This window comes from Heterodontus francisci, chromosome 29 (genome assembly GCF_036365525.1).
Source record: "Heterodontus francisci isolate sHetFra1 chromosome 29, sHetFra1.hap1, whole genome shotgun sequence".
Lineage (NCBI taxonomy): Eukaryota > Metazoa > Chordata > Chondrichthyes > Heterodontiformes > Heterodontidae > Heterodontus > Heterodontus francisci.
Window position 1 is genome coordinate 35,360,051 of NC_090399.1, and position 72,089 is coordinate 35,432,139.

General features: G+C 47.1%; 1 protein-coding gene across 1 annotated transcript; it reads right to left on the bottom strand.

Moving 5' to 3' along the window:
- Positions 1-20,229: 20,229 nt before the first annotated feature.
- LOC137345753 (probable G-protein coupled receptor 139) lies at positions 20,230-33,847 on the bottom strand. The gene is made up of 2 exons (XM_068009011.1): positions 33,781-33,847; positions 20,230-24,916 (listed from the first exon to the last, which is right to left on the bottom strand). The coding sequence occupies exons 1-2, from the start codon at positions 33,845-33,847 to the stop codon at positions 24,024-24,026; spliced, it is 960 nt and encodes a 319-aa protein (XP_067865112.1). The 3' UTR covers positions 20,230-24,023.
- Positions 33,848-72,089: the final 38,242 nt, after the last annotated feature.

The window sequence follows — 72,089 nt, forward strand, 5'->3', positions numbered from 1 at the left end:
GGAATTCGGCAGCGAGCAACTCACCTCCTGTCTCCACAATGCCTGTCCACCATCTACAAGGTACAAGTCAGGAGTGTGTTGGAATGCTCTCCACTTGCCTGGATGGCTGCAGCTCCAACAACACTCAAGAAGCTCGAAACCATCCAGGACAAAGCAGCCCACTTGATTGGCACCCCATCCACAAACATTCACTCTCTCCACCACTGACGCACAGTGGCAGCATCTACAAGATGCATTGCAGCAACGCACTAAAGCTCCTTCGACAGCACCTTCCACACACACAACCTCTACCACCTAGAAGGACAAGGGCAGCAAATGCATTGGAACACCACCACCTGCAAGAACCTCCCCAAGCCTCACACCATCCTGAATTAGAACTATATCGCCATTCCTTCACTGTCACTGTGTCAAAATCTTGGAGGTTCTTAGAGGTTTACAAAGTAATGAGCGGCATGGACAGACTGGATAGTCAGAAGCTTTTTCCCAGGATGGAAGAGTCAGTTACTAGGGGACATAGGTTTAAGGTGAGAGGGGCAAGGTTTAGAGGGGATGTGCGAGGCAAGTTTTTTACACAGAGGGTGGTGAGTGCCTGGAACTTGTTGCCGGGGGAGGTGGTGGAAGCAGGTACCATAGAGACGTTTAAGAGGCATCTTGACAAATACATGAATAGGAAGGGAATAGAGGGATATGGGCCCCGGAAGTGCAGAAGGTGTTAGTTTAGGCATGCATCAAGATTGGCGCAGGCTTGGAGGGCCGAATGGCCTGTTTCTGTGCTGTACTGTTCTTTGTTCTTTGTTTGTTCTTTGCAACTCCCTTCCTAATTTCACTGTGGGTGTACTAACACCGCAAGGACTGCAGCAGTTCAAGAAGGCAGCTCACCACCACCTTCTCCAGAGCAATTAGGGATGGGCAATAAATACTGGCCTAGCCAGTGACGCCCACATCCCATGAATGAACTAAAAAGAGGGACAGAACCTGAGGAGAGGAAACTGTTAATAATATTAGCTAACGTGAGAGCCAGGAATGGTCTCGGCCTCATTCAGCCGAGCACCGTGAAGCTGAGGCCCATGTGCCGAGCCCGACCCTACTCCCTTGCCCTGGGTCCTGACTTCCTATCCTAGTCCCTCGGCAGAGTTTTTCCTGATGCAAACCTCCCACAACACAACACAGAGAGTGAGGGAGAAGGGGAGATGGTAGGACCAGGTGCGGGGAATAGAAAGGACGCGGACTCAATAAAATGTCTCCAGAATAAAATCAATTCAAATGAGAAGATTTCCAGCATCTGTCGCATTTTGCTTTTGGAAATGTGAGGAGCTGAGAATCGAACCAGTGGAGGTGGAGCAGAGACTGTGGCTGCTGTTTCCCCTCCTGTCCTGCAGGGGGTGGTGTTAGTCTCTTCCAGCCCCCACTCTGCCTCTGGGGGTATTTTCACATTCCCAGCGATTCCTGCTGTCATTCAGTTGTTGGAAGTCTCGGGATAAATATTCCATTCATGGACTGGTAACACTGGGACCTGCCTCTGGGCTGCTCTCAGATGTTTTGTTTATTCATTAATTGAATAATTGATGTAACCGGATATTTCACCACGATCCTGACCTGCTCTCTGAACTTGGACTGAGTCACCACATAAATAAATGTGTTTGTGCAGCAACTTAAATTCATCAGCATATACATGACACGCTGAAATATATAAAAAGAATCATCATCAAAGTGATATCCGATGTTAAAGTAAAATAAAACATATCCCAACCACAGAAGTATGAAGTTGCCGGATATGGTAAAGAGTAAAATCACAGACTTCCTTCTGCTCTCCATCTCTGGGTCACTATGATTCTCTCCCTTGCTCTGACCCCTCAGTCCCTTACGGACTCGACTGGCCACTAAAATGTGTCTGACTGTCAGAGCATTGAGCAACAAAATTAAAGCAAATGGGAGCAATGGGGTTAAAACTGTATCAAACTTGTTAAAACCCATCCATTCGGGCTCTGTAAAATAGTTTGGTTTTGTAACACAGAACCACGGTACATTGTCGATTATCTCTCCAGGTTCGTATGTAAAGTAGATGGGGATGTTTTTTGAACAGAGCAGAATGCAGGTTGTTGCCGGAACCACAGCCGCAGTTTTCTCGGTGCAATATTTTGTTTTCAGCTTCTGGCAACAAATGGCCACAAATCGATCAAAGGTGAAAATGACGGTGAACCAGACAGAACATTCTCTGGATATCTGAATCAGTACATTGTGAACACTACACACAGGGGTGATGTCCAGGAAGCCCACCGGGAAAAAATATTTGAGATGGAACAATATAACATAAGTGATAATGACCAGTAGATCTGCTGTTGCCATGGCCACCAGGTAGCGAGTGGTGCAGGTGGAGAGGCCGCACTTTCCCCGGGACAGGATCACAATCGCCAGTAAATTAACTGTAAGAGAGAGAAGGGAAAAGAGACTGGAAATTACTGATCAAACATTCTCCGTGTCTGACCCAGACAGTAAGGATAGGATTTTAGCACCAAAAACAGGCGGCAGATCAGAGGTTAAAATTTGAAAATCTCAACCCCGACCCCAAACGACTTCTGACCCACTCACTTCCGGGTTTAATTGAGCTGGGAAAGGGGACGGACAGACATCCGCTCCCAGGAGGCAGGTTGGTAATTTAAATATTTGAATCTGCTGGAAGTCTCTCATTTAATCTGTTTTACAGGTTTAACTCTGTCCGGCCGTGTTTCCCCGTTATGCACCACACCACATACAAAGACACCCGGGATTGGCGATTGGAACAGCCCCACCTCTGGGACGGACTGCTACATTGGGATCATTCCCCCCCACCCTGGAACCACACCCTACCTTCCACACGATAGGACCCCATCACTGCCTGAAATTGAACTGCATCCCGAGGATTGGACTCTCCCCAGCCTTGTCTCACACGCCACCACTCCCCGGGATCACACTTCACCACTCCCCGGGATCACACTACACCACTCCCCAGGATCTCACCCCACCATTCCCCGGGATCTCACATCACCACTCCCCGGGATCTCACTCCACCACTCCCCGGGATCTCACACCACTATTCCCCGGGATCACACAAAACCACGCCCTGGGATCACACACCATCACTCCCCGGGATCGCACACCACCACGCCCTGGGATCACACACCATCACTCCCCGGGATCACACACCACCACTCCCCGGGATCACACTCCACCACTCCCCGGCATCTCACCCCACCATTCCCCGGGATCTCACACCACCACTCCCCGGGATCTCACTCCACCACTCCCCGGGATCTCACTCCACCACTCCCCGGGATCACACACCACCACTCCCCGGGATCTCACACCACCACTCCCCGGGATCTCACTCCACCACTCCCCGGGATCACACACCACCACTCCCCGGGATCTCACACCACCACTCCCCGGGATCACACACCACCACTCCACAGGATCTCACTCCACTACTCCCCAGGATCTCACACCACCACTCCCTGGGATGACACATCACCACTCCCCGGGATCTCACACCACCACTCCCCGGGATGACACATCACCACTCCCCGGGATCTCACACCACCACTCCCCAGGATGACACATCACCACTCCCCGGGATCACACACCACCACTCCCTGGGATTTCACTCCATCACTCCCCGGGATTCACACATCACCACTCCCCGGGATCTCACACCACCACTCCCCGGGATCTCACACCACCACTCCCCGGGATCTCACACCACCCCTCCCCGGAATTTCACTCCACCACTCCCCAGGATTTCACACCACCCCTCCCCGGGATTTCACTCCACCACTCCCCAGGATTTCAGTCCACCACTCCCCGGGTTTTCACACCATCACTCCCCGGGATCTCACACAACCCCTCCCCGGGATTTCACTCCACCACTCCCCGGGATCTCACACCACCACTCCCCGGGATTTCATCCACCACTCCCCGGGATCTCACTCCACCACTCCCCAGGATCTCACACCACCACTCCACCGGATTTCATCCACCACTCCCCGGGATCTCACACCACCACTCCCCGGGATTTCATCCACCACTCCCCGGGATTTCATCCACCACTCCCCGGGATCTCACTCCACCACTCCCCGGGATCTCACACCACCACTCCCTGGGATCACACGTCACCCCTCCCCGGGTCTCACACCACCACTCCCCGTGTTTTGACACCACCGCTCCCCGGGATCACACACCACCACTCCCCGGGATTTCACTCCATCACTCCCCGGGATCACACACCACCACTCCCCGGGGACACACACCACCACTCCCCGGGAACACACACCACCACTCCCCGGGATCTCACACCACCACTCCCCGGGATCTCACTCCACCACTCCCCGGGATCACACACCACCACTCCCCGGGATCTCACACCACCACTCCCCGGGATCACACACCACCACTCCACAGGATCTCACTCCACTACTCCCCAGGATCTCACACCACCACTCCCTGGGATGACACATTACCACTCCCCGGGATCTCACACCACCACTCCCCGGGATGACACATCACCACTCCCCGGGATCTCACACCACCACTCCCCAGGATGACACATCACCACTCCCCGGGATCACACACCACCACTCCCTGGGATTTCACTCCATCACTCCCCGGGATTCACACATCACCACTCCCCGGGATCTCACACCACCACTCCCCGGGATCTCACACCACCCCTCCCCGGGATTTCACTCCACCACTCCCCAGGATTTTACACCACCCCTCCCCGGGATTTCACTCCACCACTCCCCAGGATTTCAGTCCACCACTCCCCGGGTTTTCACACCACCACTCCCCGGGATCTCACACAACCCCTCCCCGGGATTTCACTCCACCACTCCCCGGGATCTCACACCACCACTCCCCGGGATTTCATCCACCACTCCCCGGGATCTCACTCCACCACTCCCCAGGATCTCACACCACCACTCCACCGGATTTCATCCACCACTCCCCGGGATCTCACACCACCACTCCCCGGGATTTCATCCACCACTCCCCGGGATCTCACTCCACCACTCCCCGGGATCTCACACCACCACTCCCTGGGATCACACGTCACCCCTCCCCGGGTCTCACACCACCACTCCCCGAGTTTTCACACCACCGCTCCCCGGGATCACACACCACCACTCCCCGGGATTTCACTCCATCACTCCCCGGGATCACACACCACCACTCCCCGGGGACACACACCACCACTCCCCGGGGACACACACCACCACTCCCCGGGATTTCACTCCATCACTCCCCGGGATCACACACCACCACTCCCCAGGATCTCACACCACCACTCCCCGGGGACACACACCACCACTCCCCGGGATTTCACCCCACCACACCCTGGGATTTCACTCCACCACTCCCCGGGATTTCACTCCACCACTCCCCAGGATCTCACACCACCACTCCCCGGGGACACACACCACCACTCCCCGGGATTTCACCCCACCACACCCCGGGATTTCACTCCACCACTCCCCGGGATTTCACCCCACCACACCCCGGGATTTCACTCCACCACTCCCCAGGATCTCACACCACCACTCCCCGGGGACACACACCACCACTCCCCGGGGACACACACCACCACTCCCCGGGATCACACACCACCACTCCCCGGGATCACACACCACCACTCCCCGGGATTTCACTCCACCACTCCCCAGGATCTCACACCACCACTCCCCGGGGACACACACCACCACTCCCCAGGATCTCACACCACCACTCCCCGGGGACACACACCACCACTCCCCGGGATCACACACCACCACTCCCCGGGATCACACACCACCACTCCCCGGGGACACACACCACCACTCCCCGGGATTTCACCCCACCACACCCCGGGATTTCACTCCACCACTCCCCGGGATTTCACCCCACCACACCCCGGGATTTCACTCCACCACTCCCCAGGATCTCACACCACCACTCCCCGGGGACACACACCACCACTCCCCAGGATCTCACACCACCACTCCCCGGGATCACACACCACCACTCCCCGGGATCACACACCACCACTCCCCGGGGACACACACCACCACTCCCCGGGATCACACACCACCACTCCCCAGAATCACACTCCACCACTCCCCGGAATCACACATCACCACTCCCCGGGATTTTACTCCACCACTCCCCAGGATCTCACACCACCACTCCCCAGGATCTCACTCCACCACTCCCCGGAATCACACATCACCACTCCCCGGGATTTTACTCCACCACTCCCCGGGATCTCACACCACCACTCCCCGGGATTTCACTCCACCACTCCCCGGGATTTCACTCCACCACTCCCCAGAATCACACATCACCACTCCCCAGGATCTCACTCCACCACTCCCCGGGATCACACATCACAACTCCCCGGGATTTCACTTCACCACTCCCCGGGATCTCACACCACCACTCCCCGGGATTTCACTCCACCACTCCCCAGGATCTCACACCACCACTCCCCAGGATCTCACTCCACCACTCCCCGGAATCACACATCACCACTCCCCGGGATTTTACTCCACCACTCCCCAGGATCTCACACCACCACTCCCCGGGATTTTACTCCACCACTCCCCAGGATCTCACACCACCACTCCCCAGGATCTCACTCCACCACTCCCCGGAATCACACATCACCACTCCCCGGGATTTTACTCCACCACTCCCCAGAATCACACTCCACCACTCCCCAGGATCTCACAGCACCACTCCCCGGGATTTCACTCCACCACTTCCCGGGATCTCACACCACCACTCCCCGGGATTTTACTCCACCACTCCCCGGGATCTCACACCACCACTCCCCGGGATTTCACTCCACCACTCCCCGGGATTTCACCCCACCACACCCCGGGATTTCACTCCACCACTCCCCAGGATCTCACACCACCACTCCCCGGGGACACACACCACCACTCCCCAGGATCTCACACCACCACTCCCCGGGATCACACACCACCACTCCCCGGGATCACACACCACCACTCCCCGGGGACACACACCACCACTCCCCGGGATCACACACCACCACTCCCCAGAATCACACTCCACCACTCCCCGGAATCACACATCACCACTCCCCGGGATTTTACTCCACCACTCCCCAGGATCTCACACCACCACTCCCCAGGATCTCACTCCACCACTCCCCGGAATCACACATCACCACTCCCCGGGATTTTACTCCACCACTCCCCGGGATCTCACACCACCACTCCCCGGGATTTCACTCCACCACTCCCCGGGATTTCACTCCACCACTCCCCAGAATCACACATCACCACTCCCCAGGATCTCACTCCACCACTCCCCGGAATCACACATCACCACTCCCCGGGATTTTACTCCACCACTCCCCAGGATCTCACACCACCACTCCCCGGGATTTTACTCCACCACTCCCCAGGATCTCACACCACCACTCCCCAGGATCTCACTCCACCACTCCCCGGAATCACACATCACCACTCCCCGGGATTTTACTCCACCACTCCCCAGAATCACACTCCACCACTCCCCAGGATCTCACAGCACCACTCCCCGGGATTTCACACCACCACTCCCCGGGATCTCACACCACCACTCCCCGGGATTTTACTCCACCACTCCCCGGGATCTCACACCACCACTCCCCAGGATTTCACTCCACCACTCCCCGGGATCACACATCACCACTCCCCAGAATCACACATCACCACTCCCCAGGATCTCACATCACAACTCCCCGGGATTTCACTCCACCACTCCCCGGGATCACACATCACCACTCCCCAGAATCACACTCCACCACTCCCCAGAATCACACTCCACCACTCCCCAGAATCACACACCACCACTCCCCGGGATCTCACACCACCACTCCCCGGGATTTCACACCACCACTCCCCGGGATTTCACTCCACCACTCCCCGGGATCACACATCACCACTCCCCAGAATCACACTCCACCACTCCCCAGAATCACACTCCACCACTCCCCAGGATCTCACTCCACCACTCCCCGGGATTTCACTCCACCACTCCCTGGGATTTCACTCCACCACTCCCCAGGATCTCACTCCACCACTCCCCGGAATCACACATCACCACTCCCCGGGATTTCACTCCACCACTCCCCGGGATTTCACTCCACCACTCCCCAGAATCACTCTCCACCACTCCCCGGGATCTCACACTACCACTCCCTGGGATCTCACCCCACCTCTCCCCGGGATCTCCGACTACCATTCCCTGGAATCTCACCCCACCTCTCCCCGGGATCTCATTCCACCACTCCCCGGGATCTCACCCCACCACTCCCCGGGATCTCACCCCACCACTCCCCGGGATCTCACCCCACCACTCCCCGGAATCACACACCACCACTACCCAGGATCTCACCCCACCACTCCCCGGAATCACACACCACCACTCCCCGGGATCTCACTCCACCATTCCCCAGGATCTCACTCCACAGCTCTCCGGAATCACACACCACCTCTCCCCGGGATCTTACACCACCGCTCTCCGGAATCACACACCACCTCTCCCCGGGATCTCACACCACCACTCCCCGGAATCACACACCAGCACTCCCCGGGATATCACATCACCACTTCCCGGGATCTCACCCCACCACTCCCCGGGATCTCACATCACCATTCCCTGGGATCTCACCCCACCACTCCCCGGGATCACACATCACCACTCCCCGGGATCTCACTCCACCACTCCCCGGGATCTCACCCCACCACTCCCCGGGATCTCACTCCACCACTCCCTGCGATCACACGCCACCACTCCCCGGGATCTCACTTCACCACTCCCCGCGATCTCACTCCACCACTCCCCGGGATCTCACCCCACCACTCCCCGGGATCTCACTCCACCACTCCCTGCGATCTCACCCCACCACTCCCCGGGATCTCACTCCAGCACTCCCTGCGATCACACACCACAACTCCCCGGAATCTCATCCCACCACTCCCTGGGATCTCACACCACCACTCCCTGGGATCTCACACCACCATGCCCGAGAATCAAACTGCATTGCCAAGCATCAGACCTCACCACCCCCGAGCCGGATCCCACCAGCCCTCAATTGTACCCCTGCCATCTATTGGACTCTGCTCCCTGGATGGGAACCACCTACAGGCTCAGACTCCCCTCTCCCAGTATCAATCCACCCTCTCCAGGTCACCCATTGTGTCTTGGATCAGTCACTCCGCCTGTCCACTCCCCCTAACCGGACTGGGACCAATCTCCAGGATAGGAGACCCTTCCCCGGGGTTGGGAATCAGACACTCCACCTCCTCCACCCCGGACTGGGACCACTTTCCAGGTTGGGGGAACCCTCCCCAGGTTTGATGATCAGACGCACCCCCTCCCCATCCCCACCTGGGATCACTTTCCAGAATAGGAGACGTATCCCCTTGGTTGAGGATCAGACACTCCGCCTTCCCATCGCCTCCCACAGTTTTAAAGCAACCGTGTATTCAGTGAAAAGTGGGGTATCGGGGGAGGAAAGTACGAAAGGGAAGGTCTGTGATCAAGTGGAGGGCAGGAGTGATTCAATGATAACAGGGATGATGGTGCAAGGTGAATGGGACAATTAAAGAAACAGAGGATGGGTCCAGAGGAGGTGTAAATGGTTCCAGCAGAATAACAGAGGGGGAGGGGAGCATGGAAAATCTGGCAAAGAGGAGAAGGCTCCAGTGGCCTGGAAAAATGGTGGAGAATGGTGGACCAGTCTGCCAGCTGTGCACCAATAGGGGATCCCCACCCCAAGCACCAGCCCACACCCCCTCCACTCTGGTGTAGCCATCCTCCATTACCAGCACAGGCTGTCCCAGAAAGTGGGAGTAATGGTTATAATCGGAAGGTTTTAATCTCAGTGTTGAGTCTGAGAGGCAATAAAATGACTAATTGAAAAATCCGGTACTGTTCCTCATTGAACTTCAGTGGAAGAGTGCAGGAGATCGGAGATAGAGAGGTCAGAGTGGGAATGGGATGTAGAATTAAAATGACAAGTGACCAGAAGCTCAGGGTCACACTTGCAGACTGAACGGAGGAGTTCAGCAAAGCAATCACTGATTCATTTTCGTTGGAACAACAGGGCGATACAATATAAAATAAAGCGTACAATTCTAAAAGGGGGTGCAGGATCAAAGGTACCTGGGCGTATAGGTGCATAAGTCAGGAAGGTGGCAGGACAGTGTTGAGAACATGGTTAAAATAAAGCAAACAGTATCCTGGGCTTCATTAATAGTGGAATAGAGTACAAGAGCAAGGAAATTATATTGAACTTGTATCACACACTAGTTTGGCCTCAGCTGGAGTAATGCAGCCAGTTCTGGGTGGCACACCTTAGGAAAGATGTGAGGGCATTGGAGAGAGTACAGAAAAGATTCATGAGACTGATTTCAGGGATAAGGAATTTCAGTTATGAAGATAGATTGGAGAAGTTGGGACTGTTTTCCTTGGAGAAGAGAAGGCTGAGAGGTGATTTGATTGAGATATTCAAAATCATGAGGGGTCTGGACAGAGTAGATAGAGAGAAACTGTTCCCATTTGTGAAAGGATCGAGAATGAGAGGGCACAGATTTAAAGTATTTGGTAAAAAAATGTCATGCAGTGAATGGTTAAGGTCTGGAATGCGCTGCCTGAGAGTATGGGGGAGGCAGGATCAACTGAAATATTCAAGAAGAAAATAGACATTTGTTTGAAAAGGAAAAATGTGCTGGGTTACAGGGAGAGGCAGGGGAATGGAACTGTGTAAATTGCTCTTTCAGAGAGCCAGTGTGGACAAAATGGGCCAAATGGCCGTCTTCTACACTGTAACAATTCTGTGACTCTGTGATCACCCAGTCTGCATTTACTGCTCTCCCAATGTCCAGGAGATTCCATCGTGAGCAGCGAATACTGTTAATAAATTGAAAGAAGTCCAAGTAAATCACTGTTTCACCTGGAAGGAGTGTTTGGGACCTTAGACAGTGGGAAGGGAGGAGGTAAAAGGGCAGGTGTTACATCTCCTGTGCTTGCAGAGGAAGGTGCCTGGAGAAGAGGAGCTGATGTTGGGGGTGATTGAGGAGTGGATCAGGGTGTCACAATGAGTGGGGGGAAGGGAGGGACCAGAATATATGTTTGGTGTTGGTTGGTGGGGTGGAAGGTGAGGACAAGGGGAACCTTATCGTAGTCCTGGCAGGGAGGGAAGGGGTGAAGGCAGTAACATGGGAAATGGGATGGACACAGTCGAGGGCCCTGTTAACCACAGTGGAGGGGAATCCTCGGCTGAGGAATAATGAAGACATTTCAGAAGCACTGGTGTGGAAGGTAGCATCATCAGAACAGATGGAACGGAGGTGGAGAAACTGGGAGAATGGAACAGAGTCTTTCCAACAAACCGGGTGGGAGGAATTATAATCAAGGTAGCTGTGGGAGTCAGTGGGATTATAGTAGATAATGGTGGACATTATTGGAGGTACAGAAGTCGAGGAAGGGAAGGGATGTGTCAGACGGATCATGTGAAGACAAGGGAGGGGTGGAAATTAGAAGCAAATTTGATGACATTCTCCAGTTCAAGGCAAAAGAAGGAAATGACACCAGCACAGTCATCAAAGTGTCAGAAAAATATGTGAAGGAGGGGAGCTGAGTAGAATTGGAACAAAGAATGGTCCACGTATCCTGCACAAAGGCAGCTCCCATAGTGCCAACATTTGAGTGTGGAATATCCCAATGTTTACACCCGAGGTCCACACACCAATACTTTTCAACAGGATCAGGAACCTGTGAGGGTTTTCATTCCCAGACCAGAACCAGTGAGGAAGAGAGGAGTTCCAGTGGGAATGGTGAGTGAATGAAACAAAATGAATCAATTCCAAATAGGGCCCTCGGAATGTCCCAGCAGGAGATGGTGTAGAGAAACTGGGCAAGATCCCATGCACTGTGATATTAAGGAGAGCCCAGGTTTACTGGACTTTAGAGCAGAGAAATGTAAATGGAAATCTGCAGCACAGCTCCGAGCCGAGAATGAAGGAAGTCTCGTGGGTTGTGGGGCAGTTGGGGCCAAAATGACCCAGTGGATGGGGATTCAGAGCCTGAAGAAGAGAGTGAGATCTCTGAGGGGAGAAACTAAACTGTCAAATAAAAGTGAATAAATTCAATGTATAACTTCAGGACATTGAAAGTAGAAAGCGGGGAGATATTTGATAAAATAATCAGAGCGAGAGAGCAAACATTCTGGTTCAGATAAATTGCATCCACACATACTAAAATAGAATCGTAGATATAGGAGACATATGGTTATCTGCCAATTAATAATGATCAGATTAAGGAATGGTGCCAAGGGACTGAGACAGTTAATGTGATTCTTGTATTTAAAAGTGGATGCAACAAAATGCTTCATGAGATAGATTCCTGTGATGAGAGGATTGTTGGATGAAGAGAGATTGAGTAGAATGGGTTTATATTCTCTGGGGTTTAGGAAAATGAGAGGTGGTCTCTTTGCAATATACAAGATTGTGAGAGGGCTTGACAGGGTAGATGAGAGACTGTTTCCCCCTGGCTGGAGAGTCTCGAACTAGGGGGCAGAGTTGTGAATCTTTGAAATTGTCCACTCCATAGTGCTGTGGATATTCAGTCATTGAGTATCTTAAAGAGTGAGATCAATAGATTTTTGGAGTCTAAGGGAATCTCAGGATAATTGCTTTGTGTGGGAATGTGGAATTGATGTTATGGATCAGCCAGGATCTTAACAAATTGTAGAGCAGGTTCGAGGGGCCGAATGGTCTACTCCTGTTCCTACTTCTTATGTTTCATTCTTATGTGATTCATGACAAACAGTAAATCTTGGATTCTATTCTGTAAGTATATTTATTCAGTCAGTAAATAAGAAAAAGTAGCATTCAGCAAAACAGACTGAGGAGCGGACAGTGATAAACACACTTGGCCGGTACAATTAAACTCTCACAATCTGACAGCATCCTAATAACACCTTCAAATTACATTTGCTCATCAGAATTCTACTGGAAGTTTCATCAGTTCATTCTGAGGAATTATTCACACACTGCCACACCCTCTGTCCCTCTTGTATTCTTTCTCCATCTCCTTCTAGTTTTCCTCCTCTGTATCTTCCTCTATCACTCCTCTCTCTATTTCTCTTCGCTGTCTCTCACTGTCTTTCTTAATTCTCCTTTTCTCCTAACATTAATCCTCATATTCTGTGCCTGCATTCTGTTCATCTGCCCCATGTACAATGATCCTATTCACAGAGTCAGTTTGTTTAATAATGAAGCCTCTGTCAACAGTTTAGCATTTCTACAGACCACACAAAATCTCCCCCAGTTCACCTACGCTGTTCAGTTCATCTACAATGAATCGAAAGCCTCTTCCAGGCACATCGCATAATAATTGAAATTCCTTCTCCTGGAATTATAAAGTACAATGACAGATGGTGGGATTGTTAAATTCACAGAACACCAACATCCCTGGTGCAGCTTATAATCTGCAGGTAAATAGAAGGACTCATGATTCCAACAGATACAGTGTAAACTGATACAACATCACATCAATACTTTCCACTTGACAATGTTGTCTAGTGACAGTGATTTCAACTATAGTGAAACAGGGAAAGAGATGTGAAAAAGTCAGCAAAAAACTCAGTTCAGTAGCCAGGCATCAGACACACACAGAATGAGATACTATTTCATAACAGTGATAACCAATAAATATGTTGATATCCCAGATAAACTGAACCATGTTATAGGGAGAGAGGACATTGAGCTGCCTCCTTGTAACACTGAGACTTTGAGCTGTCCCCATTATCAATCACTGAAACCAAGCTGTCCCCATTATCAATCACTGAAACCAAGCTGTCCCCATTATCAATCACTGAAACCACATTCATAAAGATATGCCAGGACAGGTTAGTCCCACAAATGAACCCTGTTAACAAATCCTGATGGTATGATTCCTGTTCTTAGTCCAGACATCTGGTTCCAGTACATTCAGTGCAGAGAATAATCCAGTAACATTAACAGGGTTGGATAAACAAACATCATTAAAGAAATAAAGCAGCTGCTACAAGACAGAAAGAGTAGAGACTGAGGACGTTTCATTATTCAACTGCTGGAACAGAACAGGCAACTTTGTAAAACACACAGTGAGAAATAATACCGCATACAGCAGTATAGTTAACACCATTTTACACCGTTACAAAATGAGATGCCAACTTACCAGGAACTCCAACAGCTGCAAGAACAGGATAGTAAATATCTTCGATCTGATAGATTACTGGATGTACCATTTCTGTGAGAAGCACGATTTCTGTTGTTCTGTGACCCACAGCTCTGGTAGGCACTCTGAGCTGATCCATTTCAATAGGTCCTGATTTATACAGGGGATCAGTCTCCAGTGACATAGTTATACCCCTGATCATTGCTATTAGTTACACTCACTTGAACAAACACATTATATCAGCAGCTATGACTCTGATGTAAATAATGTGGTGGATAAAAGACTTACATCTCAAAGTCCAGGGCATTCTCTTAGTTGAACCTCCCTCGGGAATAAAGCTGAAAGCTCTGCTCATTACAGGATTGATCCTACAATAATGAGCAACTTCATTTACAGTTTTTATATGACTGTATTGACCATGTTCACCCCTTCCAAATCAATTATAAATGTTAGTGATTTCTCTGAATCCAGGGGCATGAGCAGACCTGTTTCACCCTGTTCCTGCAGTTTCCCAGTTAAAATATTAGGGGTGATATTCGGAGACGGACACTGAAAGTGTCCCATTGACATTCCTCTCTCTGCTATTTTACTGCAGATATTTACCTGGTTATTCTACATTGGTTAGTGGTTCCACTAATATTAGAACTGTGTCACTTCCTGACTCTATTCCTCCAGTTCACTCCTGACCATACACCCAATCTCTACCTTCTATCAATGTCAACTGATCCAAAACTCTGCTGTCCATATACAGCCATCACAAAGTGCCAATCTCCCATCACCCTCACCATCTCTGACCCACATTGACTCCCAGTCCCCCAACACCTTAAATTTAAAATTCCCGTCCTTGTATTAAAATCCTTCTGTGTCCTCACCCCTCCCCATCTGCAGCCTCTCCTCCAAACCTGTAGCAAGCTCACTTGTGATCTGTCCATACCTCTGACACTGTCCTCCTTCACTGGGAGTGTCCTCACTTGCTTCCATTCTCACTGATCTGATTATAGCCAGAGCATTTTTGATGTTCTTTGAGGGAATTACATGAGCTGTGGATAAAGGGGAATTGGTGGATGTGTTGTACTTAGATTTCCAGAAGGCATTTGATAAGGTTATTGCAGAAATTAAAAGCTTATGGTGTCGGGGGTAGCATATTGGCATGGAAAGAAGATTGGTTAGCTAACAGGAAACACAGAGTAGGTATAAATGGGTCATTTTCTGGTTGGCAATATGTCACGAGTGGTGTGCCACAGGGCTCTGTTTTGGGGCCTCAACTTTTTACAATTTATATAATGACTTAGATGAAGGCACCGAAGGTATGGTTGCTAAATTTGCTGATGACACAAAGATAGGTCGGAAAGTAACTTGTGAAGATGACGTAAGGAGGCTACAAAGGGATATTGATAGGTTCAGTGAATGGGCAAAGACCTGGCAAATGGAGTATAATGTGGGAAAGTGTGAAATTGTCCACTTTGGCAGGAAGAATAAAAAGCATATTATCTAAATGGGGAGAGATTGCAGAGCTCTGAGTTGCAGAGGGATCTGGGTGTCCGAGTGCATGAATCGCAAAACGTTAGTATACAGGTATAGCACATAACGGGGAAAGCTAATAGATAGTTATCATTTATCGCAAGGGGAATTGAATCCAAAAGTAGGGAGGTTATGCTTCAGCTATACAGGGCATTGGTGAGACCACATCTGGAGTACTGTGTACACTACTGGTCTCATGATTTAAGGAAGGATGTAAATGCATTGGAGGCAGTACAGAAAAGGTTTACTAGATTAATACCTGGAATGGGCAGGCTCTCTTACAAGGGAAGATTGGACAGGCTAGGCTTGTATCTGCTGGAATTTAGAAGAGCAAGAGGTGACTTAATTGAAACATTTCAGATCCTGAGGGGTTTTGACAGGGTGGATGTGGAAAGGATGTTTCCCCTTGTGGGAGAATCTAATACAAGGGGCCACTATTTAAAAATAAGGGGTCGCCCCTTTAAGACAGTGATGAAGTGAAATTTTTTCTCTCAGAGGGTCGTGAGTTTTTGGACTTCTCTTTCTCAAAAGGCGGTGGAAGCAGAGTCTTTGAATATTTTTAAGGCAGAGGTAGATAGATTCTTGATAAGCAAGGGGGTGGAAGGTTATCGGGGGTAGGTGGAAATGTGTAGTATTCAGTTCAGCCATGAACTTATTGAACGGTGGAGCAGGCTCGTAGGGCCAAGTGGCCTCCTCCTGCTCCTAATTCATATGTATCTCCAGCAATGGCTTCTCTTCCCTGACCAGTACCATTACCTCTGGAGTCCCTGAACTTTCCATTCTTACTCCCTCCTCTTCCTCATCTACATGCTGTCCACTGGTGACATCATCTACATCTTCCATATGTGTTGTGACAACACCCAGCTCCAGCTCTCCACCATCTTTCTCGACCCTCCATTCCTTCTGTGTTATCAGATACTTTTATATTTGTTTTTCTTGAGATGTGAGTGTCGCTGGCAAGGCCTGCATTAATTTCCCTTCTCTAATTTCCTTTGAGAAGGTGATGGCGAGCTGATTTCTTGAACTACTACAGTCTGTGTGATGTAGATACATGCACCGTGCAGTTAGGGAGGGAGTTCCAGCTTTTTGACACTGACAGTGAAGGAACGGTGATATAGTTCCAAGCCAGGATGGTTTGTGACTTGGAGGGGAACTTGCAGGTGGTGGTGTTCCCATGCATCTGCTGCCCTTGTCCTTCTAGGTGGTAGAGGTTGCGAGTTTGAAAGGTGCTGTCAAAGCAGCCATGGGTGAGTTGCTGCAGTGGATCTTGTATATGGTATCTACTGCTGCTACTGTGCACTGGTGGTGGAGTGAGTGAATGTTTAAGGTGGTGGATGGGGTTCTGATCGATTGGCCTGCTTTCTTCTGAATGGTATCAAGCTTCATGAGTGTTGTTAGAGCTACACCCATCCAGACAAGTGGAGCATATTCAATCACACTCCATACTTATGCCTTGCAGATGGTGGACAGACTTTGGGGATTCATGAGGTGTGTGCCCAGCCTCTGACCTGCTTTTGTAGCCACAGTTTTTCTATGGCTGCTCCACTTACATTTCTGGTCAATGGTAACCACCTACGATATTGATGGTGGGGGTTTCAATAATGTTAACGCCATAGAATGTCAAGAGGAGATAGTTAGATTTTCTCCTCTTGAAGATGGTCATTGCCTGCACTAGTGTTCCCTGAATGCTCCTTGCCATTTATCTGCCTAAGCCTGAATGTTGTCCTGGTCTTACTGCACGTGAGCATGGATTGCGAATGGTGCTGAACACTGCGCAATGATCAGTGAACATCCCCCTTTCTGACCTTGTATTGGAGGGAAGGTCATTGATGAACCAGCTAAGGATGTTTAAGCCGAGAAAGCTACCCTGAGGAACTCCTGCAGTAATGTCCTGGACTGAATTTTTTGCCCTCAAGCAAATATAACCATATTCCTTTGCGCTAGGTATGACTCCAGCCAGTGGAGAGATTTCCCTGGTTCCCATTGATTTCAATTTTACTCAGGCTCCTTGATACCACACTTGCTCAAATACCGCCTTGATGTCAAGGGGAATCACTCTCACCTCAGCTGTGGATTTGTCCTGATTCTTTGGACAGGACATAGCCGGGCTATTTTCCACAGGTTTCCTCTGCCCCGGCCTCAGCCCATCAGGCACTGAAACTCTGAATCACACATTTGCCTTTGTTGTAACTGTACTGGAACAGCTTGGATAAGGACACAGCTAGTTCTGGAGCACCTGTCTTCACACTATAGCCGGGATGTTGCTCTATGCAGGGACTTCAGCTGTTTCCTGATATCACATGGACTGAATCGAATTCCCTGCTGACTGATATCTGTGATGCTGGGGTCCTCTGGAGGAGGCTGAGATGGATCATGAACTCAGCACTTGTGGATAAAGATGGTTGCAAATGCTTCAGCCTTGTCTTTGGCACTGATGTGCTGGGCTCCCCATCATTGGAGATGGGGATGTTTTTGGAGGCTCTTCCTCCATTTACCTCCCATCATTCACAACTGGATTTGGCAGTACTGCAGAGCTTTGATCTGATCCATTGGTTGTGGTGTTGCTTAGCTCTGTCTATAGCAGAATCTGTTTTGCATCAGCTGCAATTTCCTCCAGTTAAACACGGGGAAGAGCGAAGCCTTTGGTCCCACCACAAACTCCACATCCTTGTCACTGATTCCTTCCCCCATCCTGCCTGTTGTCTCAGGCTGAATACAATGTTTTCTAACCTCTGTCCCTATTCACCCCTGACGTCAGCTTCTTCTGTCCTTTCAACACAAGAGGCGCCTGCTTCCGCCTCCATAACATCACCAGCCTCTGCCCCGGCCTCAGTCCATCAGGCACTGAGACCCTCAATCACACATTTGTCAACTCCAGACTCTCCGTCCTCTCCTCCAATCCATCACCTCTTCATTCCTCTGACACTGGTCTCTTGGTGGGACTTCCCTTGCTTGTTCCCACTCTTACCAATCCAATCAGAGCCAGAGAATCTCCAGCAATGTCTTCTCCTCGTCATAGCCTTTATTAACTCACAATGATCTATCCTGGCCGATCCCTTCTTGTTCATCTACAAGTTTCCCATTGGTGCTCTCATCGACTGATATGGGATCAGCTGTTACATGTAGGCTGTTTACACCAGTTTTACCTCTCGACCCAATCACTCGATGCTGCCCCAATGTGTCCATCCTCATCTTTAAATCCTTCACACCATCACCAACCCTATCTGTATAATCTCCTCCAGCCCTACAATCCCTCCCCTCTCCCACCCTGTGTATTTTCTGTTGTTTATACTGTGGCTGCTTGTGCATTCTCCCACCATTTGCCCCTCACCTGTCAACTGTGCCTTCAGCCATCTATCCCCATGCTCCAGAGTTCCCTCCTTAATCGTCTCCAACTTCCAACCCTCTCCTGCTTTCTGTCCGTCCGATAATCCCCTTTTTGACTGAGCTGATGTAAACTCCTCCGAATATCTCCTTCTGTGGCTGTGGGTCAATTTCTGTCTGATTATAGCTCTGTGAATTTTTTAAACCATTTTTAAAGGGCTGTCAGCCTGACTGGGAAGTTTAAATATATAAATGTAAAGTAAATCAAAATAAATAAAGACATTTCTTCTCCCCCTCTCCCACCCCACCCCCATAACAATGACATTAATTATCTGCCCTTCCCCCCCCCCCACCAAAAACACTTACCTTGTCCATCTGACTTTCTCCCCACAGACTGCACAAACTTTCAACTCCAAACCAGCCCACCATCCCCTCCACCCAGAACATTAATTTGACCCTGTTCCCCTCCCCCCATCACCAGAAGCAAGGATTCACAGCCTCCCTTGTCATGAATGAAATCTTTCTGTTTTTCTTTGGTACAAAGTGTGTTTTACTGGTCTCTCTCTGTGCTGCTGACATTAATAATCCTTTCTTATCCATGTCTCCTATTAACGTTTCTATTAAGCAGGTGGTTATAATCTTAGAATTGCCGTATACTTCAAACTACTTTAAAAAATAGCAATTTAAGAATCATTCTTCCCGATCTAACAAGCAATAGATAAAAGCCAGCATTAATTCAAAGAAATAAATATCATTAGCAGTATTACTTCAACACACGTCAAGTCAATCTGATTAACCCTTTCCTTACAGTACCACCTTTCTTGTCTTTAGAGTATTTAAGGTTGACTCTAAAGGTTCTTTCATCATTGTCATATATCTTTACCCATTGGTTGTATGTAACATATCAATAATATTGTGAAGATTGTGATATATTGAATAGTAAACATAGTTTCAAACCTATTCCGACATGTATTTTCATATATCTAAACATCATCACCTGGACTGAAATATCCTCACCCGGTCTTCTGTGGGTGATGGTGGGCGATCCTCGACAACCTGCCGACTACGCTAATTGTTGGGGTGGAATAACTAAATGAATCACTCAACACCCAGATCAATCCAACCGTCAAAGAGTTTATTGTTTTACACCGGTGGGGAGCAGGCCTCTGGGCAGTCCAGATACCACTCCAAAGAACAAAGAAAGTCTACAGGCCTTATACATTTACTCAGCCCATCCCGGCTGGAAACAATCCAATCATAACGTTTATTGATTACATACATTACACACATTGCCAATCGGATTAATAATTAGGCATCATGTGGCTGCGTGATCAGCTCATGGTCAGTTCCTGACCATCTCATGATGTTCATCAGACAGTTTATCAACTGTCCTTGAGCCTCCATAATGATTCTTTCTACTTTCATCCTTATCAGACCCACATCCCTGATTTCTTGTGCAGCTAGCAGTTATACAAAGCAGCTGCCTATGCACTGATAGGAGAGGCCCTGCTAGGTCAGCCTAACTGGCTGTGTTTGCAGTAATATTTGCAGGAATGTGGTTGAGCTAACCTTGTCCCACAATGCCTTGGGTAAATACTCCATTTGTAACAATATGTGGCTATACTCCATCTCGTATATGTAGCTGCGTCGGCCACGACTATCCTCAACACTTCCTTCCTATGTACTTTCAATTAACCTCTTCTTTCTCCTTCTGTCTGGGTATCTTCTTCCATTTCCATTAGCTTGACTCTGCTCCCCCAACATCTCAGACAGTGTTGATCCTGAACGTTGACTTCGACAACCAACTCCACTTAATGGTTATGACTGTGAAATTGATTAATTAATCTTAATCAAACACCCTGACTCACTTTGCTGTACTGATGGATTCTGTGAATCTTTCAGTTTCTTCGTGACCTGAATTTTCTTTCTGACTTTCACTTGGGACTGTAGGAATTTGGAATATAGGAGGTTTCTCATGCTCTCCCTTTGTCACATTTCCTCTTTCAGCAAATGTTCAACATGACACTGACGGAGTCTCTCTCCAACCTTCACTAGATATTTGAACACACCTAGTATTTTTATAACAACTCCAAACACAGACTTCTCTTATCACCTCTGTGGTTTTTCACCATGACCTTCTGACCTGCACTGAACTTTCCAAGTTTCATGCCTCATGTATCAATACGCATCTTCACACTGTCTTATTTTTCTCTAGCTTTGCTATTGATGTCAGGCTTAAGCAAACTAAACCTTGTCCTGGAGCGTGTTTACACACTAACTCATAAGGAGACCAACCTGTTGTAGACTGTGGGACTATTCTGTAAGAAAACAGAAAATAGTCTAGCCTGTGTTGAAGAGATACATGGAAAAAGGAAATTACACTGAGCCTGTCACCTAGAAAATACTTCTGCAAAGACCTCTTCATAATTTGTACACTTCTTTCTGCAGCACCACTCGATGCTGGGTGATATGGTGGTGAGAGTGAGTGGAATGTTGTGATGGTGCGGGAGTGTGGTGAGTGAGGGTGAGAGTTGGATCAGGTAGAGTGAGAGGAGGTACAGCGTGAGATGGAGGGAGCGAGGACTGGTTGATGTAAGATGCAGTGGGTGAGAGAGTCAGGAGAGAGGAGGGAAGGAGGCGATAAAATGGAAAGGGTTGGGGAGATTGGGAGAGGGTATCTGGGTAGGGGGAAGGGAGAGAGAGAGACAAATAGAGAGAAAGTGGGTGACTCAAAGTGAAAGTGAGAGAATGTAAGCGAGAGAGGGACAGATATGGTTGGGGAGGTGGGTGGTAGAGGAAGGGGAGAGAGATGTTTGGGGAAAGAGAGACTGGGAGCTGGATGGAGATTGAAATAGAAAGTGCGAGCAAATGACAAAGAGAGAGAGGCAAAGAGAGAGTCAGAGAGCTTGATGCAGAGAAAGAGAGAGAAAGAGAGAGAAAGAGAGAGGGAGAAAGCAAGAGACTGAAAGAGATTGCGAGAGCAAGAGAGAGAGAGAGACAAACAAAGGTACAGACACACAGACAATGAGAGAGAAACAGAGACACAGACACTGGGAAACAGTGCTAGAGAGGGTGAGGAAGTGACAAGTTATCTTTATATAACTCCTTGAATGTTATAAAACATCCTAAGGCACTCAGAAGCATTATGAAGCAAAATTTACACAAAGCCACATAAGGTGATATTAGGTCGAACAGATGGGTTTTCAGGGGTGTCTTTAAGGAGATAGAGAGAGAGGTGGAGAGGTTTAAGGTCATAAGGTCAGAAGAACTAGGAACAGGAGTAGGTAATTCAGCCCCTCGAGCCTGCTCCACCATTCAATACAATCATGGCTGATCTCATCTCGGCCTCAACTCCATTTTCCTGCCCATTCTCCATAACCCTTCAACTCATTACTAATTAAAAATCTGTCTATCTCCTCCTTAAATTTACTCGATGTCCCGGCATCCACCCTAATCTGAGGTAGTGAATACCACATACACACGACCCTTGAGACAAGTAATTTCTCCTCATCTCTGTTTTAAATCTGTGACCCTTTATCCTAAAACTATGACCTCTTGTTCTAGATTGCCCCACAAGAGAAAACATCCTCTCGACGTCTACTTTGTTAATCCCCTTAATCATTTTATGTACCGCAATTAGATCTCTTTTCATTCTTCTAAACTCTGGAGAGTAAAGGCCTAAACTGCTCAATCTCTCTTCAAAAGACTAACCCCTCATCCCTGGAATCAATCTAGTGAACCTCCTCCAAACTGCCTCCAATGCAGCTACATCCTTTCTCAAGTAAGGGAACCAAAACTGCACGCAATACTCCAGGTGCAGTCTCACTAATGCCTTGTACAGTTGCAGCAACACTTCCCTACTTTTATATTCTATTTCTTTAGCAATAAATGCCAAAATTCCATTTTAGGGAAGGAATTGCAGAGCTTAGGACCCAGGCAGCTGAAGGCACAACCACTAATGGTAGAGCGATTAAAATCAGGCAAGATTGACAAGACAGAATTAGAGGAGTGCAGAGATCTCGGAGGTTTGTAGGGTTTGAGGAGGTTACAGAGGTAGGGAGGGGTGTAGGGGCTCGGAGAGGTTATAAAGATAGAGAGGGGTGTAAAGGCTGGAGGAGGTTTTAGAGATAGGGAGGGTTGCAGGGCTTGAGGAGTTTACAGAGATAGGGAGGGGTGTAGGAACTGGAGGAGGTTGCAAAGATAGTGAGGCATATAGGGGCTGGAGGAGGATCCAGAGATAGGGAGAGGTGTCAGAGATGAAGTGTGTTTTCAGATGATGTGGCTGAGGGGCAGCATGTAGATGACAATAGGAAGGGCCAAGAATAGATCCTTGGGGGACACTAGAGGTAACGGTGTGGGAGCAGGAAGAGAAGCCATTGTAAGTGATTCTCTGACTATGATTAGATAGATAAGCATGGAACCTGGTGAGAGCAGTCCCACCCAGCTGGACGACAGTGCAGAGGTGTTGGAGGAGGATGGTGTGGTCAACCATGTCAAAGGCTGCAGACAGGTCGAGAAGGACGAGCAGGGAAAGTTTACCTTTGTCACAGTCACATAGGATGTCATTTGTGACTTTGACAAGAGCTGTTTCAGTACGGTGACATGGGCGGAAACCTGATTGGAGGATTCAGAGATGGTGTTCCGGGAAAGATGGTCATGGATTTGGGAGGTGACAACATGTTCAAGGACTTTGGAGACAAAAGAAGGTTTGGAGATGGGGTGTTAGTTTGCAAGGACAGAGCGGGCCTAGGCTCCTGGAGGGGGTGGTGTTAGTCTGTTTTAGCGCCCACCCCCTCCCCCACCGCACTCCCGCCACTGGGGGTATTTTCACATCCCAGTGATTCCTGCTGTCATTCAGTTGATGGAAGTCTGGGGATAAATATTCCATTCATGGACTGGAAACACTGGGACCCGCCTCTGGGCTGCTCTCAGTTGTTTTGTTTATTCATTAATTGAATAATTGATGTAACTGGATATTTCACTGCACTCTTGACCTGCTCTCTGAACTTGGACTGAGTTGCCCCATAAATAAATGTGTTTGTGCAGCAACTTAAATTCAACAGCATATATCCGACATGTCCAAATGTATTAGAATCAAAATCAAAGTGAAATGCGATGTTAAAGTAAAACAAAACAAATACCAACCACAGAAGTATGAAGTTGCCGGATATGGTGAAGAGTAAAATCACAGACTTCCTTCTGCTCTCCATCTCTGGGTCACCGTGACTCTCTCCCTTGCTCTGACCCCTCAGTCCCTTACGGACTCGACTGGCCACTAAAATGTGTCTGACTGTCAGAACATTGAGCAACAGGATTAAAGCAAATGGGAGCAATGGGGTTAAAACCACATCAAACCTGTCAAATCCCACCCATCCAGGCTCAGTATAATAGCTTGGCTTTGTATAACAGTACATTGGCACATTGTTGATTATCTTTGCAGGTTCATATGTAAAGTAGAAGGGGATGTTTTTTAAACAGAGCAGAATGCAGGTTGCTGTTAGAACCACAGCCGCAGTTTTCTCGGTGCAATATTTTGTTTTCAGCTTCTGGCAACAAATGGCCACAAATCGATCAAAGGTGAAAGTGACGGTGAACCAGACAGAACAGTCTGTAGCTGCACGATTCAGGGGAAGTTTAACTCTACACACAGGGAGGATGTTCAAGAAAGATCCCAGGAAATAATAATGACCGATCTGGTTCAGTATGACCTGAAAGATAATGACCAGTAGATCTGCGGTTGCCATGGCCACCAGGTAGCGAGTGGTGCAGGTGGAGAGGCCGCACTTTCCCCGGTCCAGGATCACAATCGCCAGTAAATTAACTGTAAGAGAGAGAAGGGAAAAGAGACTGGAAATTACTGATCAAACATTCTCTGTGTCTGACCCAGACTGCAAGGGTAGGATTCTAGCACCAAAACTGGGGTGGGGGGGGGGTCAGAGGTTAAAATTTAAAAATCTCAACCCTGAATCCAACCGACCTCTGACCTGCCCACTTCCAGCTTTAATGGAGTTGGGAAAGGGGACGGACAGACAACCGCTCCCAGGAGATGGGTTGGTAATTTAAATATTTGAATGAGGCTGGAAGTCTCTGATTTAATCTGTTTTACAGGTTTAACACTTTCCAGCTGGGTTTCCCCGTTATACCCCACACCACATAGAAAGACACCCGGGATTGCATCATCCTCCCACCCTCGGATCCCACCCAACCTTCGCCACGATAGGGCCCCTCCATTCCACAGGATCGGACCCCACCAGGATTTGATTCTCCAAGAATTAGATGCCCACATGAGGATCAGACCCAACTGCTCCTGGGGTTCAACCCCAAGGCGCAGACCCGACACAAAGGCAGCATAGCTTGGATCCATACAGCTCCCATAGTGACAACGAGTGTGGAATATTCCAATGTTTACATCTGAGGTCCACACACCTATACTTTACAACAGAGTCCCTGCACAGGGATCAGGATCAGGAACCTGCGAGGGTTTTCATTCCCAGACCAAAGTTGGTGAGGAAGAGAGGAGTGGGAATGGCGAGTGTATGAAACAAAATGAATCAATCCAAATGGGGCCTCGGAATGTCCCAGCAGGAGATGGTGGAGGGAAACTGGCCGGGAAATGGCCTCATGGTGTCTGTCAGGCAAGATTCTATATCCAAATGCACGGAGTGTAAGAAATAAACGAGATGACCTGCAGTTGCAAATTCAAATGGAAGGTTATGATGTGGTGGCCATTGCGGAGACGTGGCTGCAGGATGGTCGGAACTGGGAACTAAATATACCTGGTTATAAAGTTTACAGGAGGGACAGGGAAAATGACAGATGGGACGGAGTAGCCTTACTAATTAGAAATAATATAACCTCATTGGTGAGGGAGGATATAATGAGAGGAAAGCATCCAGTGGAGAACTTATGGGTGGAACTGAGGAACAGAAAAGGATCTAAAACTGTAAGAGGTGTTGTGTATAGACCCCCTGGTAGCAGTTCTGAGGTGTTAGATTGGATAAATGCACAAATTAGCCAAGTGTGTAACAAAAGCAGAGTAGTATTAATGGGGGATTTTAACTTGCACATAGATTGGGAGAGGCAGACTAGCACCTGTCAGAAAGGTAGTGAATTTCTGGAATGTGTCTGGGATAATTTCCTGCAGCAATATGTCCTAGATGTAACAAAGGGACAGGCAATATTAGATTTAGTTATGAGTAATGAGCCAAATTTAATTAGTAGCCTAACTGTGCATGAACATTTATCAAATAGTGATCACAACATGATCGAATTCAAGGTAGCGTTTGAAAGTGAAAAGCACGAATCAGCTACTAGAATTTTAGATTTGGGTAAGGCTGACTTTACCGGGATGAGACAGAGACTGTCCACGGTAAACTGGGTAGATCTGTTAATGGGTCAATCGACTGAAGAACAGTGGAGAATATTTAAAGAAACATTTAATGAAATACAGAACGAGTATATACCCCTGAGAGGAAAAAGCTCCACTTCACAGAAAAAACAGCCATGGACAACTAAAGAGATTAGGGAAAGCATAAAACAAAAAGAAAGGGCTCACAAAAATACAAAACGCGGCACATATCCGGCTGAATGGGATCGATACAAAGACCAGCAAAGGGTCACAAAGCAGCTTATAAGAGCGACTAAAAGAGATTATGAAAGGAGATTTACAAGGAACATCAAAATCAATAAGAAGAAATTTTATGGTTACATAAAGGGAAAGTGATTGGTGAAGAGCAACGTAGGCTGACTAAAAGCTGAAACTGGAGATATTGTCATTGATAATGGGGAAATGACAGACATGTTGAACAATTACTTTGCCTCAGTATTTACAGTTGAAAAAGGAGGATAACTTGCTGGAAGTCCCGAAAAATGTAATATCCTATAGGGGACAGGGACTTAATACAATTAATGTAAGTAAATCATCAGTAACAAGGAAATTAATGGAACTAAAGAGTGAGAAATCCCCAGGACCTGATGGTTTCCATCCAAGGGTGTTAAAGGAAGTAGGGGAGCACATTGTAGATGCCCTAACTATAGTCTTTCAGAGTTCCCTAGATTTAGGAGTGCTCCCTCTGGATTGGAAAGTTGCACATGTTACTCCACTTTTTAAGAAGGGTGAAAGGGGGAACCAAGTAAATTGCAGACCAGTTAACCTGACATCTGTGGTGGGCAAGTTGCTGGAGTCTATAATCAAGGATAGGGTAACTGAACACCGAGAAAAATTTCAGTTAATCAGGGACGGCCAACATGGATTCATGACGGGAAGGTCATGCCTCCAGTTTGCACTGGAGTGCTGACTTGGTTTGCACTAGAGTACAACAGTGGAAGTTTGGTAAGTGGGGAAGTTCGGTACGGAGGGAGTGAGGAGCTCCTTTCATTTCCTACCTGTCCTCAGTGAGGGGAGCCCAGAGCTTCCAAAGAGCACAGCTGACTGGGAGAAAACTCGGAGGGCAGAGTTCTGGACCGGTAAGTATAAAAAACTTACCTCTGGTTAAAAAGAACTGAGTGATGTCACAGGAAATCTGTGACCTGATAGGGAATTTTTTTTATACTGAATTTGAAAATAAAACATTGATAAAAATTGATTAAAGCCCTAATTAACTAATTAATAAGTGGAGTAACTAAACCAGAAGGAGGAGATTACTGTATTTAGTTAGCATTTAATATTTATAGTAGGAATCTGGCACGAGGGACCATATAGTTAGAACAATTTAGTAAGGGTTTAATAAGAATTTATTTATCTTCAATTAATTTATTAATTAGTGCTAGAAATGTCAGCTTCCAGCGTTCCGGACGACTACATCTGCAGGAAGTGTACCCAGTTGCAGCTCCTCACATGGATCGGTTGGAGCGGCAACTGGATGCACTTAGGAGCATGCAGGTGGCAGAGAGTGTCATAGACAGGAGTTTTAGAGAAGTGGTTACACCCAAGGTGCAGGCAGATAGATGGGTGACCGCTAGAAGGGGCAGGCAGTCAGTACAGGAATACCCTGTGGCTATCCCCCTCTCTAACAAGTATACCATTTTGGATACTGTTGGGGTGGATGGCCTATCAGGGGAAAACAGCAGCAGCCAGAGCAGTGGCACCATGGCTGGCACTGTTGATCAGCAGGAAGGGACAAAGCACAGAAGAGCAATAGATATAGGGGATTCTATAGTCAGGGGCACCGATAGGTGCTTCTGTGGATGTGAAAGAGACTCCAGGATGGTATGTTGCCTCCCTGGTGCCAGGGTCGAGGATGTCTCTGAACGGACAGGGGGCATTTTGAAGGGGGAGGGTGAACAGACAGACGTTGTGGTACACATTGGGACCAATGACGTAGGCAAGAAGAGTGATGAGGTCCTGCAGAGGGAGTTAGGTGGAAAGTTAAAAAACAGGACCTCTCGGGTTGTAATCACAGGATTACTCCCTGTGCCATGTGCCAGTGAGGCTAGAAATAGAAAGATAGTGCAGCTAAACACGTGGCTGAACAGCTGGTGTAGAAGGGAGGGTTTCAGATATCTGGACCATTGGGATCTCTTCAGGGACAGATGGGACCTGTACAAGAAGAACGGGTTGCATCTAAACTGGAAGGGCACTAATATCCTGGCTGCAAGGTTTGCTAGCGTCATTCGGGAGGGTTTAAACTAGTGTGGCAGGGGGTGGGAACCAGAGCAGTAGGACAGCTAGTGAAGTAAATGAGGGGGAACTAGTAAATAAGGCCAGTAAGACTAAGAGGAAGAGCAGGCAGGGAGATGTTGCCGAGCACAGTGGGACTGGTGGTCTGAAGTGCATTTGTTTCAATGCGAGAAGTATAACAGGTAAGGCAGATGAACTTAGAGCTTGGATTAGTACTTGGAACGATGATGTTGTTGCTATTACAGAGACTTGGTTGAGGGAAGGACAGAATTGGCAGCTAAATGTTCCAGGATTTAGAAGCTTCAGGCGGGATAGAGGGGGATGTAAAAGGGGTGGGGAAGTTGCATTACTTGTTAAGGAGAATATCACTGCTGTAGTGCGGGAGGACACCTCGGAGGGGTCGTGCAGCGAGGCAATATGGGTGGAGCTCAGGAATAGGAAGGGTGCAGTCACGATGTTGGGGGTTTACTACAGGCCTCCCAACAGCCAGCGGGAGGTAGAGGAGCAGATGTGTAGACAGATTTTGGAAAGATGTAAAGGTAACAGGGTTGTCGTGGTGGGTGATTTTAACTTCCCCTATATTGACTGGGACTCACATATTGCTGGGGGCTTAGATGGGGAAGAATTTGTGAGGAGCATCCAGGAGGGCTTCTTGAAACAATATGAAGATAGTCCAACTAGGGGTGGGGCCGTACTGGACTTGGTATTGGGGAATGAGCCCAGCCAGGTGGTCGAAGTTTCAGTAGGGGAGTATTTCGGGAAGATAATTCCATAAGTTTTAAGGTACTTGTGGATAAGGATAAGAGTAATCCTCGGATGAAGGTGCTAAATTGGGGGAAGGCTAATTATAACAATATTAGGCAGGAACTGAAGAATTTAGATTGGGGGCGGCTGTTTGAGGGTAAATCAACATCTGACATGTGGGAGTCTTTCAAATGTCAGTTGATTAGAATCCAGGACCAGCATGTTCCTGTGAGGAAGAAGGATAAGTTTGGCAAGTTTTGGGAACCTTGGATAACGCAGGATATTGTGAGCCCAGTCAAAAAGAAAAAGGAAGCATTCGTAAGGGCTGGAAGGCAAGGAACAGACGAATCCCTTGAGGAATATAAAGACAGTAGAAAGGAACTTAAGCAAGGAGTTAGGAGGGCTAAAAGGGGTCATGAGAAGTCATTGGCAGACAGGATTAAGGATAATCCCAAGGCTTTTTATACATATATAAAGAGCAAGAGGGTAACTAGGGAAAGGGTTGGCCCGCTCAAGGACAGAGAAAGGAATCTATGTGTGGAGCCAGAGGAAATGGGCGAGGTACTAAATGAGTACTTTGCATCAGTATTCACCAAAGGGAAGGACTTGGTGGATGATGAGCCTAGGGAAGGGAGTGTAGATAGTCTCAGTCATCTCATTATCAAAAAGGAGGAGGTGTTGGGTGTCTTGCAAAGCATTAAGGTAGATAAGTCCCCAGGGCCTTATGGGATCGACCCCAGAATACTGAGGGAGGCAAGGGAAGAAATTGCTGGGGCCTTGACAGAAATCTTTGCATCCTCATTGCTACAGGTGAGGTCCCAGAGGACTGGAGAATAGCCAATGTTGTTCCTTTGTTTAAGAAGGGTAGCAAGGATAATCCAGGAAATTATAGGCCGGTGAGCCTTACATCAGTGGTAGGGAAATTATTAGAGTGGATTCTTCGGGACAGGATTTACTCCCATTTGGAAACAAAGAAACTTATTAGTGAGAGGCAGCATGGTTTTGTGAAGGGGAGGTCGTGTCTCACTAATTTGATTGAGTTTTTTGAGGAAGTCACAAAGATCATTGATGAAGGAAGGGCAGTGGATGTTATCTATATGCACTTCAGTAAAGCCTTTGACAAGGTCCCTCATGGCAGACTGGTACAAAAGGTGAAGTCACACGGGATCAGAGTTGAGCTGGCAAGATGGATACAGAACTGGCTCTGTCAGAGAAGACAGAGGGTAGCAGTGAAAGGGTGCTTTTCTGAATGGAGGGATGTGACTAGTGGTGTTCCGCAGGGATCAGTGCTGGAACCTTTGCTCTTTGTAGTATATATAAATGATTTGGAGGAAAATGTAGCTGGTCTGATGAGTGAGTTTGCGGACGACACAAAGGTTGGTGGAGTTGCGGATAGTGATGAGGATTGTCAGAGGATACAGCAGGATATAGATCAGTTGGAGACTTGGGCGGAGAAATGGCAGATGGAGTTTAATCCGGACAAATGTGAGATAATGCATTTTGGAAAATCTAATATAGGTGGGAAGTATACAGTAAATGGCAGAACCCTTTGGAGTATTGACAGGCAGAAGATCTGGGCGTACAGGTCCACAGGTCACTGAAAGTGGCAACGCAGGTGGATAAGGTAGTCAAGAAGGCATACGGCATGCTTGCCTTCATCAGTCGGGGCATAGAGTATAAAAATTGACAAGCCATACTGCAGCTGTACAGAACTTTAGTTCGGCCACACTTAGAATATTGCGTGCAATTCTGGTCGCCACACTACCAGAAGGATGTGGAGGCTTTTGAGAGGGTACAGAGGAGGTTTACCAGGATGTTGCCTGGTCTGGAGGGCATTAGCTATGAGGAGAGGTTGGATAAACCCGGATTGTTTTCACTGGAACGACGGAGGTGGAGGGATGACATGACAGAGGTTTACAAAGTTATGAGCGGCATGGGCAGAGTGGATAGTCAGAAGCTTTTTCCCAGGGTGGAAGAGTCAGTTACTAGGGGACATAGGTTTAAGGTGAGAGGGGCAAAGTTTAGAGGGGCTGTGCGAGGCAAATTCTTTGCACAGAGGGTGTTGAGTGCCTGGAACTTGTTGCCAGGGGAGATGGTGGAAGCAGGTACGATAATGATGTTTAAGAGGCATTTTGACAAATACATGAACAGGATGGGAATAGAGGGATACGGTCCCCGGAAGTGCAGAAGGTTTTAGTTTAGGCCGGCATCAAGATCGGCGCAGGTTTGGAGGGCCGAATGGCCTGTTCCTGTGCTGTACTGTTCTTTGTTCTTCTTTGACAAATCTCATCGAATTTTTTGAAGAAGTGACTAAGATAGTGGACAGGGGAATGTCTATGGATGTTATTTATATGAACTTCCAGAAGGCATTTGATAAAGTCCCACATAAGAGACTGTTAATTCAGGTAGAAACCCATGGAGTTGAGGGCAAATTATTGACATGGTTAGGAAGTTGGTTGAGTGGTAGGTGAAAGAGAGTGGGGATAATGGGTAAGTACTCCGATTGGCAGGATGTGATTAGTGGTTTCCCGCAGGGATTTGTGTTGGAGTCTCAATTATTCACATTATTCATTAATGACTTGGATGATGGCATATTAATCATATATCCAAATTTTCTGATGATACAAAGTTAGGTGGTATTGTAGACAGTCTAGATGATAGCATAAAATTGCAAAGAGATATTGACAGACTAGGTGAGTGGGCAAAACTGTGGCAGATGGATTTCAATGCGGGCAAGTGTGACATTATCCATTTTGGACCAAAAATGGTTAGAGCAGGTTACTTTCTAAATGGGACGAGCTTAAGTACAGTGGATGTCCAAAGAGACTCGGGGGGGGTTCAGGTGCATAGATCTTTAAAATGCCACGAGCAAGTGCAGAAAATCATCAAAAAGTCTAATGGAATGCGAGCCTTTATAACGAGAGGATTGGAGTATAAAGACACACAGGTTATGCTGCAGCTGTACAGAACCCTGGTTAGACCCCACTTGGAGTACTGTGAGCAGTTCTGGGCACCACACCTTAGGAAGGATATATTGGCCTTGGAGGGAATGCAACGTAGGTTTACAAGAATGATGCCTGGACTGTAGGGGTTAAGTTACGAGGAGTGATTACACAAATTAGGCCTGTTTTCGCTAGAATTTAGAAGGTTAAGGGGTGATCTGATTGAAATCTTCAAAATATTAACAGGAAAAGACAGGCTAGATAAAGATAAACTATTTGCACTGGTTGGAGATTCTAAAACTAGGGGGCACAGTCTAAAAATTAGGACCAGAATATTCTGGAGAGATGTTAGGAAGCACTTCTTCACACAAAGGGTGGTAGAAGTTTGGAACTCTCTCCCACAAACAGCAGTTTAAGCTAGAACAGTTGTTAATTTTAAATCTGAGATAGTTAGATTTTTGTTAAGCAAAGATATTAAGGGATATGGGCCAAAGGCAGGTTTATGGAGCTCGGCTGCGAATCAGCCATGATCTCACTGAATGGCGGGACAGGCTCGAGGGGCTGAATGGCCTACTCCTGTTACTATGTTCCTATCTTCATCCTGTGTAATAGACAGATAATGAAATTCACCACTCATGACCCAAAGATTCTCAGGACCATGTTGGGGTAAGGGGATTAATCATCACTAAAATAACTAAAGTGTTTACAGTAACTGTACGCAGAGTAAGAAATGTCATTAAAGACAGGATTAGAATGCTGTAACAGTGCTGTCCTGCTGTTTAACTGTCAGTAAGTAGTTAACATCTGTTTCTGTTGGAGCAGTTCAATAGGAGACAGAGCAATATCAATATATTTCACTTTATACACTTATTACCAAACATCAGCAAAAACCACTTTGCAAACAATTACATTGTTAAAACACAGAGGCAGCTTCATGGAATGGAGAGATCAAATACCTGAAACAGTGATTTCAAAATAGAACCGGGTTGCACAATTGTACTCAGTACAATTCCACAGTGACAGATACTCCCAGTAATACATGGTCACTGGGATCAGGTGTTCCACTCCAGTTAGTGACAGACAGTCAATTTGAGGTCTTCACTGAGGTCTAATTCAGCATTACATGATATTCCACTAAATGCAATAACTTGATAATTCAGAGAGCCTGTCAGTTACAAACAGAGGTTTATTATCAGCTGAGACAATGGAATAAAACTGCAGAGATAATTCAGGATATTTGATGTAAGGAAATGATATCACTGATCGGGTGTCTGTATAACAGTGACCACTAGATCAGAATTTAACATTATCAGTCACAGAGTAAACAAGAGACCAGCTCACACACAGATTTACACAACTTCAATGGTTATAGTCACTTACCAGGAACACCAATGACAGCAAGAATTGGGTAATATATTTTCGAGATAATGTCAATTGTTCGTCCCATTTTTGTGTGGTGATGTGTCCCTTCGTGCTGCAGACAATCTCTCTGTATTAAACTCTGAGGTGACACATTACCAGAGCCTGTAATTTATACCCTGTGGGATCTCCCCGGGGATATTGAGGTTGCAACATTGTTCAAACTGTTTTTTTAAATTGAAAAAACAGATTACAACATCGAGTTCAGTCTGTGCATTGATACAATCTATTTATTTTGAATATTAAACTGGAAAACTCCAAAAACTGGACAATTCTGATCACATTAATTAACTAATGAAAATTGGAAGCTGTATTCTCCCAGCAATGAGGTTGTTCTTTCAAACACCATCAGTCCCATCTCTGGATCTCATGCTGTTTCAGTGATGTCCTTCACTCGACTGTGGTTCGGGTGGTGAAGAGCAGATTGTGGCCATCGTCCATCTGGGCCTTGAGCTGCAGGCTCTCATTGTAAAGCACGGAGAACTGGGACTGCAGGCAGTGAAACTCGGGAGTCCTTCACCATCTCACTGGCAAGAGTCTTCAGCTGTTCCTGGGGAGGGGAGAGTGGGGAGGAGAGACAGGACAAATACAGGGTTAACCAGAGAGAGAGATTCCCTGCCCCACACCATGTCTGACCAATCAGAGTAAACACAGCAACAGGAGGAGGCCATTCTTGAGCCTGTAATACAGAAAAAGGAGGCCATTCAACTCCTCGAGCCTCTGGCGGAGGACCAGGAGATATCAATTCAGCCCTCAAGGCTGTTCCATCTTTTGATGGAAACGGAGGGGATATTGGAACAGGAAATTAGCGAATGGACGAGAGTTTTAAAGTGACAGAGTATCTCAGCTGGAAGGAGGGGCCGTGGAATCTTTTACCTCCACCAGAGAGGATAAATGGGACCATGGAATAAAATTTTATGAAAAAAATGGCGCCTCCAACAATGCAGCACACACTCAGTACTGACCCCCTGACAGTGCAGTACTCCCTCAGTACTGACCCCCTGACAGTGCAGTACTCCCTCAGTACAGACCCCCTGACAGTGCAGCACACACTCAGTACTGACCCCCTGACAATGCAGTACTCCCTCTGTACTGACCCCCTGACAGTGCAGTACTCCCTCAGTACAGACCCCCTGACAGTGCAGCACACGCTCAGTACTGACCCCCCTGACAGTGCAGTACTCCCTCAGTACTGGTGACAGTGCAGCACTCCCTCAGTACTGCCCATCTGACAGTGCAGCACATCTTTACTTCTGACACCCTGACAGTGCAGTACACCCTCAGTAACAACCCTCTGACAGTGCAGTGCTCCCTCAGTACTGACCTTCTGAAAGTGCAGAACTTCCTCAGTACTAACCCCCTGATAGTGCAGCCCTCCTTCAGGGCTGTACCACTGACAATGCAGTACACCTTCCGTACTGACCCTCCGACAGTGCAGCACTCCCTCAGTAATGACCCTCCGACAGTGCAGCACTCCCTCAGTGTTGATCCTCCAACAGTGCAGTGCTTCCTCAGTACTGATCCTCCGACAGTGCAGCACTCCCTCAGTATTGATCCTCCAACAGTGCAGCGTGGCCTCAGTACTGACCCCCTTACAGTGCAGCACTCCCTCAGCACTTACCGTCTGACAGTGCAGCACTCCCTCAGAACTGGCCTGTTCCTGTGCTGCACTGTTCTTTGTTCTTACCATCTGACAGTGCAGCACCCCCTCAGTACTGAGCCTCTGTCAGAGCAGCACCTCCTCAGTACTGAGCCTCTGTCAGAGCAGCACCCCCTCAGTACTGAGCCTCTGTCAGAGCAGCACCCCCTCAGTACTGACCCTCTGTCAGAGCAGCAGTCTCTCAGTACTCACCCTCCGACAGTACAGTACTCCCTCAGTACTGAGCCTCCGACAGTGCAGCAGTCCCTCAGTATTGACCCTCCGACAGTGCTGCACTCCCTCACTACTGACCCTCAGACAGTGCAACACTCCCTCAGTACTAACCCTCTGGCATTGTCGAGCTCCCTCAGTACTGACTCTCTGATGGTGCAGCACTACCTCAGTACTGATCCTCAGAGTACAGCACTCCCTCAGAACTGACCCTGCGACAGTGCAGCACACCCTCAGTACTGATCTTCTGACAGTGCAGCACTACCTCAATACTGACCCTCTGACAGTGCAGCACTCCCTCAGTGCTGATCCTCTGACATTGCAGCACTCCCGCAGTATTGATCTTGCGACAGTGCAGCACTCCCTCAATACTGATCCTCTGACCGTGCAACGCTTCCTCAGTACTGACTCTCTGACAGTGCAGTGCTCCCTCAGTACTGCCCCTCTGACCGTGCAGGGTTCCCTCAGTACTTAGACCCTTTGACAGTGCAGCACACATCAGTACTGACCCTCTGACAATGCAGTGCTTCCTCTGTACTGACTTTTATGTAGGTGGTCACACTGCTGAATAGGAGCATGTTGGCAGATAGGGACTGTGTGAGGGCCTGGCAGTCTAAGAGAACCAGGAACGTAGTGCAGGATTCCCCTGATATGATCTCATTCACTCATCGGTTTTCCAGTTTGGATACTGATGAGGGTGATGGTTCCTCAGAGGACTGCAGTCAGAGCCACCTTTCTGGCACCACAGGTGGCTCAGCTGCGCAGGAGGGGAGGAAGAAGAGTGGAAAAGCAGGAGTGATAGGGGATTCGTAACTTGGGCAAACAGAGAGGTGTTTCTCAGCAGTAAATGTGACTCCAGGATGATGAGTTGCCTCCCTGGTGCCAGGGTCAAAGATGTCACAGAGCAGCTGCAGGACATTCTTCTGGGCGAGGGTGGACAGCCAGAGGTTGTGGTCCACATTGGGACCAGTGACTTAGGTAAGAAGCGGGATGAGGTCCTGAATGCAGATTTTAGGGAGCTAGGAAGATTAAAAAGCAAGACCTCTAAAGCAATAATCTCAGGATTACTCCCAGTCCCACGTGCAATTGATCATTGTTTAGTTTAGTTTAGAGATACAGCACTGAAACAGGCCCTTCGGCCCACTGAGTCTGTGCCGACCATCAACCACCCATTTATACTAATCCTACACTAATTCCATATTCCTACCACATCCCCACCTGTCCCAATATTTCCCTATCACCTACCTATACTAGGGGCAATTTTTATAATAGCCAATTTATCTATCAACCTGCAAGTCTTTGGCATGTGGGAGGAAACCGGAGCACCCGAAGGAAACCCACGCAGACACAGGGAGAACTTGCAAACTCCACACAGGCAGTCCCCAGAATTGAACCCAGGTTGCTGGAGCTGTGAGACTGCGGTGCTAACCACTGCGCCACTGTGCCACTGTGAGAGGAGAATTGAGCCATTGAATTTGTGGCTAGAAAACTGGTGTAGGAGGGAGGGCATCAGATTTCTGAGACATTGGGATTGGTTCTGGGGCAGCTGGGACCTGTACAATTTGGACAGGTTGCATCTTCGCAGGACTGGGACAAATATCCTTGCAGGGAGATTTGCTAGTGCTGTTGGGGAGGGTTGAAACTAAATTGTCAGGGGGATGGGAACCTGAGGGGGAGCTCAGATAGGAGGGAAGCAAAATTGTAACTTGTCAGGGGTGTGGGAACCAGGACCAACTATCAGAGAGGAATACCAAGAAGCACAGAATACTGGGGGAGATAGATATTAGAAAAGTAGGGAATAATAAGTTAGTAGGTGGGGTCAGAGTAAGGGAGAAAGTAATAAATTCTGAATCAGGGTTAATGTGCACCTGTGTGAATGCACGGATTGTGGTTAATAAGACTGGTGAGGTACAGGCACAGATTGCCATGTGGAAATATGATGTTGTGGCTATAACAGAGGCCTAGCTCAAAGAAAGGTGGGACTGGGTGTTAAATATTCCCGGATACAAGGTGTTCAGGAAAGATAGGAAAGGGAAAAAGAGGGAATGATGGCGGTGTTGATTGAGGAGAGCACTGTAGTGCTGGAGAAAAAGGATGTCCCAGAGGGGTTGAGGACAGAATCTATTTGGCTAGAGCTAAGGAACAAAAAATGTGCATTTACATTGTTCAGTGTTGTCGATAGGCCACCAGCTGGTGGGAAGGATATAGAGGAAAAAATTTGTAAAGAAATTATAGAGAAGTGCAAAACATACAGGGTAGTTATAATGGGGGACGTTAATTATCCAAATATAGACTGGGATAATAGTTGTGCAAAGGGCAGTGAGGGGCAAAAGTTCCTAGAGTGTGTTCAGGAAAATGTTCTACAACAGAATGTTGCTAGTCCAATGAGAAAGGAGGCACTGCTGGACCTGGTTCTTGGGATTGAGGTGGGCCAAATGGATCAAATATCAGTTGGAGAGCATTGAGGGGATAGTGATCATTATATCATAAGGTTTAGGCTGACTATGGAAAAGGAGAAAGAGCAATCCAGGATAAGAATAATTAACTGGGGGAAGGCCAACTTCAATGAGGTAAGAATGGAGCTGGGGCAAATAAATTGGAGTCAAAAGCCGGTAGGAAAACTGGTAGATGAACAATCGGCTACCTTCAAAGAAGAGATAGTTTGGGCACAGTCAAGGTATGTTCCCTTGAAGGGGAAAAGTAGTGCAAACAAATCCAGAGCTCCCTGGATGACAAAAGAGGTCGAGATTAAGATAAAGAAGTAAAAGTGTGGTTATGACAGATGCCAGGTAGAAAATACTATTGAGGACCAGGCTGAATATAGAAGGTCAAGAGGGAAAGTGAAAAAGCAAATAAGAGAGCATGAGAAGAGACTGGCAGCAAGCATTAAAGAGAATCCCAATTTTTTTTTTAGGCATATAGACATATAAATATAAAAAGGATGGTAAAAGGAGCAGTGCAGCCGATTATGGACCAGAAAGATGATGCACACAAAGAGGCAGAGTGCATAGTTGAGGTGTTAAACGAATACTTTGCATCTGGCTTTAGCAAGGAAGAAGATGCAGTCCAGACAATGTTGAAAGACCAGGTAAGTCTGACACTAGAGGGGTTTAAAATTGAGAAAGAGGAACTTGTTGGCCAGGGGCTGCAAGAAATACTGAGTCTCAGACAAACTGTTGCATAGCTCATGAACTAAAGTAACTGCCGCTCAGACACTGCTGGATTGCTTCTGAACTATAGTAACCTGAGCTCAGACACTGGCCTGTGCTGGTAAAAACCAGTTTGAAGGAATTAATTTACGTGACAGACAAGGGAGAGATCACAAGAATAGAGCCTTATTTGGACACGGTGTGACACCGGGGTCTTTGGGCCTGGGCCAATAAGGAGAATATACGAACGAAGTGAGCAGGTCTAAGCCAACCGGAAAGAAACAGCACAGTTTGAAGAGATAAGAAAGAGAATAAGTATAGAGAATCTCGGGCATAGAGCCAGCAAGAAACTCTGGAGACCAACCATCGCGGAAGTGGAAGACCCTGCATGAGCAACGCGGTGACAACGTAAAAGAGAGAGAGAACGGAACACCTGGCCAGCGTCAGCTCTCCCCTTTTTCGGGTATTATCCTTTGTTTTCTGTGACTAGGTCACGGAAAGGTCAGAGGAACCTAATGGGTGTGCTTATCGATTCCAGCTAGCTTTGTTGTTAACTGTATAACTCAGTTTGAGTTGCATGCTTTTGTCTAGCCAAGTGTATAAGCCTTATTCTTACATTGTACAACAACGTGAATAAAGTAAATTGACAGTTAAAGAAAGGACTGAGTTTCCTCCTCTTTGTACTAAGCCATTAACTGTAGCCAGTGGATTAGGTGGAGGGTGGCTCTCCTGTAACCCTGATATCCCAAACACCCAGCCTGAGCCTGAATTAAGAGGACTTAGTCCCACATGACGACCAGGATCAAGTGGCTGAAGGGAATAAAGGGGCCAAGGGGGAGTTGACTCCGCGCCACGGTTTACATAATTGGCGTCCCTGGGTCGGCACGAGGATAAATATCTCTGTTGAATCAGTGGGAGACTCGAGCCGAACTGAATTGGCAAAGTACAGAGAGAACAGGAACTTAGGGGTTAATTCGTAGCTACTAACATAAGATGACGAATCAAAGGGAATCTCCAAGCCCTGGAGACTTGGATTGATTTGATTGGAAGGGATTCCTCCAAAAATATGTCATAGGGAAGTGGCCGCAATACGGGGCATATGTAAGTCACACTAGCGACAAGGGAAAACCCTTTGGAAGATTGCACAAGCAAACATGTTAGCTCAGAAATTTAAAAAAATTCAGAAGTCAGTAGGTATCGGCTGTTGACTTGAGGAATGGATAGAATGCCAACAGCAGGCTAAAAATGAGCAGAACAGACTAGAGGAAGAGATTAAAAAACTCTGTGGGGAAACAGCCCGCCTTAGTGAAAAAGTAACTGATTTGCAGGGACAGAGAAGTGCAGATTTGATGCATATGAACCAATATCAGTTACAGTGCGAAAAACTAGTTACGGAAAGAAGTAGGCGAGAGGGAGAAGCCCAAGCAGCTAAAGCTGAGGTGGAAGAATGGAAACAGCAATGTAGTAATTTAAAAACTGCCATGAATGTGATTCAGAGGGCAGCTCAGAAAAAGAGAAGTAATACAGGTGATCACACAAAGTGTCAAAAATACATAGCGAGACTGCAAGAGCAGCTAGCTGTGCAGAGAGGTATAATCTGTGCTTATGCACCCGAAGGAAGTGAGGAGAACGGTGAAGGGGACATAGATTGGAATGAGTTAGCAGACGAAGTAGCTAGATACGGCCATGATGACGGAGACCCTCTACCCGAGGATCCTCCGCCAGCATATGTGCCAGAGCCAAAGGAGCCATTGGCCCCCATGGCCCCCCTTGTGACCACCAGGGCAGCGATAGGGGCAGATGGCCAGGTGGCAGCTGACCCACGTATGACATATTCCACTCCAATGGGGGTACAGCAATTGAGGAATATTGCGAAAGACATGGGGACCTGCGCACCCGAGGATGATCCTAGGGAACTGTTCCAAGCGGTCAGTCAACAGAGAGGAATAAGCGGCTTAGATGATGCTGAAGAAAGAAAATTAATTATAATGTGCCTACACCCACACATACACTCCGCCCTACCGGAGGACCAAAAACTCGGTAGAGGCACAAATGAGGCTTTAAAAGAACAAGTATTAAACGTCATGGGCGCTAACAGAGGGGACTCAGTGGAGGCGCTAACGAAATGCTATCAAAGAAAAGGTGAACACCCTGTCACGTTTGCGGCCCGCATCTGGGCGGTGTTTCAAAGGGTATATGACGCAAACCTAGATCGAGCAAATCCAACGCCAGAGATTACAAACCAATGGCTGAGAACGCTGGTGTCGCATGGCACTGGGGAGTCAAGAAGGGCACTAGATCAATTTGATCCCTCTGATGACACGCACACAGAGGCTTGGGTACTCAGGAGGATGGTTAGAGCATGGGAGAAGGAAACAACAAAATTCTCCAAGGCCCCTGGGGGAAAGGCGATGCCTGTCAAAGATCAGACAATAGCCTGGAGAAATGAAGGGAGGGGAACTACACAGGGGGCACCCCACCCAGCCTTTCAGACAGGAGGAAGGGGTAGAGGCGTCGGGAGAGGATCCGTCCCAGGAACAGGGAGAACTCCGGGCGGGCCGACCCACTGCTATAATTGTGGCCAGGAGGGACATTTCAAAAGAGAATGCCCAAATCTGAGACAAGAAATTGCAGGTCGGGGAGGAGGTCAGGACAAACGCCAGAGCCTACCCGCGGAAGGACCGAATAGGTCAAATCCTCAATGTGATATACTAGAGATAGCACCGTCTTCGGGATCGTACCCTAAACCCCAATGATGGTCGCAGGCCTCTCCGTTATGGGTGTGTGACGCACGGTGGGATAACACAGGGAGACCCCTAGTGAATGGTCGGGTTGGAGGCCGCCCTGTCACGTTCCTTTGGGACACTGGAGGATCCCGAACCACCGTAAACACCACCAATGTTAGATTGGAAAATTCAAAGTAAACTTGTTTTAAGCGGATTCACAGGACATTCACAAGTGGGATATGTGAGCGTACCGTTGGAAGTCAGTGTGGGGGACATAGCAATAGAGCACTCAGTGGTTCTCATTAAATTACCCAGAGAACAAGAACATATATTAGGGTGTGATTATATGGCTAAAGCAGGACTCTGTTTTGACCCTGTTAATTGCGTGATTTGGCAAATGCCCTTGGGCATGGGTAGTATAGATCACACATCCGTCCCGGTGGGGGAATACCAGGATAGGATATGCACGTTCGGGGAAATGTGGACAAGACCAGAAGAAATGAGTAGCGATTGTGAAGTACAACAAATTATCACATGGAATTCAGTAGTATTTGCTCGACATAAACATGATTGTGGGAAAATGACCGGAAGTGTGGGTATACAGGGTCCAGACCCCAAACCACAGAAGCAGTATGGTTTTCCGAAACAGGCAGAAGAGGAGGTGGAAAAGGTGATGCCGAGTTTGCTGCTACAAGGGATATTAAGACCGGTAGCCTCCACTAACAGCTCGCCTATTTGGCCGGTGAGGAATCCGGACAGTAGCTGGCGACTAACGATAGACTATCGAGAATTAAATAAGGTAACCCCGTTAATGGCCCCCACCGTAGCAACTAGCCCAGAGACGGTAGTTAAACAAAATGAGGACACACATTGGTTCACGGTTTTAGACATAAGTAACGGTTTTTGGTCTATTCCACTGGAGAAAGAATGCCATTATAAATTTGCGTTTACCTTCCAAGGACAACAATATACATGGACCACCCTGCAGCAGGGATTTCATAATTCCCCATCTATATTTCACCAACATCTAAGGGGAGGGTTAAAAGGGTTCTCAAAGCCTGAATGTCTGGTGCAGTATGTAGACGACTTACCGATTTACTTCTACAAACTGAAACGGAAAAGGAACATTATCAGTTACTAAGTGAATTACTACAATTGTTGCACGAATTGGGACTAAAAGTAAACCCTAAAAAAGCACAGGTTATGAGACAGAAGGTTACTTACTTGGGAATGATCTTGACACCGGGAAAGAGAGAAATTGACCAACGAAGGGTAGTAGCTGTTGGCAGACTCCCTGGTCCCGAGGGATGTAAAAGGGTTGAGATCCTTCCTGGGTTTGGTGGGATATTGCAGGGATCACATTGATGGATTCGATACAAAAGCGGCCCCATTAATGGAGTTATTGAAAAAGAATGTGGCGTGGGAGTGGAAAACTGAACACACACAGGCCATTTCAGATTTAAAGCAGGCACTAGCTGCTGCGCCTGCTCTGAAAGCCTTTTTCATTGGAGGTAGCTACCACAGACACCACCCTCTCGGCAGTTCTGTTACAGGAGACACACGGGAAATTGAGACCAGTAGCGTATGCTTTGAATATGCTTTCACCGGTAGAGCAGGGGTATACGACATGCGAGAAGTTAGCAGTTTTTTGAGCAGTACAGTATTTTACTTACATAGTGGGACTGAACCCACTTACAATACTGACAGAACATACCCCCGTACAGTTACTATTAGACGGGAGGATCAAAGACGGGTCAGTAAGTCAGAACCAAATTGCTCGGTGGACACTATTGCTGCAAGGAAGAAACATAAGCGTAAAAGGGGTATAAACTACCACTATGTTGGCAGACAACCTAGTGTATCAAGGAGAGAAACATGAGTGTCAAGTCATGATAGCAAATGATCCTAAGGGACCATTTGTATCAAAACAAAGAGGAGGGGGTAGGAGTGGATTGGAGAAAGCAACGGAGACCGAAAGCAACGATGCAAAGGAAAAAGAAGAACCCCACTTCAAAATTTTTGTGGATGGTTCCTCATCAGTACAGGATGGCGAGAGGAAAACTGGGTGTGGGATATATGTAGAAAACGAACACGGTCAGGAAAAGTTTAGCGCAGCCTTAAAATTGCCTAAAACCATGAGCGCACAGGCGGCAGAATTAGCAGCCGTCGTATATGTGGTTGGCCACCCGGAATACTTCCCGGCTGGATCGGTTATATATTCTGATAGCATGTATGTCTGTAATAGCCTCACGGAACATTTGCCCTTATGGGAGGCGAGGGGTTTTGTCTCAGCGGATGGGAAGACCCTTCCATCGGCTCCATTATTAAGATACATCTTTGAAGGAGCACAGGGGAAAGGATATGGGATCACGAAGGTAAAAGCTCATTCAAAACTTACTCCAGAAGGGAACAGGAAAGCGGATGAGCTCGCCAAACAAGGTGCTGTTAGTGGGCAGGAATGGCAGCCACCGATTGAGGACATTGAGGAACAGAAAGGAAAACAGGTTAAGGTAATGGATTTAACAGAGGAGCAGAAGAAAGATGGAGAATTGAAAAAACTGATAGAAGGAGTAGAGTCAGATACATACAAAGAGTACAAGGGGATCTATATTCAGGACGGAGTGGTTTTATATGAAGGAAAATTCGTAGTGCCAGAGGCGGGACGAAACCAAATAATCCACTGGTACCATGACTTATGGGGACATAAAGGGACAGAGAGCACCCTGGAAAGGATAAAGGTGGTGTACTGGTGGCCTGGAATGAAAGGTGACATGGAACACTACATCAAGAATTGTTTGATCTGTGTACAACACAACCCCGATAGGAATGTCAAGAAAGGGGCCCTCCGACATACTAGACCAGTGGAAGGGCCTTGGACTAATTTACAGATAGACTATGTAGGGTCCTTACCCCCCACTCCAGGAGGGTTTAAATACATTCTAGTAATAGTAGATACGTTTTCCAAATGGGTGGAAGCTTTCCCAATCAGAACAAATACAGCCAAAATCACCACGAAAATACTGTTAGAAAGGGTATTCACTCGGTGGGGTTTACCCTGAAGCATAGAATCAGATCAGGGAACACATTTTACAGCCCAAGTTATGCAAAATATAATGACCCTCTTTGGGGTTAAACAGAGATTCCACATGCCCTATAGACCACAGTCTAGTGGAATTGTGGAAAGGATGAATCGGGCATTGAAAAACATGATAGCTAAAATGGTACAGCAGCACAAGACGACCTGGCAGGTCGTTCTGCCCTATGTGTTGCTGGTCATCAGGAATATCGCGGCTTCATCAACAGGCTATACTCCCTATAAACTCATGACGGGAAGGGACATGAGAGGAATGGAGGGGTTCGTAGGTTTGGACTTGTCCGAACCCGAGGTGGACAGTATTATATCAGAAAAATGGGTGCAACAACTAGTAGAAACAGTGAGAGAAGCAAATTACGTGGCAGCTCACCAACAAGGAAAGAAGAGACAGCAAAGCAAGGCTTATTTCGATGCGAAAGCCAGCCCAATAGAGTTGAGCCCTGGACAAAGGATAATGATCAGAATATACCAGCCCACCTCATTCTTGAGTCCAAAGTTCAGCGGTCCCGATGCGATAGTAGATAAAGCTAGTCCATCTGTACACAAAGTATTGATGGCACCAGATAAGTGTGGCTGGTATCACATTAATCAGTTAAAGTTAGTCGGAGAAAAACAAAATAATCACAGTTGGCATGTGATGCTTGATGCTACTGATGTTTCAATCGAAGGACAGGGAGATCAAGAGCAGGATCAATTGCAGATCCAAGCGGAAGTGTTTGAAAGACAACCTGATGTTGTACGTCCACATACAGAGAGAAATCGAGGGAAAAAACAAAAGAAAAATAAAGAAAACAGGGGAAGTAAGTGGGCTAGAAGAAATGGACGGTTAGAATCAGAAACAATTGGGAACAAGATCTCGACAGTCTGGCTCAGTGTATGGAGAGACTGGACTTAAAATAGGATAAGAAAGAAACTGTAAATAAGAGCAGAAATTACACTTGTATATTACAGGTCCAGCCCACAATGAAGAGGGTGATACATTTCATTGCTATTGGATTGACCATATTTGGGACTGTAGGTGAACCCGCATCGGAACTGTCACGACGAATGAACGCGCCTGAAGCAGTGTCGACGCGGGAAGACTATCCCATGGCCAGAAACAACTTTGCTCTGCAGATCAAGATAGTTCGAACCAAGAAAGGAAAATGCGAAGATTTAAATTTGTATGATGCAGTAGTGGATGGGATGGCGTCCGCGGGAAAAACATTGGGTATACTGGAGGGAATAGAAGTTTGACCTTAACTAACAAACAGAATGTCAGGTACCTGTGATGAGGATAGAGGAAGATATTATGCTGGGGCAGTGTTTCATATTCCCAAACACGGGAGAAATTTGACCTACCCTTTAAAGAGAGTCCATAACGTGGGCAAGTACCAAGAGGGTATCTGGATATCTTTAAGTAACACACCATCTCATGCCATTGTAATGGATGGTGTTGAGAAAGGGGTAGATTTGTCAAAATGTCATCAAGGGGGGAATCACTGGGCCTGTCCGGAAGAGACAACGAGACAGAAACTTACAAATTGCGGGCTCAGCACCTATGAAAATTGTTCATTGTCCATTTTGCCTGTTAATAACCAGACCTTTTTACAATATGCCCTTGTGGGGCAAACGTATTACACAGCCACGGCTGCTATGAACTGCAACAAGGGATGGAAACAGTGCCCTCTGGAGGGACACAATGTAGCCATTCGCAATGTAACCTCGGACTTGGTTGTTGGTGGACAAGTCCTGCCTAAGCCAATAACGAGGATAGTGATAAAGGAGAACCTCACGGTCTGACGTACTGATACAGATCAAGAGGTACGGGAATATATTGCCACCGAATTACCACCTATCCCACACCTAACAGCGGATTGGGCACAAATAGCAGAAGAGGCAAAAGAGATAATTCATCAATGGAATAAACACACTAAAACAATTAGAACTCATGCCGACAAGGCAAATGAATTGTTGCGAGACCCAGGATTTTGGAGTAAGTTTTGGAATTGGGGATCTAATGTTCAAATGCATCCACAGGTCAGAATTGTATCACATATTACTGTCATCGTGATTCTATGTGCACTAATAATTGCTGTACTCAATGTATATCAGCTTAGAAGGTGGAAAAATGAACTTTTGCGAAGATTGGATGATGGGACTATAATGAAACAGACGGAATGGTTATCAATATTAAAAAAAACTGTGCATACTATGTTGAATCAACGTATCTTTTTATATGTAACAGTATTGCACGCCCATTGGGGGACAATGACGTTCTCAGGAATGGTTCACAGAGAAGGGAAACTTGATGATCCTAAGATAAGTATCTTTGGATCATGAGGGGGGAGATGTTGGCCAGGGGCTGCAAGAAATACAGAATCTGTTACAAACTGCTGGGATTGTTTGTGTCCTGTAGTAACCTGGAGCTCAGACACTGGCCTGTGCTGGTAAAAAACAGTTTGAACTAATTAATTTATGTGACAAGACAAAGAAGAGGACACAGGAAGAGGGCCTTATTTGGACATGGCGTGATTTAGATTTAGATTTAGAGATACAGCACTGAAACAGGCCCTTTGGCCCACCGAGTCTGTGCCGACCATTAACCACCCATTTATACCAATCCTACACTAATCCCATATTCCTACCACATCCTCACCTATCCCTATATTCCCCGACCACCTACCTGTACTAGGGGCAATTTATAATGGCCAATTTACCTCTCAACCTGCGAGTCTTTTGGCTGTGGGAGGAAACCGGAGCACCCGGAGGAAACCCACGCAGACACAGGGAGAACTTGCAAACTCCACACAGGCAGTCCCCAGAATTGAACCCGGGTTGCTGGAGCTGTGAGGCTGCGGTGCTAACCACTGCGCCACTGTGTGAGATACTGGGGTCTTTGGGCCTGGGCCAATTAGGAGAAGATACGAATGAGGTGAGCAGGCTTAAACCAACCGGAAAGACACAGCTCAGTTCTGGAGAGATAAGAAGGAGAATAAGAAGAGAGTTTTTTGGGCATAGAGCCAGCAAAGACTCCGGAGACCAACCATCGTGGAAGTGGAAGACCCTGCGTGCGCAACGTGGCGACGACGTAGATGAGAGAGAGAAAACGGAACACCTGGCCAGTGTTAACTCTCCCTTTTTCGGGTACTATTCTTTGTTTTCTGTGACTAGGTCAGGGAAAGGTCAGAGGAACCTCGTGGGTGTGCTTATGAATTCTAGCCAGTTTTGTTATTAACTGTATAACTCAGTTTGAGTTGCAGGCTTTTGTCTAACTAAGTGTATAAGCCTTATTATTACATTGTAGAACAATGTGAATAAAGTAAACTGATAGTTAAAGTAAGGACTGAGTTTCCTCCTCTTTGTGCAAAGCTATTAACTGTAGCTGTGGATTAAGCTGGAGGGTGGCTGTCCTGTAACCTGATATCCCAAACACCCAGCCTGAGCCTGAATTAAGAGGACCTAGTCCCACGTGACGGCCAGGATCAAGTGGGTATAGGGAATAAAGGGGACAAGGGGGAAGTTGACTCCGCGCCATGGTTTACTTCCATGTGCTGAGGTACAAAGAGGTCGAGAGGCATCAAATCCTTTGGTGTGCTATAGTAACCAAGGATTCTTGCTTTTTATATAGAGAAAAGTTGGAGAGCTGAGGTGAGAGAAGAGTAAGAAAGCTTTACAACACTGGATATTTTACTGAGAATTTTTATTTAGGACCTTCACATTTTGAGACTGAAGCACTGCCTGCAGCGTTAAGAAGGCATTTGCCCTGCAAGGCATCAGGCAGCACAACCAGGTAGATCAGCTTGCAAACTGTGAAGTGAGAATGCAAAGTTTACAACAATCATCGAGTGAGGGAGGAGTCAAACCTACAATCTTTTGATCTGTAGTTTGACACATTTTCCATTACACCACCAGCCCAAGAAGTGAGTGGCGAATGGCAGCTCACATCCTGCACAGGTGTGGTGTTAGCAAGTACACAGGAAAAAAATGGAAAGTAAACTAAAGTTATCCTTAGGTCACTGGTTCAATTCCAGACATTACAGAAAGAGCAATACAGATCAGCTTCTTTCAATAGAGTACATGAGGTGCCTCACTACACTTACCATTACACGTTATATCTGAAGTCAAATATTCTCTGGTGCATACAGCCCAAGGTGTTTTACACGGGTTCCAGCCTCTCGGTTCACTATGGCAGGAGGGCCTTACACAGAGCCCTTTCCCCATTGAGCCTTTGCAGTGACTGCCCAAAGCTTTAGTGCATCCCTCAGCACATAGTCCTGGAGCTTGGATTGTGCCAGTCTGCAACACTCGGTCATTGACAGCCCTTTGCACTGGAAGACCAGCAAGTTTCGGGCAGACCAAAGAGTGTCTTTCACCCAATTGATGATCCTGCAGCAGCAGTTGATGTTTATCTCGGTGTATCCCTGGGAGCAGACCAGAGAGCACTGAGTCCTGTATTATGGAGCTGCTCAGGGTGAACCTTGAGTAAAACCTCTGCATCGCTTTTCAGACCTGTTTTGCCTTCCAGAAGGAGGTGGGTGACAGTCGCTTCCCCCACAACAGCCACCTCGAGGGCAGCGTGCAGTGGGTGTGAGATCCCAGGCGTGCAGGAACGATCTGATGGGAGGGCCCTTCTCACCACGAGGTAAGCTACAGCTCAGTGCTCGCTTGAAAGTTCTGGCAATGAGGAATTCTGCTAAATGACTAACAATCTGCTCGGGGAATCATCCGACAGGATTCACCATCTCATTTTCCCGCAAGGCCTTGAGGACGTCACGTGCAGAACACAGCCTGATGGATGTGTGGTGAAAGTTCATTTTAGTTTATTTTATCAGTACAAACATTTCCACAATGGAGAGAAGTACGACACGGCCCAACTGAAAGGAGCATTCCACAGCAACACAGCCAGACCATCCTTCACAACATTAGGGACAGATTGAACTGCAGCACATCGTGACACTTGGTGTTTGTAGACTGGGGTGGGGGGGGGGGAATGGGGTTCTCCACACAGCTTGATGCAGCTGCAGACAAAAGGTGACCATCAGGATGAGGGTAACGTTAGGTACGTTTTTAATATCACAGACATTATGAAAGTAATTTTAACAGTATTAAAGTTGTATAGATATTTCCTCTAATACAAGAGCTGCCTTAACCTGGCCAAGCCCCTGTTACAATGAGGGTGAGGAAGGCTGAAGAGGTCTCTTTGTCAGAAGGACATGTGGCCAGAAGCTATTTTTAATACAAGAATCAAATATAAACAAACATAACTGAATGAATATTAGGTTATGTGTAAAATGGTATAATACACAGTCCGCACCACTTCAACTGGGCAAAGAGCACTAATCAATTTCCATTGCTGCCATCGTCAATTACAAAGTCACTGCTTAATGTGTTCCACACACCAGCTCTTTCAGTGCAGAAACAGGATGTTCAGTGTGGAGGCTGCACCTGCTTACAGTGAGTGTCTCAGTAAATTACACTACACTAGCTCAATCAGTTCAGTTACTCATGATCCAAACAGCTTTCTTCGTTTAAAACAATAGACTATTTTTAATAGAAAAAATGCTGGAAATCCTCATCAGGTCTGGCAGCATCTGTGGAGAGAGAAGCAGAGTTAACATTTCAGGTCAGCGACCTTTCATCAGAATGGACTACTTTTAATCTTTGCTATTTGTCTCAACACCTGCTCCTCCTGCCAAAACTTCTGTGGAGTTCAGGGTCCTCTGCTGTCCTTAAACAGAACATTGTTGTGATAAAGTTACAACAAACAGGCATCACAGATTCAATCAGAGCGTGCCTTTTCTATGTGAAGGACTAATGGTTCTACACACAGGTTCCCTTGAAGGAATGTGTGTGTCCATTTTTAGATTTATTAGTGTCACAACTTTGGGACAATCCATCCACTGTGTATAGAGGGCAAACTGCATTAGCACAAACTGGAAGCAGTGGGGACTATATTTAAATGCTATTAAGTGTAAAGGGTTAAATAAAATTCCTGCCACCCTCCCACATACAAGTTACAGTCAGCCCAGCCAGTCCATATTGGTATTTACCCCCCTGTCCCCCCTCCAAGGGGGAGGAGTCCAAATCACACATCCCTTCATCCACCTCACCAATCTAACCTTGATTGTCGATAGTTTCTGTGTCAAACCACTAACCCTGCAAGTGAATTCTACAGACATAACTTGGGAAAGAATCATTTACAATTGAACACAGTCTGGGAGTTAGATCACCCCTGTTGACCTGAATTACTGGAGGAGGCAATGCCATTCACTCATTTACCTGGATGGATGATTTCCTTCATTTCCCTCAATAGTTTATACTGTAAAAGGACCTTTGTATGTCCCCAGGCACACTTTCCCAGACATAGCAGTGGGCGTCTCTTCAGAAAACCTGCCAATAACATTAATACCTGTCAGAGAACACAAGGGCAGAAGATCATCAAGAACTAGGAGCAGGAGTAGGCTATACACCCCCTTGAGCCTGCACCACCATTCAATAAGACCATGGCTGACCCTCAACCTCAACTCCACTTTTCCACCCCATCCCCATATCCCTCGATCCCTTCGAGTCCCAAAATCTATTGATCTCAGCCTTGAATATACTCAGTGACTGAGCATCCACAGTCCTCAGGGGTAGAGAATTCCAAAGAGTCACAACCTTCAGGGTGAAGAAATTTCTCATTTCAGTCCTAAATGGCTGCTCCTTTACGCGGAGACTATTCTAGACTATCCCTAGTTCTAGACTCTCCAGCCAGGGGGAAAACATCCTCTCCACATCCACCTTGTCACACCCCATCATTGAAACAGAGGATTGCGAGATCAGCTCTCATTTTTCTAAACTCGAGAGACTATGAGTCCAATTTACTCAATCTCTCCTCATAAGAAAACGCTCTCATACCAGAAATTAAATTCTGTGAACTTTTGTTCTATCTTGTCTGAGGCATCCAGGTCTGAAGACCAAAACTGTACACAGCACTCGAGGTGTAGTCTCACCAAAGCTCTGTCCAATTGCAGCAAGACTTCTTTACTCTTGTACTCCAAGCCTCTGCAATAAAGGCTAATATTGTATGAAGTGAGTTAACACGACAGGATTCAGACCTGAGAACACAGTGGGATGTGGAACTGCTACATCAGCAATAATTCATTATTGACAATACATACCTGTCCCTCCAAGAACTAACCTCCTTGAAGAGAAAACAGAAACAATGTTAATTTGTTGTTGCAGCTGCATGGAACACAAAGGCACGCTGAAGTGAATTAAACTGGACAAGGTGAAAACCAACTTGGACAGTACATTCTCATCAATTCCACACTCGATGTACCCTGGACACACATTCCCAATAGATTACAGCACTTCACTGAAGTTTCACTTTGGATTTCCACTTTACAACAAGTCCTCTGAACAATTAGAGTTATTAATTAATATGGGCACATGAGAAAGAATCAATCTGGATTTTTTATCCGTTCATATGATGTGAGCACTATTGCTAAGGCCAGCATTTATTGCCCATCCCTACTTGCCCTTGAGAAGTTGGGGTGAGCGGCTTTCTTGAACTGCTGTAGTCCGTATGGTGTAGGTGCACTGACAGTGCTGTTAGGGAAGGAGTTTCAGGATTTTGACCCATGACAGTGAAGGAACGACGATATAGTTCCAAGTCAGGATGGTGCGCGGCTTGGAGGGGAACTTGCAGTTGGTGGTGTTCCCATGTGTCTTCTGCCCTTGTCCTTCTAGTTGGAAGAGTTCACAGGATCTGATTAGAATTCCAGGACCAACATGAAGCTGGTTTGTGCTCAGGAATGTCAGGTTTGCAGCTCAGCTCCAAGTCGGAAGGTTGTGGGGCTCGAAATGGGAAATCAGGATAAGAGGCGCTGGAGCCCAGTCTGAGGAGCTGCTTTGCTGTCAGAGGTGCCGTCCTCATCTGGCGGTGCGAAGCCAAAGCCCCTCTCCATTCCAGTAATTAAAATCAGGATGTTAAAGATTCTATCACACCATTCCCCCTGAAGTGATGCTGAACCTTTATAAAATACTAGTCTGGCACCAGCTGGAGATTTGTGCCCAATTCTGGGCCCCACATTTTAGAAAGGACAGGAAGGATTTGGTGAATGTACAGAAGAGATTTACTAGAAATGGTTCCAGAGATGAGGTTATTACAGTTACAGATAGACTGGAGAAGCTGGGGTTGTTCTCCTCAGAGCAGAGAAGCCGAAAAGGAGATTTCATGGAGGTGTTTAAAATCATGAAAAGGTAAATGAGGAGAAACTGTTTCCAATGGCTGAAGGATCGATAAGCAGAGGGCACAGATTTAAGGTGATTGGCAAAAGAACCAGAGGTGACAGGAGAAAAACATTTTACTCGAGTGCTCAGGATTTGAAATGCACTGCCTGATACCCCCTTTTAAACCCATTTAATGCTTCAAAAAAACAAAAAAAACCAACAAAGGCGAGCCAGATAAAGGGAAACGACGAGTGACTTCAATGGCTTGTAAGGAGGGAGCAGGTGAGAGCCGAGAAGTTAGGCGATGTAGTGGGTGACATTGAGATTAATTCAAGGTAAATAAGGACTGTAAGACGAACGGACACATATTAAACAGGAGGAAGTTAAATTTAGGATGGTCAGGAAGTTCTTCACTCATTGAGGACACATGGGATGGATTTCCAGATAGAGGGTGGAGTGAAGAATCCAGGAACTATTGCACAGACAGATCAGTGTGATCATTGAGCAAAGTGAAGGAGAAGAACAGGAGATTCTGGAGCTGGGATGGGGAAAATGTCTCCCCCTCCCCCACCCATCAGCTCAGAGGGTTCAGATGGATTTACTCTGCTGTTATTATGTGATCAGAATTTTTTGTTTATTTAACAAAGCAAGGTGTAGATTGAGAATATTTTGAGAGAGTGCCACATAATTAACTATTTTAAAACCCATGGGATTAATAGGGACAATGGGTGGGTGGATATAAAATTGGCAAAGAGACAGAAAGCAGAGAGTAATGGTGAACTGTTGTTTTTCATTCTGGAGGGAGGTTATACAGTGGTGTCCCCCAGGAGTCAGCATTAGGAACCTGCTCTTTTTCATATATGAATGACTTGAAGTTGGGTCGACAGGACACTGTTTCAAAGTTGAGAGAGGACATGAAATTCAAATGTAGTAAACAGCAAGTGGGATAGCAACAGGACATAGACTGGTAAAATGGGCAGAAACATGGCTGATGAAATTGAACAGAGAAATGTGAAAAATTGCATTTTGGGAGTAAGAATTAAGAGAGAGTGTAAACCAATTGATGTCACAACAGAAACCCTGGCTTAGGTTCCTCTTTGTTGCTGAGCAACCTGGAAGCCAAGTTTTCAATATCTATCATTGCCATGGCAAGGAATCATTGGGAGGAGACAGATACCTTCAACCAGAATCAAGGGGAGGTGGGGAGGGAGAGGTGAAGAGCACAGTGTGGACCTTCAGAGAGGTCAAGTCACTTTGAACCAGTTTGGTCTCAATGTTAGTGATGTCCAGCTCAGTGGAGAAGAGTATTGTGCATTTTTGTCAGGTTACTTTCCACCTGAGCTTCCAGCTTTTCCAACAACCATTGCTCTTGGTCATTGAGGAACTGGTGCAGGTCAGCAAACTGCTGTGTAACATGGCAGATCAGATTACACTCCATCTCCTTAAGGAAAGAGGATCAAATATAGACAGGAACTTTAGAATTCAATAGGATTGACAGAGAGATCACTTGTTTAATGTCAAAAAAAAAGTCCTGTGCAATATCTTCAACATTCTCCAAACTAAACAATTGTGAAACCCACACTTGCAGCCTTGGCCCAGTTGGCAGCCTCTCTAACAAAAGTTCATGGCTTCGTGACCCAGTCAAGAGACTGGAGCACATGATCCAGGCTGAAACCTTCAGTTCAGTACCGAGGGAGAGCTGCACTGTCAGAGCTACCAACCTTTGGATAAAATATTCACCGGAGGCCCTTTCTGCTCTCCCAAGCAGATGTTAAAGATCCCTTGATACTATTGAAAAGAGCAGGGAGTCCTCCCAATGCCCCAACTGACATCCCTCCTTCAAAACAGTATCAGAAACAGATTAACTACTCTCATTTATTTCACCAGCACATGCAAAATGGCTGCCTCATTGAAGGAAAACTCGCATCGATATTATACCTTTAACATCCTTCAGACTTCCTATAGCACCAAGTGTCGTCACTGTTGTCATGTAGACTTCAGCTTGTGTAACAGCCACAACACACACTAAGTGACTGTAGACTGAAAATCTTTCCATACATCGGTGAATCAGACCAACTTACTTCAGTTTGTACAATCTCGAGTCCTTGTTTCTACAGCACAATTTTCAAAGAGACCACCTTCTGGTTGAGTGAGTTTAAGAAAGCAACTCCTTTATTCTGCAGGGGAGACAGGAAGGAAGTGTAATGAACTGTGATACCGGGATACCAGACTAGTTCTGTAAAGTTACTAAGTAGAAGAGAAACCAGAATTACCCCATTATAAAGTGTACAGGAGACCCCAGTCCACCTTCAAATACTGACTGAGTTTTACATTTCCACCATTCCCCCATCATCATTCTCACCTTTGAGAAGGGATCCCATACCTTACACGTTATGATTAATTCAATTCTCTCTAAATTTGTGCTGCTTGTGAAGTTTCAATTCCCTGCACACCAGGAAGATGAACATCCCATCTGTCTCACAGATCAGGGTCAGTTTCTCTTGATGTTCCTGGCACAGACGCCTCTCCTCTTCAGTCACCTCCTGCGGACCGGTCAGCCTGTGAGTCTTGTCCACCACATTCCTCAACACACGGTTGAGCTGCGGGGTCAGCTCTGCAGCATCTTCACCACACTGGGGTCAACAGACAGACCCTCCCTGCACCTTCCAGTAAGACACAACACAGGAGCAGCAGAAATTACACTCAGTCCACTAGGATAGGATCAACAAATAACCCAAGGCAAAGGGGACAGATGAGGACTTCTCCATAACTCCCTGCAAGTCATGAAACAATCAATCCTGAGACTGGACAGTTACTAATATTAACCCAACAGCTCTTCCCCCTCCTTTTAACAAACTGTGCACTCACAGCAGAGGAATGAATCAGGTACATTCCTTCCACCTGAATGTGTTTTACTGGATCCTTTTCCATCTAATTGAGTTTAATTCATTCCCCAATGCTGTAACATTTGGTTGCCTGGCAAAGTGGATCTCAGAACTCTGCTCCAATGATGATTGACTGATGTAGCAAATTCCCCATTAACCCTTTCAGTACCTTTGACTGGAACCCTGTTGAAGGGGCCAATCGTCCCAATCTCTCCAGCACAGAAACAATACATTCTACAAGTGCCCTCCCTGAGATACAATTGGACTTAACAAACTAAAATGATATTGTGATGTTAAATGAGGATTTGATTCTGCCGCTCAATGACATCGCCTGTATCCAGCGGAGCTCACTGGTCATGGTGTCTCTTGGATTGGGGAATGAAGCTGCTGACATTGGTGCCAACAAGCTGGATCTCCTGCAGTTACAAAGTGGTGAAGTGTCTGTGTTCCCAGTTACCAGTCTGCAGGACTGTAATAACAGGGTGATAATCACTGTGGAGGATGTTTAAATCTTCTCCTCAGCTGTAGGTGCATCTCAATCTGAAATGTGATGCTCTGATACCTATTGAATGTTGTGTATTGAATTACACCTAATGAATGTGGCCCCTGTATAATTTGTTACTAATTTTACCCTGAATGATTGTGTCCCATACATGCATGGCCCCACAACATTCCCAAGTGCGATGTGCTCGGATATCTCTCCCAGACAATTGACAAAAAAAGAATGGTGGTCATGGAAGCACACAGCATTAAAGAAGGCCATTTGGCCCATCATGTCTGGGCCGGCTCTTTTAAAGAGCTATTCAATTAGGTCCCTTACTCTTTCTCCAGAGCCCTGCAAATGTTTCCTTTTCATTTATCCAATTACCTTTGGAAATTTATGATTGAATCTGCTTCCACTGCACTTTAAGGCCGAGCATTCCAGATCATAACAAACTGAATCCAGTCCGGATGGGGTGCATGCTCGGTCACTGAGGGAAGTCAGCATGGAAATTGTGGAGGTTCTAGCCACAATCAAGGGTGGCACAGTGGTGCAGTGGATAGCACCGCAGCCTCACAGCTCCAGTGACCCAGGTTCAGTTCTGGGTACTGCCTGTGTGGAGTTTGCAAGTTCTCCCTGTGTCTGTGTGGGTTTCTGCCGGGTGCTCCAGTTTCCTCCCACAGCCAAAGACTTGCAGGTTGATAGGTAAATTGGTCAATGTAAATTGCCCTTAGTGTAGGTAGGTGGTAGGAGAATGGTGGGGATGTGGTAGGGAATATGGGATTAATGTAGGATTAGTATAAATGGGTGGTTGTTGGTTGGCACAGACTTGGTGGGCTGAAGGGCCTGTTTCAGTGTTGTATCTCTAAATAATCTTCCAAACCTCCATGGATATGGGGGTGGTCCAGAGGACTGGAAAATAGCAACTGTTACACTCTGTTAAAAAAGGGGAGATGGAGAAACCTGTCAAGTACAGGTCAGTCAGTTTAATGTCAGTGATGGGGAAACTTTAGAGACAATAATCTGGGAGCAAATTAATTACCATTTGATAAAATATGAAATGAAAGCCAGCATGGATCTGTTAAAGACAAATTGTGTTTGACTAACTTAATTGAGTTCTCTGATGCAGTGAGGGAGAGGGTTGATGAGAGTAGTCTGGTGGATGGTGAAAACATGTTTGACAAGTTCCACATGATAGATTTGTTTGCAAAATTAAAGCCCATAGGATGAAAGAAACAGTGGCAGCATGGATACAAACTTGACTAAGGAACAGAAAGCAGAGAATAGTGGTGAGTGGTTGTTTTTCAGACTGGAGGGAAGTATACAGTGATGTTCCCCAGGGAGTGCTATTAGGATCACTGCTCTTTTTGATATTTATTAATGACCTGGGTTTGTGTTTACAGGCATGAGTTCAAAGTTTACAACTGATACAAAACTCTGAAATGTGGTAAACAATGAGGTAGATGGTCACAACTTCAGGAGGACAGAGACAAACTGATTGAAATAGGCAGACACACTGCAGATGAAATTGAACACAGAGAAGTGTGAAGTGATTCATTTTGATTGGAAGAATGAGGGGAGACAATATGAAATAAATGGTACAATTTTAAAAGGGGGGCAGGAACAGAGAGTGTGTGTGTGTTTGTACACAAATCTCTGAAGGTAACATGACAAGTTGAGAAGGCTGTTAAAAGATTCTCAGCTTTATGAAGAGAGGTGTGGAGTACAAAAGTAAGTTGTTTTTTTTATGTTAGTTCTGCTAAATCTTTATAAAACATTGGGTGGGCCTCAGCTGGAATATTGTATTTAGTGTAATTGAGGTCACCTCTCTCTAGGAAGGATGTCAAGGCCTTGGAGAGAGTGCTGAAGAATCGGACAGTCATTGCAGCACAGAAGGAAGCCATTCGGCCCATTGAGTACGTGCCGACTCTCAGTAGAGCAATCCAGTCAGTCCCATTACCTGCTCTATCCCATAGCCCACCAAGTTTATTTCTCTCAAGTGCCCTCCAATTTCCTTTTGAAATCATTCATCATCTCCACTCCCACTACCATCATAGGCAGAAAATTCCTGGTCATTACCACTCGCTCTGTAAAAATGTTCTTCCTCACATCCTCTACATCTCTTGCACAAAGCCTTAAATCCATGTTCCCTAGTCCTTGTTTGTTCAGCTAATGGGAACCGACTTTCTTTATCTACCTTATCTAAACTTGTCAACACCTTGTACACCTCGATCAAATCTCCCCTCAATCTTCAAGGTGATGAGATTTTTTTTATTCATTTGTGGGAAGTGGGCATCGTTGGCTGGGCCAGTATTTATTGCCCATCATTAATTGAGTGGCCATTTCAGAGGGCATTACCAGAATGATTCCAGGGATAAGGGACTTCAGTTATGTGGAGAACCTGGAGAAGCTGGGATTGTTCTCCTTAGAGGACAGAAGGTTAAGAGGATATTTTACGACATAAGGGGATAAGAGGATAGTGTGGGAAAAGGTATTAAAGTGGGTGATCAGCCATGATCGTATTGAATGGCAGAGCAGTCTCGATGGGCTGAATGGCCTACTCCTGTTCCTATGTTCCAATGTGTTCAAAATCATGACAGTAATTCTAGGAGTGACCACTGCACAGTCCTTGTGGAGACAAAGTGTAGTCGTCAAACTGAGGATATCCTCCATCGTGTTGTGCGGCACCACCACCATGCAAAATGGGATAGATTCTGAACAAATCCAGCAGTTCAAAACTGGACATACACGAGGTGCTGTGGGCTATCAGCTGCAGCAGAATTATATTCAACCACAATCTGTAACCTCATGGCTGGCATATTCCTCACTCTATCATTACCATCAAGCCAAGGGATCAACCTTGGTTCAATAAAGATTACAGGAGAGCATTCTAGCAGCAGCACCAGGCATAGCTAAAAATAAGGTATCATCCTGGTGAAGCTACAACATAGGACTATATTCATGCTAAACAGTGGAAGCATCATGTGATGGACAGAACTAAACGATCCCACAACCAACAGATCAGATCAAAGCTCTGCAGTCCTGCTACATCCAGTCTTGAATGGTGGTGGACACTTCAACAACTAATGGGAAGAGAAGACTCCACAAGCATCTCCCTCCTCAATGATGTCAGTGAAAAAGACAAGGCTGAAGCTTTGCAACCATCTTCAGCTAGAATTACTGAGTAGATGATCCATCTCAGCCTCCTCCTGAGGTCCCCAGCATCACAGATACCAGATTTCAGACAATTCGATTCACTCTATGTGATATAAAGAAACAGCGGAAGTTACTGGATACTCCAAAGACTATGGACCTCCACAACATCCCGGCAGTAGTGCTGACAATTGTTACTCCAGAACTAGCCATGCTTCTAGCCAAGCTGTTCCAGTACAGTGTCATGAAAACGTGCGCTTTATGTATTCCACCACAATCTGCTAAAGAGATCTCAGCTTTCCTCACCCGAGATGGCTTATTCCAGTGCTGGATGATGTCATTCGGATTAAGAAATGCCCCAGCCACCTTCCAAAGGCTGATGAACCAGATAGTGGGTGGCCTACCCAACTGTGTAGTGTACCTGGATGATCTGTTAGTATACAGTGACACCTGGGGGGAACCACCGAGACCAGTTAGCAACCCTCTTCCAAAGGTTACAGTCGGCTGATGTAGTGGTAAATCTCGCAAAGAGTGAGTTGGCTAAAGCTCAGGTAACCTACCTTGGACATGTTGTGGGTCAAGGGCGGGTGCTGCCCAGAGCAGCAAAGGTACAGGCATTATTGGATTTTCCCGTCCCCACGACTAAACAGGAAATAATGTGATTTTTGGGGATGTGTGGGTTCTACCGCAAGTTTGTCCCAAACTTCAGCACGATAGCTGCTTCACTGATAGACTTGTTAGAGAAAGGAGTGAAGGTAGTGTGGTCATGGAAGTGCCAAATAGCCTTTGAGAGGCTGAAAGCCATTTTAACCAATGAACCAGCGCTGGCAGCTCCAAACTTTAACAAACCATTTAAAGTGGTAGTCGTGTGAGTGACCGAGGGGTAGGTGCTGTTCTGCTCCAAAATGATGAGTCAGGCATTGAGAAACCAGTTGGGTATTTCTCCAAAAAAAATCAAATGGACATGGAAAGAGATACTCTACTGTGGAGAAGGAAACTCTGGGACTGTTACTGGGTCTCAAGCACTTTGAAGTATATGTCTGAAATGGTTATAGAGAGACCTTAGCTTATACCGAACACAACCCCTTGACATTTGTGGAGAAATTCAGAACCCAGAATGCATGACTATTTGGATGGAACCTGCTTTTGCAACCTTATCACCTAAAGATTACCCACATTGCAGGGAAAACAATGTGATAGCTGATGCTCTGTCCGGAGTTTAACTCAGCACAGAATCATCCCAGATGACAACTTGACCAGAGCATAGCTATAGCTGTGTAAGATTGATAAATAAGTGTTTGAGGAGGAATGTGTGTGTAAGTTTTTTTTTATTTACAACGTTTTTCTGAAATACTCCTGTCATTGCATGGAGGTGTCACAAAAACATGCTTTATGTCAAATGATGATTTTTATTCCACCGGTTGGAAACACAAATTGAATTTTTTTAAAAAAGAGACCAAAGGCAACTTGAGCTCACAGCTAAAGATGGCTCCCCCAATTTGTCATCACTATTCCTTCCACATTCCAATCCACTGAGACAAAGACACCATGTCTGCAAGGACAATGACCTGGGGAATCTGAGTGTTCCACATATCCTGTCCCCATTAGCTAGGCATCAAGGCAATCACCTGAGGTATTCAACTGGTGGAGACGAACCACTAAACCTAATCACTTGAACAATGGGACCCTCGCTGCAAGAAGGGGTTTTGCAGACATGAACTAATTAACTTGCACTAGTAATGACCATATTTGAATCACTGGGTTGTGGTCATGTGACAGGCCCACCCTTCTTGCGCTTAAGCTTTTGTTTTCTCTTCAGTAAGGAGACAAGATGCTGAGATGCTGGCAAGACTAGACCCGAGTGGGGTCCCGCCTTCCTCACTCTCTCTCCAAACCACCTAGCAAGCTTTGAACCTTGTTTGCTGACCGTGACTACCCAGGGACACCCCTGCTGCAGGACACCTTGAAGGAAATCACCCCTGCACTACTGTCTGCAGGAGAAGAGCAAATCAGCATTCTACATCTTTAAATCAGAAGCACTAAGGGAAAGTCGCACGACCACCGACTTCAGCCTGAATCCAGCCAAGTCATCAACCTCCACAGCCTGTATACTCATTTATTTCTCTGGACTCTAATTTGACCAATCTATCCTCCCTCTCACTCTGTAATCTCTTTGTGTGTGTGTATGTGTGTAAAATTCATACTTTGTTTTATTATTTTAATTGGATCTGTCTAAGTACAATAAAGCTAATCTCTTTGTAAAACTGAAGAAAACCCGTCTGATTGGTTCTTTTATGATTGCAGTGCATAAACTGTTAAACACTCACTGAATTGGCAAGTATATTCTTTTCAAAAAAGAAGTAAACCTGTTGCGGTCAAAAAGGAGAGGGCAAAGAGGAGAACCATTTGACCCCTCCTCACCTGATTGTAACAACAGCTACAACACTGGCATCAACCTGACAATATGGAAACTTGCCCAGGTATGTCCCGTCCTTTAAAAAGCAGGACAAAGCCGACCTGGCTAATTACCATCCCCATCAGTCTACTCTCAATCATCAGCAAAGTGATAGAAGGTGTCATCAACAGTGCTATCAAACGGCAATTAGTCAGTGATAACCTGCTCTTTGATGCTCAGTTTGGATTCTGCCAGGGCCTCTCAGCTCCAGACCTCATTACAGCCTTGGTCCAAACAAACAGCTGAATTTCAGAGGTGAGGTGAAAGTGACTGCCCTTGAAATCAAGACAACATTTGATCGAGTGTGGCATCAAGGAGCCCCAGCAAAATTAACGTCAATGGGAATCAGGGGGAAAACTCTCCACTGGATAGAGTCATACCTAGCACAAAGGAAGATGGTTGTGGTCAATCATCTCAGCTCCAGGATATTGCTGCAGGAGTTCCTCAGTGTAATGTCCTAGGCCCAACCATCTTCTGCTGTTTCATCAATGATCTTCCCTTCATTCTAAGGTCAGAAATGGGGATGTTTGCTGATGATTACACAATGTTCAGTTCTATTCACAACTCCTCAGATACTGAAGAAGTCCGTGTCTATATGGTTGATGGAAAAGCTGGAAGCTCAGTTGGAAAGTAACTTGACAGGAATGGAAAGAAACCTGACAGAAATACACACGATACTCTTCTCCACTGAGCTGGACATCACTCACATTGAGGTCAAACTGGATCAAAGTGATTTGACCTCTCTGAAGGTCCACACTGTGCTCTTCTCCTCTCCCTCCCCCACCTCCCCTTGATTCTGGTTGAAAGTATCTGTCCCCTCCCAGTGACTCACTGCCATGGCGATGGTGGACATCTGTAACTTGGCTTCCAAGTTGCTCACCAACAAAGGGAAACCTAAGCTGGGATTTTTGTTGCTGACGTCCATTGGTTTCACTTGGTTTATAGTCTTGCCTCATACTTATCAAAATGCCTTGTTTTACATTTCTCTGTTAAATTTCATTAGCCATGTTCCTGCCCATTTTACTAGTCTGTCTTATAACTGTGTTTGAATTTCATGCCAATTGTGAACTTTAAAACAATGCCCTGTCGACTGAATTCCAACTCATTAATATATCAAAGAGCAGGTTCCTGATACTGATCGCTGGGGAACACCAATGTATAACCTCCCTCCAGACTAAAGGTCTGCTCAGGTCCGCAAAAAAAACCTGACCCCGAGCCCAACAGAAACACATCTGGCCCGAGTCCTTCCTTTTTTTTCCTGCTCCCACTCCCAACTCGGCCCTCAGTTAACTTACCTTCTGTCTTTCACTTTGTTGCTGATCTGCACAAGCTTAAAATAGTCCAAAAATTAAATTAACTTTGGAGTCACTTACCTGTGATGGAGCATGTCCGACCCGAGCCCGAATTCCGGACCAAGAAGTGCAATCCGACCTGACACATCATCTGTTCAGGCCGGGTAGCCGGCCGAGACTCCAGACTGAAAAACAACCATTCACCATTACTCTCTGCATTCTGTCTTTTAGCTAATTTTATATCCATGCACCCACTATCCCAATTAATTTCATGGGTTTTGAATTTGTTAAAGTGACAAATAGTAGGCTAGTTAACAAAATATTCTAAACCTGCACCTTGCTTGCTTAAATAAACAACAAAATCTGATAACATAATAACAGCAGAGTAAATCCATCTGAACCCTCTGAGCTGATGGGTGGGGGAGGGGGGGGGACATTTTCCCCATCCCAGCACCAGAATCTCCAGTTCTTCTCCTTCACTTTGCTCAATGATCACACTGATCTGTCTGTGCAATGGTTCCTGGATTCTTCACTCCACTCTCTATCTGGAAATCCATGTGTCCTCATTGAGTGAAGAACTTCCTGGCCATCCTAAATTTAACTTCCCCTGATTTAACGTGCTTCCCTTTGTCTGACTCTTATCATTTACCATGAATTAATCTTGATTCATCTCTTAAATATCACCCACTTTATCACTAACATCTTGGGTCTCACTTAGGTTTAGCATCACTTCAGGGGGGGAATGGTGTATTATAATCTTTTAACATCCTGATTTTAATTACCGGAATGGGGTGAATGATGGGAGAGGGGCCTTTGCTTAGAACTGCTGGATGAGGACAGCACCTCTGGCAGCAATGCAGCCCCTCAGCACTGGGCTGCAGAGCATCTTATCCTGATTTCCCATCTGGAGCCCCACAACCTTCTGATTTGGAGCTGAGCTGCCAACCTGACATTCCTGAGCACAAACCATCTTCATGTTGCTCCTGGAAATCTAATCGTATCCTGCGGCCTTTGCCACCTAGAAGGACAAGGGCAGCAGACACATGGGAAGACCACCACCTGCAAGTTCCCCTCCAAGCCCCACATCATCCTGACTTGGAACTATATTGGCCATTCCTTCAGTGTCACTGGGTCAAAAACCTGGAACTCCCTCCCTAACAGCATTGTGGGTGGACCTACACCACACAGACTGCAGTTCAAGAAGGCAGCTCGCCACCACCTTCCCAAGGGAAATTAGGGCTGGGCAATAAATGCTGGTCTTGCTAGTGACGCTCACATTACATGAATTTATAATAAAGCCAGAATCTGATTCTTTCTCACGTGCCCATATTAATTCTAAAATTATTACAATAACTGCGTTCAAAGAGGACTTGATCTGCAGTGAATAATATTGGGTCAAACCAAGGTGCAGCTTCAGTGAAGTCATGAAATCTATTGGGAATGTGTGTCCAAGATACATTGAGTGTGGAATTGATGAGAATGCACAGTCCCAAGTTGGTTTTCACCTCGCCCTGTTAATTCACTTCAGTGTGCTTTTGTGTTCCATGTAGCTGCAACAACAAACTAACATTGTTTCTGTTTTCTCTTCAAGGAGGTTAGTTCTTGGAGGGACAGGTATGTATTGTCAATAATGAACTATTGCTGATGTAGCAGTTCCACATCCCACTGTGTTCTCTAGTCTGAATCCTGTCGTGTTTACTCACTTCCTACAAAATTAGCCTTTATTGCAGGGACTTGGAGTACAAGAGTAAGGAAGTCTTGCTGCAATTGTACAGGGCTTTGGTGAGACCACACCTAGAGTGCTTTGTACAGTTTTAGTCACCGTATCAAAGGAGCTATTTGGCTAAGACAGGGTACAACAAAAGTTCACAGAATTAATTCTGGCACGAGAGGTGTTGTGGACTATCAAAAGACACTTGACACCGAGATGGATGAGGGTACAAACAAGCCAAGGTTTATTCAATACAAGTATGCGACCAGCTCGCTCGATCCACTCGAGCGAGAGACTGCTCGACGATCGCAGTTTGCTTCACATATTTATACGCGATTGTAACTGTGCCTATGTGCTAGTACACAGACTGTTCCAAGTGTCCTGTTTATTTTTAGCTCACAATGTATTCTATATCACAGGTTTATAGGACAAAACAAAGTGGTCATTAAAACTGTGCTTAACTAATCCGTTCTCAACTCTTTTATTGCCGACAGCTGTGTCATTATCATGCTGAGCTTACAGTTCTATTTCCCCGAGTACTTTTTCACTCTACATATCTGTCTGAGCTATTTTTATCCCTTCAAGAGGGTTCTCCGATGAGGAGAGATTAAGTGAGTAAATTGGGCCCATATTCTTTGAACTTTTTGAAAATGAGAGCTGATCTCAGAATCTTGTGTTTCAGTGAGTGGGTGTGACAGGGCGGATGATGGAGAAGCTGTTTCCCCCTGGCTGGAGAGTCTAGAATGAAGGGACATAGTCTCAGGATAAAGGAGCAGCCATTTAGGAGTAAGATGGAGAGGAATTCCTTCCCTCAGTCTTGTGACACTTTGGAATTTTCTACCCGTGAGGTCTTTGGATGCTCAGTCACTGAATATATTCCAGGTTGAGTTCGATAGATTTTGGGATTCTAAGGGATTAAGGGATATGGGTGGAAATGTGGAGTTGAGGTTGAGGGTCAGCCATGGTCTTATTGAATGGTGGTGCAGGCTCAAAGGGGTGTATGGCCTACTGCTGTTCCTAGTTTGTGATCTTCTGTCCTTGTGTTCTGACATATAGCCCCTGTTGAAATAGTTAAGGGGGCTGCTCCTCAAGTTTGATTTCACTACAGCTCCGTGCTCCTCAACTTTGGGTACCTGGTGATAGTTTGGCAGGAAGATCTCATCGATCTGCTCCTAGGTGCGGTCAAGGTGGTGGTTCACAAGTCCAGGAACTGGCGCAGGGAGAGGGGAGGAGGAGTGCATCTGTCCGTCCATCCATCCTGCTTGTCTGCCCCCTTCCGAGGTTATATTCATCTCTGGGTGTCCCTGGAGAAGGAGCATGCAGTGTCTATCAATTCACCTGAGAACCTCCAGAGCTGATGTATATCGTAGGGGCTGGAGGGTGTTAGCGATGTGGATAATTTGGGTTTTAATTCAAGATTTATTTCTGTTTGTTTAAAGTTATTTATTGCAAATAGACACGAAAGAGGCCTGCGGAATAAAGGCCTTGTCGACAAATTTCTACAAGTTGTAGTCAAGCTCCTTGTACACGAATCAAATGCTCCCAGTGCAGGCACAGCAGAAAAATCCCAATCATCTGTCTCTCCTCGCTATGTTTGTCGAGGTGGGGGGGGGGACAGTGGGGGGAGGCGGCGTTGGGTGTCACAGAAGGACGGAGACAGACGGAATGGGAGAGGGAAGGAATGCATAGGACGGGGGTCAGCTGGGGAGTTAGTGAGGGGGGATGGTGAATGTGAGTGATAGATGGATCAGGTAGAGTGAGAGGTGATAGAATGTGATGGTGGGTGAGGGACTGGGAGAGGGAAGATGTAGGGTGTCAGGGAGTCAGCTGAGATGGAGGGGGGAATCAGAGGCAGGACGGAGGGATAAGGAGTGGATGTATGTGGGAGAGGGCTGGGATGAGTGAGGCTGGGGAGGGTGAAGAGGCAGAGGGAAACAGGGTGACAAAGTGAGGAAGAGTGAAAGTGGGGGTAGAGGAACAGGCAGTGAGCAGAGAGAGATTGGGAGCGAGAGCCTGAAAGAGAAAGTGTGAGCAAAAGATGGGGACAGAGAAATCCAGAGACTGAAAGAAAATGTGTGCGCAAGAGACAGAGAAAGAGAGAGAGGGAGACCGACAATGAGGAAGGGTGCGAGAGAGGGTGATAAAGTGACAAGTTATCTTTCTATAACACCATGATTATAAAACATCCCAAGATGCTTCATAGCATTCTGAAGCAAAATTTGATGCAAAGCTACATAAGGTGATATGAGTATGACCAGATTGGGTTTAAGGCGGTCTTTAAGGAGACAAAGAGGGAATAGATTAGGGAGGAAATTCTTGAGCTTGGGGCACAGAAAGCTGAAGGCACGGCCACCAATGGTGGAGCGAATAAAATCAGGGATGATTAATAAAACCAAATTAGAGCATCTTGGAGATCTTGGGGTGCAGGGGCTGGGGGAGATTAGAGATAAGGAGGGGTGTAGGGGCAGGAGGATGTTAGAGATAAGGAGGGGTGTAGGGGCTGGAGGAGATTAGAGATAAGGAGGGGTGTAGGGGCTGGAGGATGTTAGAGATAAGGAGGGGTGCAGGGGCTGGAGGAGATTAGAGATAAGGAGGGGTGTAGGGGCTGGAGGATGTTAGAGATAAGGAGGGGTGTAGGGGATGGAGGAGATTAGAGATAAGGAGGGGTGTAGGGGCTAGAGGAGGTTAGAGATAAGGAGGGGTGTAGGGGCTGGAGGAGATTAGAGATTAGGAGGGGTGTAGGGGCAGGAGGAAGTTAGAGATAAGGAGGGGTGTAGGGGTATGAGGAGATTAGAGATAAGGAGGTGTGTAGGGGCTGGAGGAGATTAGAGATAAGGAGGGGTGTATGGGCTGGAGGAGGTTAGAGATAAGGAGGGGTGTAGGGGCAGGAGGAGATTAGAGATAAGGAGGGGTGTAGGGGCTGGAGGAGGCTAGAGATAAGGAGGGGTGTAGGGGCTGGAGGAGGTTAGACATAAGGAGGGGTGTAGGGGCTGGAGGAGATTAGAGATAAGGAGGGGTGTATGGGCTGGAGGAGGTTAGAGATAAGGAGGGGTGTAGGGGCTGGAGGAGATTAGAGATAAGGAGGGGTGTATGGGCAGGAGGAGATTAGAGATAAGGAGGGGTGTAGGGGCAGGAGGAGGTTAGAGATAAGGAGGGGTGTATGGGCTGGAGGAGATTAGAGATAAGGAGGGGTGTATGGGCAGGAGGAGATTAGAGATAAGGAGGGGTGTAGGGGCAGGAGGAGGTTAGAGATAAGGAGGGGTGTAGGGGTAGGAGGAGATTAGAGATAAGGAGGGGTGTAGGGGCGATAGGAGATTAAAGATAAGGAGGGGTGTAGGGGCTGGAGGAGATTAGAGATAAGGAGGTGTGTATGGGCTGGAGGAGGTTTGAGATAAGGAGGGGTGTAGGGGCAGGAGAAGATTAGAGATAAGGAGGGGTGTAGGGGCTGGAGGAGGTTAGAGATAAGGAGGGGTGTAGGGGCAGGAGAAGATTAGAGATAAGGAGGGGTGTAGGGGCTGGAGGAGGTTAGAGATAAGGAGGGGTGTAGGGGCTGGAGGAGGTTAGAGCTAAGGAGGGGTGTAGGGGCTGGAGGAGGTTAGAGATAAGGAGGGGTGTAGGGGCTGGAGGAGATTAGAGATAAGGAGGGGTGTAGGGGCTGGAGGAGGTTAGAGATAAGGAGGGGTGTAGGGGTAGGAGGAGATTAGAGATAAGGAGGGGTGTAGGGGCTGGAGGAGATTAGAGATAAGGAGGGGTGTAGGGGCTGGAGGAGGTTAGAGATAAGGAGGGGTGTAGGGGTAGGAGGAGATTAGAGCTAAGGAGGGGTGTAGGGGCTGGAGGAGATTTGAGATAAGGAGGGGTGTATGGGCTGGAGGAGGTTAGAGATAAGGAGGGGTGTAGGGGCTGGAGGAGGTTAGAGATAAGGAGGGGTGTATGGGCTGGAGGAGATTAGAGATAAGGAGGGGTGTAGGGGCTGGAGGAGGTTAGAGATAAGGAGGGGTGTAGGGGCTGGAGGAGGTTAGAGATAAGGAGGGGTGTAGGGGCAGGAGGAGATTAGAGATAAGGAGTGGTGTAGGGGCTGGAGGAGGTTAGAGATAAGGAGGGGTGTCGGGGCTGGAGGTGATTAGAGATAAGGAGGGGTGTATGGGCTGGAGGAGGTTAGAGATAAGGAGGGGTGTAGGGGCAGGAGGAGATTAGAGATAAGGAGGGGTGTAGGGGCTGGAGGTGGTTAGAGATAAGGAGGGGTGTCGGGGATGGAGGAGATTAGAGATAAGGAGGGGTGTAGGGGCAGGAGGAGATTAGAGATAAGGAGGGGTGTAGGGGCTGGAGGAGGTTAGAGATAAGGAGGGGTGTAGGGGCTGGAGGAGGTTAGATAAGGAGGGGTGTAGGGGCAGGAGGAGATTAGATAAGGAGGGGTGTAGGGGCAGGAGGAGATTAGAGATAAGGAGGGGTGTAGGGGCTGGAGGAGGTTAGAGATAAGGAGGGGTGTAGGGGCTGGAGGAGATTAGAGATAAGGAGGGGTGTAGGGGCTGGAGGAGATTAGAGATAAGGAGGGGTGTAGGGGCAGGAGGAGATTAGAGATACAGAGGGGTGTAGGGGCTGCAGGAGATTAGAGATAAGGAGGGGTGTAGGGGCTGGAGGAGATTAGAGATAAGGAGGGGTGTAGGGGCTGGAGGAGATTAGAGATAAGGAGGGGTGTAGGGGCAGGAGAAGATTAGAGATACAGAGGGGTGTAGGGGCTGGAGGAGATTAGAGATAAGGAGGGGTGTAGGGGCTGGAGGAGATTAGAGATAAGGAGGGGTGTAGGGGCAGGAGGAGATTAGAGATACAGAGGGGTGTAGGGGCTGGAGGAGATTAGAGATAAGGAGGGGTGTAGGGGCAGGAGGAGATTAGAGATACAGAGGGGTGTAGGGGCTGCAGGAGATTAGAGATAAGGAGGGGTGTAGGGGCTGGAGGAGATTAGAGATAAGGAGGGGTGTAGGGGCTGGAGGAGATTAGAGATAAGGAGGGGTGTAGGGGCAGGAGGAGATTAGAGATACAGAGGGGTGTAGGGGCTGGAGGAGATTAGAGATAAGGAGGGGTGTAGGGGCTGGAGGAGATTAGAGATAAGGAGGGGTGTAGGGGCAGGAGGAGATTAGAGATACAGAGGGGTGTAGGGGCTGGAGGAGATTAGAGATAAGGAGGGGTGTATGGGCAGGAGGAGATTAGAGATAAGGAGGGGTGTAGGGGCTGGAGGAGATTAGAGATAAGGAGGGGTGTAGGGGCAGGAGGAGATTAGAGATACAGAGGGGTGTAGGGGCTGGAGGAGATTAGAGATAAGGAGGGGTGTAGGGGCTGGAGGAGATTAGAGATACAGAGGGGTGTAGGGGCTGGAGGAGATTAGAGATAAGGAGGGGTGTAGGGGCTGGAGGAGATTAGAGATAAGGAGGGGTGTAGGGGCAGGAGGAGATTAGAGATACAGAGGGGTGTAGGGGCTGGAGGAGATTAGAGATAAGGAGGGGTGTAGGGGCTGGAGGAGTTTAGAGATATGGAGGGGTGTAGGGGCTGGAGGAGATTAGAAATACAGAGGGGTGTAGGGGCTGGAGGAGGTTAGAGATAAGGAGGGGTGTAGGGGCTGGAGGAGATTAGAGATAAGGAGGGGTGTAGGGGCTGGAGGAGATTAGAGATAAGGAGGGGTGTAGGGGCAGGAGGAGATTAGAGATAAGGAGGGGTGTAGGGGCTGGAGGAGGTTAGAGATAAGGAGGGGTGTAGGGGCTGGAGGAGATTAGAGATAAGGAGGTGTGTAGGGGCTGGAGGAGTTTAGAGATATGGAGGGGTGTAGGGGCTGGAGGAGATTAGAAATACAGAGGGGTGTAGGGGCTGGAGGAGGTTAGAGATAAGGAGGGGTGTAGGGGCTGGAGGAGATTAGAGATAAGGAGGAGTGTAGGGGCTGGAGGAGATTAGAGATAAAACGGGGTGTAGGGGCTGGAGGAGATTAGAGATAAGGAGGGGTGTAGGGGCAGGAGGAGATTAGAGATAAGGCGGGGTGTAGGGGCTGGAGGAGGTTAGAGATAAGGAGGGGTGTAGGGGCTGGAGGAGGTTAGATATAAGGAGGGGTGTAGGGGCTGGAGGAGATTAGAGATAAGGAGGTGTGTAGGGGCTGGAGGAGTTTAGAGATATGGAGGGGTGTAGGGGCTGGAGGAGATTAGAAATACAGAGGGGTGTAGGGGCTGGAGGAGGTTAGAGATAAGGAGGGGTGTAGGGGCTGGAGGAGATTAGAGATAAAACGGGGTGTAGGGGCTGGAGGAGATTAGAGATAAGGAGGGGTGTAGGGGCTGGAGGAGATTACAGATAAGGAAGGGTGTAGGGGCAGGAGGAGGTTAGAGATAAGGAGGGGTGTAGGGGCTGGAGGAGATTAGAGATAAGGAGGAGTGTAGGGGCTGGAGGAGATTAGAGATAAAACGGGGTGTAGGGGCTGGAGGAGATTAGAGATAAGGAGGGGTGTAGGGGCTGGAGGAGATTAGAGATACAGAGGGGTGTAGGGGCTGGAGGAGATTAGAGATAAGGAGGGGTGTAGGGGCTGGAGGAGGTTAGTGATAAGGAGGGGTGTAGTCCCTGGAGGAGATTAGAGATAAGGAGGGGTGTAGGGGCAGGAGGAGATTAGAGATAAGGAGGGGTGTAGGGGCTGGAGGAGATTAGAGATAAGGAGGGGTGTAGGGGCTGGAGGAGGTTAGCGATAAGGAGGGGTGTAGGGGCTGGAGGAGGTTAGAGATAAGGAGGGGTGTAGGGGCTGGAGGAGGTTAGAGATAAGGAGGGGTGTAGGGGCTGGAGGAGGTTAGATATAAGGAGGGGTGTAGGGGCTGGAGGAGATTTGAGATAAGGAGGGGTGTCGGGGCTGGAGGAGGTTAGAGATAAGGAGGGGTGTAGGGGCTGAAGGTGATTCGAGATAAGGAGGGGTGTGGGTGATGGAGGAGGTTAGAGATAAGGGTAGGTGTAGGGGCTGGCGGAGGTTAGAGATAAGGAGGGGTGTAGGGGATGGAGGAGGTCAGAGATAAGCAGGGGTGTAGGGGCTGGAGGAGGTTAGAGATAAGGAGGGGTGTAGGGGCTGGAGGAGGTTAGAGATAAGGAGGGGTGTAGGGGCTGGAGGAGATTAGAGATAAGGAGGGGTGTAGGGGCTGGAGGAGATTACAGATAAGGAAGGGTGTAGGGGCAGGAGGAGATTAGAGATAAGGAAGGGTGTAGGGGCAGGAGGAGATTAGAGATAAGGAGGCGTGTAGGGGCT

Excerpts from the sequence above, each read along its gene's own strand:
- LOC137345753 (XM_068009011.1), bottom strand. The coding sequence starts at position 33,847 with ATGGGACGAACAATTGACATTATCTCGAAAATATATTACCCAATTCTT. Across the intron at positions 24,917-33,780 it reads TGCTGTCATTGGTGTTCCTG|TTAATTTACTGGCGATTGTG; the intron begins GTAAGTGACTAT and ends TCTCTCTTACAG.